General features: G+C 49.3%; 2 protein-coding genes and 1 long non-coding RNA gene across 12 annotated transcripts; 1 reads left to right on the top strand and 2 right to left on the bottom strand.

Annotated features, from left to right (window-relative positions):
• Positions 1 to 27284: 27284 nt before the first annotated feature.
• Positions 27285 to 42063, bottom strand: GOT1 (glutamic-oxaloacetic transaminase 1). Its single transcript, XM_078607480.1, has 9 exons — positions 41836 to 42063; positions 36318 to 36496; positions 34761 to 34872; positions 34165 to 34277; positions 33540 to 33644; positions 33132 to 33282; positions 31806 to 31971; positions 31089 to 31231; positions 27285 to 29589 (listed from the first exon to the last, which is right to left on the bottom strand). The coding sequence occupies exons 1-9, from the start codon at positions 41951 to 41953 to the stop codon at positions 29450 to 29452; spliced, it is 1227 nt and encodes a 408-aa protein (XP_078463606.1). The 5' UTR covers positions 41954 to 42063; the 3' UTR covers positions 27285 to 29449.
• On the top strand, positions 41876 to 46153 carry LOC144728148 (uncharacterized). Its single transcript, XR_013587489.1, has 2 exons — positions 41876 to 42469; positions 44264 to 46153. It is a non-coding gene; the product is annotated as an uncharacterized LOC144728148 (long non-coding RNA).
• Positions 44063 to 70215, bottom strand: LOC144728146 (uncharacterized). Of its 10 annotated transcripts, none has more exons than XM_078607469.1 (14): positions 69986 to 70205; positions 66769 to 66879; positions 66248 to 66591; positions 65589 to 65762; positions 63465 to 63939; positions 61430 to 61695; positions 60011 to 60125; positions 58648 to 58854; positions 57973 to 58137; positions 56886 to 56963; positions 51786 to 51922; positions 50675 to 50900; positions 50222 to 50308; positions 44063 to 49939 (listed from the first exon to the last, which is right to left on the bottom strand). In XM_078607469.1, the coding sequence occupies exons 3-14, from the start codon at positions 66539 to 66541 to the stop codon at positions 48966 to 48968; spliced, it is 3198 nt and encodes a 1065-aa protein (XP_078463595.1). In that variant the 5' UTR covers positions 66542 to 66591; positions 66769 to 66879; positions 69986 to 70205; the 3' UTR covers positions 44063 to 48965. The 10 variants fall into 10 exon arrangements, with proteins under 10 accessions (XP_078463595.1, XP_078463598.1, XP_078463596.1 ...); XM_078607472.1 differs by having other exon boundaries at positions 66832 to 66879; XM_078607470.1 differs by having other exon boundaries at positions 66769 to 66875.
• Between the last annotated feature and the right edge of the window lie 1662 nt (positions 70216 to 71877).

Genomic DNA, 71877 nt, shown 5'->3' with positions numbered 1-71877 from the left:
CTCCCCTCTCATCTCACTCTCCTGCACTCTCCCCTCTCAGCTCACTCTCCTACCTCTCCACTCTCATCTCACTCTCCTACCTCTCCCCTCTCATCGCACTTTACCTCTCCCCTCTCATCTCACTCTCCTACATCTCCCCTCTCAGCTCACTTTCCTACCTCTCCCCTCTCAGCTCACTCTCCTACCTCTCCCCTCTCAGCTCACTCTCCCACCTCTCCCCTCTCATCTCACTCTCATACCTCTCTCCTCTCAGCTCACTTTCCTACCTCTCCCCTCTCACCTCACTCTCCTACCTCTCCCCTCTCACCTCACTCTCCTACCTCTCCCCTCTCATCTCACTCTCCTTCCTCTCCCCTCTCAGCTCACTCTCCTATCTCTCCCCTCTCAACTCACTCTCCTACCTCTCCCCTCTCATCTCACTCTCCTTCCTCTACCCTCTCAGCTCACTCTCCTTCCTCTCCCCTCTCAACTCACTCTCCTACCTCTCGCCTCTCAGCTTACTCTCCTACCTCTCCCCTCTCATCTCATTCACCTACATCTCCCTTCTAATCTCACTCTCCTACCTCTCCCCTCTCAGTTCACTCTCCTACCTCTCCCCTCTCAGCTCACTCTCCTACCTCTCCCCTCTCAGCTCACTCTACCTCTCCCCTCTAATCTCACTCTCCTACCTCTCAGCTCACTCTCCTACCTCTCCCCTCTCAGCTCACTCTCCTACCTCTCCCCTCTCAGCTCACTCTCCTACCTCTCCCCTCTCGCTACCTCTCCCCTCTCATTTCACTCTACCTCTCCCATCTCACTCGCATGCACCCTGTTATATCTCCCCTCTCATCTCACTCTACTCCCCTCCCCTCATCTCACTCTCCTGCACTCACCTACATCTCCCCTCTCATCTCACTCTACCTCTCCCATCTCATCTCACTCTCCTGCACTCACCTACATCTCCCCTCTCATCTCACTCTACCTCTCCCATCTCATCTCACTCGCCTGCACTCACCTACATCTCCCCTCTCATCTCACTCTAAACCCCTCTCCTCTCATATCACTCGCCTGCACTCTCCTACATCTTCCCTCTCATCTCACTCTCCTTCCTCTCCCCTCTCAGCTCACTTTCCTACCTCTCCCCTCTCAGCTCACTCTCCTACCTCTCCCCTCTCATCTCACTCTCCATCCCCTCCCCTCTCAGTTCACTCTCCTTCCTCTCCCCTCTCAACTCACTCTCCTACCTCTCCCCTCTCATCTCACTATCCTTCCTCTCCCCTCTCAGCTCACTCTCCTTCCTCTCCCCTCTCAACTCACTCTCCTACCTCTCCCCTCTCATCTCACTCACCTACATCTCCCCTCTAATCTCACTCTCCTACCTCTCCCCTCTCAGCTCACTCTCCTACCTCTCCCCTCTCAGCTCACTCTCCTACCTCTCCCCTCTCAGCTCACTCTCCTACCTCTCCCCTCTAATCTCACTCTCCTACCTCTCCCCTCTCATCTCCCTCTCCTACCTCTCCCCTCTCATCGCACTCGACCTCTCCCCTTTCATCTCACTCTCCTACCTCTCCCCTCTCAGCTCACCTTCCGACTTCTCCCCTCTCAGCTCACTCTCCTACCTCTCCCCTCTCAACTCACTCTCCTACGTCTCCCCTCTCATCTCACTGTCATACCTCTCTCCTCTCATCTCACTCGCCTGCACTCACCAACATCTCCCCTCTCATCTCACTCTACCTCTCCCATCTCATCTCACTCGCCTGCACTCTCCTACCTCTCCCCTCTCAGCTCACTCTCATACCTCTCCCCTCTCAGCTGACTCTCATACCTCTCCCCTCTCAACTCACTCTCCTACCTCTCCCCTCTCAGCTTACTCTCCTACCTCTCTCCTCTCAGCTCACGTTCCTACCTCTCCCCTCTCATCTCACTCTCCAACCTCTCCCCTCTCATCTCACTCTCCTGCACTCTCCCCTCTCAGCTCACTCTCCTACCTCTTCACTCTCATCTCACTCTCCTACCTCTCCCCTCTCATCGCACTCTACCTCTCCCCTCTCAGCTCAATCTCCTACCTCTCCCCTCTCAGCTCACTCTACCTCTCCCCTCTAATCTCACTCTCCTACCTCTCAGCTCACTCTCCTACCTCTCCCCTCTCAGCTCACTCTCCTACCTCTCCCCTTTCAGCTCACTCTCCTACCTCTCCCCTCTCGCTACCTCTCCCCTCTCATCTCACTCTACCTCTCCCATCTCATCTCACTCGCCTGCACTCACCTACATCTCCCCTCTCATCTCACTCTAAACCCCTCTCCTCTCATATCACTCGCCTGCACTCTCCTACATCTTCCCTCTCATCTCACTCTCCTTCCTCTCCCCTCTCAGCTCACTTTCCTACCTCTCCCCTCTCAGCTCACTCTCCTGCCTCTCCCCTCTCTTCTCACTCTCCTTCCCCTCCCCTCTCAGTTCACTCTCCTTCCTCTCCCCTCTCAACTCACTCTCCTACCTCTCCCCTCTCATCTCACTGTCATACCTCTCTCCTCTCATCTCACTCACCTGCACTCACCAACATCTCCCCTCTCATCTCACTCTACCTCCCCCATCTCACTCGCCTGCACTCTCCTACCTCTCCCCTCTCAGCTCACTCTCATACCTCTCCCCTCTCAGCTGACTCTCATACCTCTCCCTTCTCAGCTCACTCTCCTACCTCTCCCCTCTCAGCTCACTATCCTACCTCTCCCATCTCATCTCACTATCCTTCTTCTCCCCTCTCAGCTCACGCTCCTACCTCTCCCCTCTCATCTCACTCTCCGACCTCTCCCCTCTCATCTCACTCTCCTGCACTCTCCCCTCTCAGCTCACTCTCCTACCTCTCCACTCTCATCTCACTCTCCTACCTCTCCCCTCTCATCGCACTCTACCTCTCCCCTCTCATCTCACTCTCCTACATCTCCCCTCTCAGCTCACTTTCCTACCTCTCCCCTCTCAGCTCACTCTCCTACCTCTCCCCTCTCAGCTCACTCTCCCACCTCTCCCCTCTCATCTCACTCTCATACCTCTCTCCTCTCAGCTCACGTTCCTACCTCTCCCCTCTCATCTCACTCTCCAACCTCTCCCCTCTCATCTCACTCTCCTGCACTCTCCACTCTCAGCTCACTCTCCTACCTCTTCACTCTCATCTCACTCTCCTACCTCTCCCCTCTCATCGCACTCTACCTCTCCCCTCTCAGCTCAATCTCCTACCTCTCCCCTCTCAGCTCACTCTACCTCTCCCCTCTAATCTCACTCTTCTACCTCTCAGCTCACTCTCCTACCTCTCCCCTCTCAGCTCACTCTCCTACCTCTCCCCTCTCAGCTCACTCTCCTACCTCTCCCCTCTCGCTACCTCTCCCCTCTCATCTCACTCTACCTCTCCCATCTCACTCGCATGCACTCTCCTATATCTCCCCTCTCATCTCAATCTACTCCCCTCCCCTCATCTCACTCTCCTGCACTCACCTACATCTCCCCTCTCATCTCACTCTACCTCTCCCATCTCATCTCACTCTCCTGCACTCACCTACATCTCCCCTCTCATCTCACTCTACCTCTCCCATCTCATCTCACTCGCCTGCACTCACCTACATCTCCCCTCTCATCTCACTCTAAACCCCTCTCCTCTCATATCACTCGCCTGCACTCTCCTACATCTTCCCTCTCATCTCACTCTCCTTCCTCTCCCCTCTCAGCTCACTTTCCTACCTCTCCCCTCTCAGCTCACTCTCCTACCTCTCCCCTCTCATCTCACTCTCCTTCCCCTCCCCTCTCAGTTCACTCTCCTTCCTCTCCCCTCTCAACTCACTCTCCTACCTCTCCCCTCTCATCTCACTGTCATACCTCTCTCCTCTCATCTCACTCGCCTGCACTCACCAACATCTCCCCTCTCATCTCACTCTACCTCCCCCATCTCATCTCACTCGCCTGCACTCTCCTACCTCTCCCCTCTCAGCTCACTCTCATACCTCTCCCCTCTCAGCTGACTCTCATACCTCTCCCCTCTCAGCTCACTCTCCTACCTCTCCCCTCTCAGCTCACTATCCTACCTCTCCCCTCTCATCTCACTATCCTTCTTCTCCCCTCTCAGCTCACGCTCTTACCTCTCCCCTCTCATCTCACTCTCCGACCTCTCCCCTCTCATCTCACTCTCCTGCACTCTCCCCTTTCAGCTCACTCTCCTACCTCTCCACTCTCATCTCACTCTCCTACCTCTCCCCTCTCATCGCACTCTACCTCTCCCCTCTCATCTCACTCTCCTACATCTCCCCTCTCAGCTCACTTTCCTACCTCTCCCCTCTCAGCTCACTCTCCTACCTCTCCCCTATCAGCTCACTCTCCCACCTCTCCCCTCTCATCTCACTCTCATACCTCTCTCCTCTCAGCTCACTTTCCTACCTCTCACCTCACTCTCCTACCTCTCCCCTCTCATCTCACTCTCCTTCCTCTCCCCTCTCAGCTCACTCTCCTATCTCTCCCCTCTCAACTCACTCTCCTACCTCTCCCCTCTCATCTCACTCTCCTTCCTCTACCCTCTCAGCTCACTCTCCTTCCTCTCCCCTCTCAACTCACTCTCCTACCTCTCGCCTCTCAGCTTACTCTCCTACCTCTCCCCTCTCATCTCATTCACCTACATCTCCCTTCTAATCTCACTCTCCTACCTCTCCCCTCTCAGTTCACTCTCCTACCTCTCCCCTCTCAGCTCACTCTCCTACCTCTCCCCTCTCAGCTCACTCTACCTCTCCCCTCTAATCTCACTCTCCTACCTCTCAGCTCACTCTCCTACCTCTCCCCTCTCAGCTCACTCTCCTACCTCTCCCCTCTCAGCTCACTCTCCTACCTCTCCCCTCTCGCTACCTCTCCCCTCTCATTTCACTCTACCTCTCCCATCTCACTCACATGCACCCTCCTATATCTCCCCTCTCATCTCACTCTACTCCCCTCCCCTCATCTCACTCTCCTGCACTCACCTACATCTCCCCTCTCATCTCACTCTACCTCTACCATCTCATCTCACTCTCCTGCACTCACCTACAACTCCCCTCACATCTAACTCTACCTCTCCCATCTCATCTCACTTGCCTGCACTCACCTACATCTCCCCTCTCATCTCACTCTAAACCCCTCTCCTCTCATATCACTCGCCTGCACTCTCCTAAATCTTCCCTCTCATCTCACTCTCCTTCCTCTCCCCTCTCAGCTCACTTTCCTACCTCTCCCCTCTCAGCTCACTCTCCTACCTCTCCCCTCTCATCTCACTATCCTTCCTCTCCCCTCTCAGCTCACTCTCCTTCCTCTCACCTCTCAACTCACTCTCCTACCTCTCCCCTCTCATCTCACTCACCTACATCTCCCCTCTAATCTCACTCTCCTACCTCTCCCCTCTCAGCTCACTCTCCTACCTCTCCCCTCTCAGCTCACTCTCCTACCTCTCCCCTCTCAGCTCACTCTCCTACCTCTCCCCTCTGATCTCACTCTCCTACCTCTCCCCTCTCAGCTCACTCTCCTACCTCTCCCCTCTCATCGCACTCTACCTCTCCCCTCTCATCTCACTCTCCTACCTCTCTCCTCTCAGCTCACCTTCCGACTTCTCCCCTCTCAGCTCACTCTCCTACCTCTCCCCTCTCAACTCACTCTCCTACGTCTCCCCTCTCATCTCACTGTCATACCTCTCTCCTCTCATCTCACTCGCCTGCACTCACCAACATCTCCCCTCTTATCTCAATCTACCTCTCCCATCTCATCTCACTCGCCTGCACTCTCCTACCTCTCCCCTCTCAGCTCACTCTCATACCTCTCCCCTCTCAGCTGACTCTCATACCTCTCCCCTCTCAACTCACTCTCCTACCTCTCCCCTCTCAGCTTACTCTCCTACCTCTCTCCTATCAGCTCACGTTCCTACCTCTCCCCTCTCATCTCACTCTCCAACCTCTCCCCTCTCATCTCACTCTCCTGCACTCTCCCCTCTCAGCTCACTCTCCTACGTCTCCCCTCTCATCTCACTCGCCTGCACTCACCAACATCTCCCCTCTTATCTCAATCTACCTCTCCCATCTCATCTCACTCGCCTGCACTCACCTACATCTCCCCTCTCATCTCACTCTAAACCCATCTCCTCTCATATCACTCGCCTGCACTCTCCTACATCTTCCCTCTCATCTCACTCTCCTTCCTCTCCCCTCTCAGCTCACTTTCCTACCTCTCCCCTCTCAGCTCACTCTCCTACCTCTCCCCTCTCATCTCACTCTCCTTCCCCTCCCCTCTCAGTTCACTCTCCTTCCTCTCCCCTCTCAACTCACTCTCCTACCTCTCCCCTCTCATCTCACTGTCATACCTCTCTCCTCTCATCTCACTCGCCTGCACTCACCAACATCTCCCCTCTCATCTCACTCTACCTCCCCCATCTCATCTCACTCGCCTGCACTCTCCTACCTCTCCCCTCTCAGCTCACTCTCATACCTCTCCCCTCTCAGCTGACTCTCATACCTCTCCCCTCTCAGCTCACTCTCCTACCTCTCCCCTCTCAGCTCACTATCCTACCTCTCCCCTCTCATCTCACTATCCTTCTTCTCCCCTCTCAGCTCACGCTCCTACCTCTCCCCTCTCATCTCACTCTCCGACCTCTCCCCTCTCATCTCACTCTCCTGCACTCTCCCCTCTCAGCTCACTCTCCTACCTCTCCACTCTCATCTCACTCTCCTACCTCTCCCCTCTCATCGCACTCTACCTCTCCCCTCTCATCTCACTCTCCTACATCTCCCCTCTCAGCTCACTTTCCTACCTCTCCCCTCTCAGCTCACTCTCCTACCTCTCCCCTATCAGCTCACTCTCCCACCTCTCCCCTCTCATCTCACTCTCATACCTCTCTCCTCTCAGCTCACTTTCCTACCTCTCACCTCACTCTCCTACCTCTCCCCTCTCATCTCACTCTCCTTCCTCTCCCCTCTCAGCTCACTCTCCTATCTCTCCCCTCTCAACTCACTCTCCTACCTCTCCCCTCTCATCTCACTCTCCTTCCTCTACCCTCTCAGCTCACTCTCCTTCCTCTCCCCTCTCAACTCACTCTCCTACCTCTCGCCTCTCAGCTTACTCTCCTACCTCTCCCCTCTCATCTCATTCACCTACATCTCCCTTCTAATCTCACTCTCCTACCTCTCCCCTCTCAGTTCACTCTCCTACCTCTCCCCTCTCAGCTCACTCTCCTACCTCTCCCCTCTCAGCTCACTCTACCTCTCCCCTCTAATCTCACTCTCCTACCTCTCAGCTCACTCTCCTACCTCTCCCCTCTCAGCTCACTCTCCTACCTCTCCCCTCTCAGCTCACTCTCCTACCTCTCCCCTCTCGCTACCTCTCCCCTCTCATTTCACTCTACCTCTCCCATCTCACTCACATGCACCCTCCTATATCTCCCCTCTCATCTCACTCTACTCCCCTCCCCTCATCTCACTCTCCTGCACTCACCTACATCTCCCCTCTCATCTCACTCTACCTCTACCATCTCATCTCACTCTCCTGCACTCACCTACAACTCCCCTCACATCTAACTCTACCTCTCCCATCTCATCTCACTTGCCTGCACTCACCTACATCTCCCCTCTCATCTCACTCTAAACCCCTCTCCTCTCATATCACTCGCCTGCACTCTCCTAAATCTTCCCTCTCATCTCACTCTCCTTCCTCTCCCCTCTCAGCTCACTTTCCTACCTCTCCCCTCTCAGCTCACTCTCCTACCTCTCCCCTCTCATCTCACTATCCTTCCTCTCCCCTCTCAGCTCACTCTCCTTCCTCTCACCTCTCAACTCACTCTCCTACCTCTCCCCTCTCATCTCACTCACCTACATCTCCCCTCTAATCTCACTCTCCTACCTCTCCCCTCTCAGCTCACTCTCCTACCTCTCCCCTCTCAGCTCACTCTCCTACCTCTCCCCTCTCAGCTCACTCTCCTACCTCTCCCCTCTGATCTCACTCTCCTACCTCTCCCCTCTCAGCTCACTCTCCTACCTCTCCCCTCTCATCGCACTCTACCTCTCCCCTCTCATCTCACTCTCCTACCTCTCTCCTCTCAGCTCACCTTCCGACTTCTCCCCTCTCAGCTCACTCTCCTACCTCTCCCCTCTCAACTCACTCTCCTACGTCTCCCCTCTCATCTCACTGTCATACCTCTCTCCTCTCATCTCACTCGCCTGCACTCACCAACATCTCCCCTCTTATCTCAATCTACCTCTCCCATCTCATCTCACTCGCCTGCACTCTCCTACCTCTCCCCTCTCAGCTCACTCTCATACCTCTCCCCTCTCAGCTGACTCTCATACCTCTCCCCTCTCAACTCACTCTCCTACCTCTCCCCTCTCAGCTTACTCTCCTACCTCTCTCCTATCAGCTCACGTTCCTACCTCTCCCCTCTCATCTCACTCTCCAACCTCTCCCCTCTCATCTCACTCTCCTGCACTCTCCCCTCTCAGCTCACTCTCCTACCTCTCCCCTCTCATCGCACTCTACCTCTCCCCTCTCATCTCACTCTCCTACCTCTCCCCTCTCAGCTCACTTTCCTACCTCTCCCCTCTCAGGTCACTCTCCTACTTCTCCCCTCTCAGCTCACTCTCCCACCTCTCCCCTCTCATCTCACTCTCATACCTCTCCCCTCTCATCTCACTCTCCTTCCTCTCCCCTCTCAGCTCACTCTCCTTCCTCTCCCCTCTCAACTCACTCACCTACATCTCCCCTCTCATATCACTCTCCTTCCTCTCCCCTCTCAGCTCACTCTCCTTCCTCTCCCCTCTCAACTCACTCTCCTACCTCTCCCCTCTCAGCTTACTCTCCTACCTCTCCCCTCTCATCTCACTCTCCTACCTCTCCCCTCTCATCTCCCTCTCTTACCTCTCCCCTCTCATCGCACTCTACCTCTCCCCTCTCATCTCACTCTCCTACCTCTCCCCTCTCAGCTCACCTTCCTACTTCTCCCCTCTCAGCTCACTCTCCTACCTCTCCCCTCTCAACTCACTGTCATACCTCTCTCCTCTCATCTCACTCACCTGCACTCACCAACATCTCCCCTCTCATCTCACTCTACCTCTCCCATCTCATCTCATTCGCCTGCACTCTCCTACCTCTCCCCTCTCAGCTCACTCTCATACCTCTCCCCTCTCAGCTGACTCTCATACCTCTCCCCTCTCAACTCACTCTCCTACCTCTCCCCTCTCAGCTTACTCTCCTACCTCTCCTCTCTCAGCTCACGCTCCTACTTCTCCCCTCTCATATCACTCTCCGACCTCTCCCCTCTCATCTCACTCTCCTGCACTCTCCCCTCTCAGCTCACGCTCCTACCTCTCCCCTCTCATCTCACTCTCCTTCCTCTCCCCTCTCAGCTCACTCTCCTTCCTCTCCCCTCTCAACTCACTCACCTACATCTCCCCTCTCATATCACTCTCCTTCCTCTCCCCTCTCAGCTCACTCTCCTTCCTCTCCCCTCTCAACTCACTCTCCTACCTCTCCCCTCTCAGCTTACTCTCCTACCTCTCCCCTCTCATCTCACTCTCCTACCTCTCCCCTCTCATCTCCCTCTCCTACCTCTCCCCTCTCATCGCACTCTACCTCTCCCCTCTCATCTCACTCTCCTACCTCTCCCCTCTCAGCTCACCTTCCTACTTCTCCCCTCTCAGCTCACTCTCCTACCTCTCCCCTCTCAACTCACTCTCCTACGTCTCCCCTCTCATCTCACTGTCATACCTCTCTCCTCTCATCTCACTCACCTGCACTCACCAACATCTCCCCTCTCATCTCACTCTACCTCTCCCATCTCATCTCACTCGCCTGCACTCTCCTACCTCTCCCCTCTCAGCTCACTCTCATACCTCTCCCCTCTCAGCTGACTCTCATACCTCTCCCCTCTCAACTCACTCTCCTACCTCTCCCCTCTCAGCTTACTCTCCTACCTCTCCCCTCTCAGCTCACGCTTCTACCTCTCCCCTCTCATCTCACTCTCCGACCTCTCACCTCTCATCTCACTCTCCTGCACTCTCCCCTCTCAGCTCACTTTCCTACCTCTCCCCTCTCAGGTCACTCTCCTACTTCTCCCCTCTCAGCTCACTCTCCCACCTCTCTCCTCTCATCTCACTCTCATACCTCTCTCCTCTCAGCTCACTTTCAAACCTCTCCCCTCTCACCTCACTCTCATACCTCTCCCCTCTCATCTCACTCTCCTTCCTCTCCCCTCTCAGCTCACTCTCCTTCCTCTCCCCTCTCAACTCACTCTCCTACCTCTCCCCTCTCATATCACTCTCCTTCCTCTCGCCTCCCAGCTCACTCTCCTTCCTCTCCCCTCTCAGCTCACTCTCCTACCTCTCCCATCTCAGCTCACTCTACCTCTCCCCTCTAATCTCACTCTCCTACCTCTCAGCTCACTCTCCTACCTCTCCCCTCTCAGCTCACTCTCCTACCTCTCCCCTCTCGCTACCTCTCCCCTCTCATCTCACTCTACCTCTCCCATCTCACTCGCATGCACTCTCCTACATCTCCCCTCTCATCTCACTCTACTCCCCTCTCATCTCACTCTCCTGCACTCACCTACATCTCCCCTCTCATCTCACTCTACCTCTCCCATCTCATCTCACTCTCCTGCACTCACCTACATCTCCCCTCTCATCTCACTTTACCTCTCCCATCTCATCTCACTCGCCTGCACTCACCTACATCTCACCTCTCATCTCACTCTACTCCCCTCTCCTCTCATATCACTCGCCTGCACTCTCCTACATCTTCCCTCTCATCTCACTCTCCTACCTCTCCCCTCTCAGCTCACTCTCCTACCTCTCCCCTCTCAGCTCACTCTCCTACCTCTCCCCTCTCAGCTCACTCTCCTACCTCTCCCCTCTCAGCTCACTCTCCTACCTCTCCCCTCTCAGCTCACTCTCCTACCACTCCCCTCTCAGCTCACTCTCCTACCTCTCTCATCTCACTCTCCTTCCTCTCCCCTCTCAGCTCACTCTCCTTCATCTCCCCTCTCAACTCACTCTTCTACCTCTCCCCTCTCATCTCACTCTCCTTCCTCTCCCCTCTCATCTCACTCACCTACATCTCCTCTCTAATCTCACTCTCCTACCTCTCCCCTCTCAGTTCACTCTCCTACCTCTCCCCTCTCAGCTCACTCTCCTTCCTCTCCCCTCTCAACTCACTCTCGTACCTCTCCCCTCTCAGCTTACTCACCTACATCTTCCCGCTAATCTCACTCTCTTACCTCTCCCCTCTCAATTCACTCTCCTACCTCTCCCCTCTCAGCTCACTCTCCTACCTCTCAGCTCACTCTCCTACCTCTCCCCTCTCAGCTCACTCTCCTACCTCTCCCCTCTCAGCTCACTCTCCTACCTCTCCTCTCTCGCTACCTCTCCCCTCTCATCTCACTCTACCTCTCCCATCTCATCTCACTCTCTGCACTCACCTACATCTCCCCTCTCATCTCACTCTACCCCTCCCATCTCATCTCACTCTCCTGCACTCACCTACATATCCCCTCTCATCTCACTCTACCTCTCCCATCTCATCTCACTCACCTGTACTCACCTACATCTCACCTCTCATCTCACTCTCCTTCCTCTCCCCTCTCAGCTCACTTTCCTACTTCTCCCCTCTCAGCTCACTCTCCTACCTCTCCCCTCTCCCCTCTCAGCTCACTCTCCTACCTCTCCCCTCTCAGCTCACTCTCCTACCTCTCCCCTCTCAGCTCACTCTCCTACCTCTCCCCTCTCAGCTCACTCTCCTACCTCTCCCCTCTCAGCTCACTCTCCTACCTCTCCCCTCTCATCTCACTCTCCTTCCTCTCCCCTCTCAGCTCACTCTCCTTCCTCTCCCCTCTCAACTCACTCTCCTACCTCTCCCCTCTCATCTCACTCTCCTTCCTCTCCCCTCTCATCTCACTCACCTACATCTCCTCTCTAATCTCACTCTCCTACCTCTCCCCTCTCAGTTCACTCTCCTACCTCTCCCCTCTCAGCTCACTCTCCTTCCTCTCCCCTCTCAACTCACTCTCCTACCTCTCCCCTCTCAGCTTACTCTCCTACCTCTCCCCTCTCATCTCACTCACCTACATCTCCCCTCTAATCTCACTCTCCTACCTCTCCCTTCTCAGCTCATTCTACCTCTCCCCTCTAATCTCACTCTCCTACCTCTCAGCTCACTCTCCTACCTCTCCCCTCTCAGCTCACTCTCCTACCTCTCCCCTCTCAGCTCACTCTCCTACCTCTCTCCTCTCGCTACCTCTCCCCTCTCATCTCACTCTACCTCTCCCATCTCACTCGCATGCACTCTCCTACATCTCCCCTCTCATCTCACTCTACTCCCCTCCCCTCTCATCTCACTCTCCTGCACTCACCTACATCTCCCCTCTCATCTCACTCTACCTCTCCCATCTCATCTCACTCTCCTGCACTCACCTACATCTACCTTCTCATCTCACTCTACCTCTCCCATCTCATCTCACTCGCCTGCACTCACCTACATCTCCCCTCTCATATCACTCTCCTTCCTCTCCCCTCTCAGCTCACTCTCCTTCCTCTCCCCTCTCAACTCACTCTCCTTCCTCTCCCCTCTCAGCTCACTTTCCTACCTCTCCCCTCTCAGCTCACTCTCCTACCTCTCCCCTCTCATCTCACTCTCCTTCCCCTCCCCTCTCAGTTCACTTTCCTTCCTCTCCGCTCTCAACTCACTCTCCTACCTCTCCCCTCTCATCTCACTCTCCTACCTCTCCCCTCTTTGCTCACTCTCCTACCTCTCCCCTCTCAGCTCACTCTCCTACCTCTCCCCTCTCAGCTCACTCTCCTACCTCTCCCCTCTCAGCTCACTCTCCTACCTCTCCCCTCTCAGCTCACTCTCCTACCTCTCCCCTCTCATCTCACTCTCCTTCCTCTCCCCTCTCAGCTCACTCTCCTACCTCTCAGTTCACTCTCCTACCTCTCCCCTCTCGCTACCTCTCCCCTCTCATCTCACTCTACCTCTCCCATCTCATCTCACTCGCCTGCACTCTCCTACATATCCCCTCTCATCTCACTCTACCTCTCCCATCTCATCTCACTCGTCTGCACTCTCCTACCTCTCCCCTCTCAGCTCACTCTCCTACCTCTCCCCTTTCAGCTCACTCTCCTACCTCTCCCCTCTCTCACTATCCTACCTCTCCCCTCTCAGCTCACGCTCCTACCTCTCCCCTCTCATCTCACTCTCCTACCTCTCCCCTCTCATCTCACTCTCCTACCTCTCCCCTCTCATCTCACTCTCCTACCTCTCCCCTCTCAGCTCACTTTTCACCTCTCCCCTCTCAGCTCACTCTCCTACCTCTCCCCTCTCAGCTCATTCTCCTACCTCTCCCCTCTCATCTCACTCTCATACCTCTCCCCTCTCAGCTCACTCTCCTACCTCTCCCCTCTCAGCTCACTCTCCTACCTCTCCCCTCTCAGCTCCCTCTCCTACCTCTCCCCTCTAATCTCACTCTCCTACCTCTCAGTTCACTCTCCTACCTCTCCCCTCTCAGCTCACTCTCCTACCTCTCCCCTCTCAGCTCACTCTCCTGCCTCTCCCCTCTCAGCTCACTCTCCTACCTCCCCCCTCTCGCTACCTCTCCCCTCTCATCTCACTCTACCTCTCCCATCTCATTTCACTCGCCTGCACTCTCCTACATCTCCCCTCTCATTTCACTCTACTCCCCTCCCCTCTCATCTCACTCTCCTGCACTCACCTACATCTCCCCTCTCATCTCACTCTACCTCTCCCATCTCATCTCACTCGCCTGCACTCTCCTACATCTCCCCTCTCATCTCACTCTACTCCCCTCCCCTCTCATCTCACTCTCCTGCACTCACCTACATCTCCCCTCTCATGTCACTCTACCTCTCCCATCTCGTCTCACTCGCCTGCACTCACCTACATCTTCACTCTCATCTCACTCTACTCCCCTCCCCACACTCTCCTACCTCTCCCCTCTAATCTCCATCTACTCCCTTCCACGCACTATGCTCTAAATCTCCCCTCTCATTTCATCAAGGTCAAGTTTGCCAGCATTACGGTGCACATTTGCCAGATAAGCATAAGCTCTCCTCCCCCCAACTCTCGTTCCCCGCCCACTCACTTTTGAAACCCTTAAAGCGGTTGCATTTGGAGGCTTGCCCTCTTTTCTCTCCGCCTGATAAAGACGACTTGTGTTGCGATAGAAACGCCGTGGGTTTTTTGCTTTATTTTTAATTTTATTATTTTTATTTTATTTTCTATCTACGTTGCTTTACCGAAATAACCAATAATATTAATTCCTGCAGTCACGAGAGATTGAAATAAAAATGTATTTAAAAGAGTAAAACCACATAACATCACTCCCCTAATGACAGATCACACTTGACTGTGCAAATAGTGCCTTTATGATCACCTTGCTATGTGAATACAAAATATAGTGAATTATTATTATAAAGTACACAGCTTCCACAGACCTGCCAAGTTGGCGAGAAGTTACCTACCTCGCCTGGTATATAAGAAGTTCGTGGGTACGATCCCAACCCTTGACGCCTGTATATTTGGCGATTGCATGTTCTCCCCGTTGTTGCGTGAATTTATCTCTGGGGTTTCCTGTTTAGAGTATTTGGCTGGTATCAATTTCCATATCAGCCACTGCATTGAGCTATCATGTGTAGCCAGGTCGCTTTAAAAAAAAGAGCTATATAGCTCAGTGGGTCTTACTTGGTAAAATAAAAAAATTGTTTTTATAGTTTTGCATTTTCCCTGGAGGTGAACCAATTTATTCGGTGAACACTGAACCTCCTGACAACCAGACGAAAGACCTCAGGATGCAGCGACCACTCGCCGGGATCCAGTCTCCCAACTCAGCCAATCAGCAGTCTGGTTGTTAACTCTGGCAAGTGCCGAGCTAGCAGCTTTTGTTGCTTGTGAAGAGGAGTCGGAGAATAGTTGAAGCACTTCTTTAATTCACCAACGCACAGCAACACTCGTTCCAAAACCAACCCCGAACACACGTCCCACAGCCCCCTTTAACCTCTCCATCTCCGCCCTCGATCCCAATACACATTCACGTCTGGCGCCTCTGGACCGGGTGACGGCACTGCCCTTTAACCCCTGACCCCCGTCTAGCGTATTCCCGCGCGTGTGATTGGTGCGTGTTATCGTGAGAGCGGAGATGTCGTGTCTGCGTGGTGCGTGTGCGTAAGGGTTGCTCGCAAGGTCCCTTATACTTGTTCTCCGCTCAAGAGGCGAGATGACTCGCGCATTAGCTTGTTGAACTGCGGGTAGCCCTGTTCGTTCACCATGGCCAACGCGGTCATGTTATCGCAGTGTTCCAAGACATTTCCCTATCACTGCTGCTTCAATGATAGCTGTATTGCTCTGAGTTCACGGAGAATAATATTCTCCTCCTCTTTCCTCTGCTGACAATTTGTCATGCAATGTCCAACTGTGGCAAAATGCTCCCCATTCGTACAGACGTGCATCTGTCTCTACTGCTATCTGCTCTTTGAAGAAGCCTAAAGGGATTCCTTCCTGCAGTCCCCTCTCTTTTCGAACACGCTGTTGTCATCCCTCTCCTCAAGAAGCCAGCCTTTAATCTGAACTACCTTACAATTATTACACAATCTGCAATCTATCCTTTCCTTCCAAGATTCTCGAGAGTGTGGTTGACTCTCAATTCCAACACCGTTTACTTTCATAATCGAGGTTTTTGGGTTAGATCACGTAAATATCATTGTGTCGTTAACTCACCGCTATCCAACACAGCCAATTGGTAAGGTTTTCCACATGAACAAAACGTGACAATTAGTTACTATTTAAGCACACTCGTGTGTTGGAGAATGCACCCAAATACTTTGATTATGAATATTTGTCGTGAAAGCCTACGTGTCAAATTAACCGTTTATTTTTTCTATATCTCATTGACCCTTTCCATTCTGCTTTTTTGGTTTTAGCACAACACTGATACTTATATATTAATGCCTTGGTAAAGTTGGCAAATTATTTATTGACTACCCCTGACACTGGCTACTCCAGCATTCCAGTTATAATCGACCGGAGTCCTGATTTTGTTCCTGCTTGAATACAGTAATTGGAAAATGCTATGGGGGTTAATGGCTCTGCACGATGTTGGATTAGATAATTTTTATTTAATCGAAAACAATTTCTTAGCCTGGTTGGCTCTCAGTCTGCAACTAGAACAGTTTGTTTTCGCGTCCCCCAAGGCTCTGTCCTAGGTGCGTACCGCACATTGCTTACACGGCTTACTACGATGGCATGAGATAATGGGGCTTTAAATGGCAAAGTGTGGGCGTATTGCGCTATGTGAGACGGCCTTCACCAATTGGTTCAGCTGTTAATAACAAACCAAAACACCATTGATATTATAGGTTCACTCTGCACATCTGAGTGCAGATGTGCCGTGTTTCTTTCTACAGACCTGCACTTACAGGGTGTAATAACATCTGAACTCCTTCAGGTAGAAGGTAACCCAGTGACGCGTCGTCGAGATGTCGAAGGCAAGCTAGCGATGACACGGGGCGTGGAGGATCCGCTCGGGCACTGCTGTAGAATGCCTCCAACTGCCCTAACTGTCACGACCGTCAGAATGTCTGCAAGAGCTTGAATGAGTTCCTTCAAGAAAAGGTGCTTCAATCAGGCTGTGATTGGGGGAGGGTGGAGTGGGGAGCAAATGCCTTCGAGTTAATGTCCCCAATAACTAACAATAACTATTTTCACTTTAGCAATTATAGCAAGTGTTAAGAGAATAACGTATCGTGGACAGTTGGAACACAATTACAATCTTAATAAAAATTTGGTTTTGGGGAACGTTAAAGCAGCAACAGTGTAGAAAGAATAATCACAAACAAAAGTTAAACTTGTTTGCCATCAGTTACTCAATTGCAACTAAAAAGTTATGGCCACGATTGACTGGCCGGCGGTATGAATAATTCAAGTTTCAAGTTTTCAAGTTCATTTATTAGGTATAGTCCTGTGAGCCATTCGGCTCTTGAATCTGGTGCAACCGCAAAAAAAACAAAAAACAAAAACATGAACAAAAACATCTTAAAGTGAATATGTGACTGAGTGCAAATAGAAAAAACACCGTACACCAACGCTGTGTGCAAAAATCCCAGTGGGATGCAAGACAAACAACCAACAACAACCACAAGACAACTTAGATTTAGGCCATCAGTGTAACTCTGTACTACAACAAACAAACATGGCTAAACCAATACACTTTTCAAAATCACCAAAATAAAGCCATGAAAGCAATGAAACAGTGATCATAGGAACTGTGACGGAATTTTCACAATAAATGGCATAAACAACATGTACTACCACAACCCTGCAGCCATAGCTGGCTGCATGAGTCACTCCACAACAGCAGGAGCATCAATCGGAGTATTCTAATTTTTCAATGCACCTTTAAGATCAGCACACTAAATCAAAAACACAGGTCATACTTTGTAGCGATCATTCGGAGCGAAACATTTTATTTTAGGCCACTGAATAGCACTGGCAGCTAGGGGTGTACAATTCCTCTAGAGCAGTTTTGAGTGAAGATCTCATAGGTAAAGTCACGTAGAAGGGAAGTAACAAAATAATAAAAAATAAAACATAATAAAATTATTCTCACGACGTTTCGGCCACAACGCAAGCAGCCGTCCTCAGGTGAAACCAGGTCTGTCGAGGCGACAGCGTCTGAATGAAACAGCACACGTGCTTGGAGCATATATATAAGCTGGGTTGGAAGGGGGGGGGAAAGGGCGCAGGATTAATGCACGGGCATAAGTAGTACTAATCACATACCTGCATTTCCCATATCCCCTCCCTTGGATGCTGCTAATCCTGCATAATGCACGGACATAAGTAGTACTAATCACATACCTGCATTTCCCATAAATATGCTAAATTCCTCTTGATATGCAAATTCTTTTGTCAAGGCGCCCTTTCCCCCCCCCTTCCAACCCAGCTTATATATGCTCCAAGCACGTGTGCTGTTTCATTCAGACGCTGTCGCCTCGACAGACCTGGTTTCACCTGAGGACGGATGCTTGCGTTGTGGCCGAGACGTCGTGAGAATTATTTTATTATGTTTTATTTTTATTATTTTATTACTTCCCTTCTACGTGACTTTACCGAAAGAACCAAGAAGATGAATCCCTGCAGTCACGAAAGCTTTAAATCGAAATCTCATAGGTAGTGACTCAAGTTTCAATTTATTGGCAACAGGTCAAATTTGTTCTTTGAAACAGAGAGGAGATCCAGCAGGTAATCTGCGGATTTTTTTGTAAGTACATCATGAATAAATAAGATCTGGTGCACAAGCCGTCGAACATTCAGAGATGTTAAGTTTGAACCAATGTAGGGATCACAGTGGTGAGTCCTATATGGGCAGTTCAATGCAAATCTTAAGGCCGAGTGATACATTGAGTCAAGCTTCTTCAGTACAGTACTTGGGGCTGAATTATACACAATGTCACAGTAATCAAGTAGAGGCAGTATGGTAGCTTTTAGCAATTTCAAACGGAACATAGGGGGGAAGCAGTGCTTGTGTCGATATAGAAAACCAATTTTAATTTTTGTCTTTTTCCAAATATAATCAATGTGATCTTCAAATTTCAGTTTTGAATCCAGGATGACCCCAAGATACTTATAGATCTTGACTTGCTCTATTTGATCATTATTTAAGGAATGTAATTGGGGGAAAATAACTTCCCGCTTTAGTCCTGGTGAGAAGCATAGCACCTTGGTTTTGGTAGGATTTAGGACTAGTTTAAGAGCAACTAGCTGATGTTGTAGTTTGTTAAAATCACTCTGGAGCTTAGCAATCACGTCATCCGGAGAGCGGCCAGCAGTAAGCAGTAAAAATTGCCATTGCATTCACTGCACAACAGCTAAGCTGGTTGATATTCAAGAATGCCTTGCACTATATTTTTCCAGAAAGAATGGGCTTCAATTAATTTCATGCACTGCCAGTACAAACATCAGTAGCATCTATTTCTCTGTTTGAGTTTTACATAACCACCTTTTCAAATATTTTAAGGAAATTGAAAAAAGTGCTTGCGTATAAATTGCCTTCCAAACCGACACGTGCCGCCGGCGGAGGAGGACGAGGGAGAGACGGTGGCGGCCCTGCGGCAGTACCCGAGGATCCCGCGGGAAGCGGAGCGCCGACCCCGGCGATGGGCACCTCGCGAGGCAGGAGATCATTCTCGGGTCAACGACAACATCATCTGCCACCGCTGCGGCCGGGAGGGACACATCGCCCGAGGATGCCGCAGCAGGACGAGTGCGATGGGGACGACCAGCCGGGATCATAAGCCTCGGTCCGCGGCCGTTCCGACTTAGGCGAGTGCTGACACCTCGGACACCCGGCCGGAACCATACACGCCATGTTCACCCCACAGGCTAGGATTCCCACTGACAGTCCGGGCCCGTGGCTGGACATGGTTAAAAAGTGGCGTCGGTTGGCCAGAAAGATGGTGGCGGCCACGGGTGGAACGTCCGTGTTGGTAGGCTCGGTGGCAGGGGTTAGCGTCCACCTGTTGGTCGACACGGGTGCGTCGGTCAGCATCATTTCCCTGCGTATCTTTGACTTGTTACCAGAGGGACAGCGTCGTCTTGCGCCGATGCAGGCCAGATACATAGCTGCAAATGGGGGAAGTATGGGGATAGTGGGCCAAGTGGTAGTGCCGTTCCGCATCGGGGAACTGGAGGTACGTGCTCCTGTACTGGTCTCCAGTGTACTCATGGTTCCCTGCTTGCTGGGCACGGACCTGTTGGGTCTCATGCCCCTGTGCATTCTGACAGACGAAGGCTGCATTGAGAACCCGTCGGGGGTCGCTTGTATTTCTTGCGCCCAGATGGGGAACCGAAGCAGCTTCCGCGAGTTCAGGCGCTGGTCAGGACTACGGTCTCGATCCCGCTTGGTGCACAGACCTTGGTCCCGCTCCGATATCGTACCCCGCTCGTCACTTCCCAGTCGGATGCACCGCTCATTGTCTCCGCAGTGTCATCGGTGGTGGGTCGCCATTGTTTAGCAGCAGCTGACACGCTCGTGCGCAGGAATCAGCCTCTGTTCATGCAGGTCCTCAACACGGCCAACACCCCCGTAACAATTCAGGAAGGGACTTTGTTCGCAAATGTCAGTCCCATGCATTCGAACCCTGAGGCACACACCATCAACAATGTGCAATTGGACGGGCCGTCGGCCGGCGCAGAGGACACAGCATGGATAGACGCGCTCTTGGCACAGAACACCGATCTGTCGCCAAAGGAATCAGGGGAGCTCAGAGCCTTGTTGAGTGACTTCGCAGAAGTGTTCAGTCAGGGTCCCTACGATGTTGGTCGCACGACGCTCATGGAGCACATCAAAACGGGCGATGCGCCACCCATTCGACAGAACTCCTATAGGATGGGTCCTAGGGAGAAGGAGCATGTGCACCAGGCAGTGCAGGAGATGATGGATGTAGACATCATATCGCCATCGACGAGTCCGTGGGTGGTGCCGGTTGTATTGGTTAAGAAATCAGACGGATCCTTGCGTTTTTGCGTAGACTTCAGGCGGCTGAACAAAGTTACCTTGGCGGACGCTTACCCGCTCCCGCGCATAAACGACTCATTGGATGCCCTTGCAGGAGCGAACATTTTCTTCACATTAGACCTTTTGGCAGGATTCTGGCAGCTACCACTAGATGCCGAATCGAGCCCGAAAACGGCATTCAGAACGCCTCAAGGTCTCTATCATTTTAACTGTTTGCCGATGGGTTTACAGACGGCTCCCGCCACTTTCCAGCGATTGATGGAGCTGGTGCTCGCTGGATTGCAGTGGGAGTCATGCCTCATCTATCTCGACGATGTGATCGTGTTCGCTCGCACATTCGAGGAGCACTTAACCCGGTTGCGACAGGTGTTTTCGAAAATCCGGGATGCCAAGCTCAAATTAAAACCCTCCAAGTGCTATTTGGTTCGCTCCTCCGTTAAATACCTGGGGCATGTTGTAAATGCGTCGGGAGTCGCGACGGATCCCGACAAAACGGCATGCATCCATCATTGGCCAACAACCCTGTGATGCCGCCGCCGTGAAGCCGCTCTGCGGGCGACTCATCTACGACCTCGCCACCACCAAGCGACGGGGCCGACACTGCTTCCCCCTCACCGCCCCCCACATAAACACACCCTCACACATTTCCCCCTCATAGAGCTCCGAGGGGAGGTCACCTGGCCGACAGGTTTTCACCCAGAAGCCCTCTCATAAGGATAATCTTCACGGTTTCCTGCGGCCAGGGAATTGGGCGATCTCCCCCGATGCTAACTCGCACCGCGGCGCTGTGACTTGGGTTGAGATTACATGGTCACGGTGGGGGCTATCCAGCCACCACGGTTAAAACGCACCCCACACACGGATCGGCAGGCAGGTAGGGGGGTGCAGCCACGGACGGCGGGGAAACCAGGGTGGGCGGCTGATTAGGCCCTCGGATCAGCGACGGCTTCCTTTGATGTGGGTTACCCATAAAAGGGCGACACAGAAAGGTAAAAGGTCTCTTGCTCCTAAAGTCAGCGCTCGGGACGGTCCCCAGTTCGGCCACTCGAACGTCCGTGCGACGCGTCGAGGTGTGCAGAGAGGACGAGCCCGCCGGAGCGCCGTACGCATCGAACTGTGAGTAAGAGGAAAGAGAGTATTGGGATTTAGTCTAAAGAAACCGAAACAGCTTAGAACCCATCAAATTAGATAAATCGGGTACAGACTCTCGGGAAATAGTGTAGGCCTGCCTTGCCGATTCCTACTGACTCGACAGTGGTTCACAGTCGGCCGGTAATAAATCATTAATAACTAATCACAGCCTCGTGTGGTTTTGACGAGCGTGTGAAAGCACGTGGTGCTGTGTGTATGTACGCTCACCGCGTGTGTGGTCAGTGCTCCATGGGTGTGCGCTTCATCTTGCTGCTGCGGACCCCCGCACTGCGTACGGACTAACTCCCCTTGCGAACGTCTGTCTCACAGCCCTTTAAACCCCCCGTAACGAAAGCCCCAATCGGCAACGCGGACGCGAGCAACGTCATTCGCCCTCCGACCTCTGACCCCCCGTTCAGAGCGTGTGATTGCTGTGCGGGGCTGTATGAGGGGAGGCGTCGCGTCTGACTGGCGGAGAGACAACGAAGTCTTTACAGGCGACCGTGAGCCGGCGATGAGCCATGCCCCTTTTGCGAACTCACGGGGGTGCGACCCAAGGAGGAGAGCCGGCGGGCGACAGCCCTTATCCCGCGAGCGATGAGCCCAGCGGCGGCAGCAGCTGCTCACACACGAGTGAGGGATCGGGAGACGGGAGAACCCTTGCGGCCGGTGCCCAGCAGGGAGAGGCCGTGGGGGCCAGCGGCCTCAACAACCCACGTCCGTGCCTGAAGTCCGCAGATTCGTGGGGTTTGTTTCTTATTACCGCCGTTTCGTCGAGAACTTTGCAACCATCGCTAAGCCCTTGCATGCGCTCATGGCGAAGGGACAGTTGTTTCATTGGGGCCAGCCAGAGACTGATGCCTTCTTGACACTGCGCCAGCGGTTGACAGAAGCGCCGCCCCTGCCATATTGACTCAGAAAACTATCGCCCAATTTCAAACCTGAGAATGATTTCAAAGATCATAGAGCGCCTTTTTCTGAAGCAGTTATTTCCCCACGTCGCTGCAACAGGCATATTCAACCCGTTGATGTCGGCATACCAGAAGTTCTACAGGACTGAAACGGCTCTACTAAAGATCACGTTTGACCTCTACAAGATCATAGATGATTGGTGGCCGAAGCGTTGGTTGGTCTCGATCTTTTAACCACCTTCCACATCATTGACCATGAGATACTCATCGGGCGGCTAAGGTCAAGGTTCGGTGTATCAGGTACAGAACTGGGATGGATTGAACCATACCTAAATGGTCGATCACAGTACATCAAGCTGGGTAATGAACAGTCATCGCCTATGACATGCCTAGTTAGCGGACCACAGGGGCCTGTCCTTGTGCCCTTCCTATTTCAATATTTGTCTCTCTGATCGCTGATGTCATGTCAACGCATGACGTCAAGTTCCATCAAAATCTTGATGATACACAATTGTACACCGCAATGAAGTCAAGTTTGATACGGAGAGCCTCGGTAACCTTGAAGATTGCACACGAGGATTTCGTTTCGTGAAAACCACACGAAACAAAATGCTGCTTAATGCAGCAAAATCGGAAGTCTGCTGGTTGGCACTCGGGCTCCGGATTCAGTTTTCTACTCGTTTAAAGAGCATACTCGACCAAAATATGTAATTTGATCGCCACGTGCAAAATAGTCAGGTCCTGCAACTTTAATATCAGGGCTCTACGACACATTTGGTCACTATTAAGTCGTGACATAGCCAACATGGTGGCGTGCAGCATAGTATCGATAAGGTTGTCACTCACTACTCAAAGGGGCGTCTGGAAAAAAACATTTGCAAGCTGCAGCAGGTACAGAATTATTTGGCACATGTTGTGACGGGTACTGCACAATCCTACCATGTCTGTACGGTGCTCGCCGAGCTGCATTGGTTTCCAGTTGCTGAACAAATACATTATGTCGTGCCAAGTTGGCAGACCACAGGGGTACGTCCTTGGGCCCTTGCTATTTTCAACATATATCTCTCCGATCACAGATGTTATCTCATCGCTTGACATCAAGTTCCATCAATATGCTGATGGTACACAATTGTACACCGCAGTGAAGTCAAAGTTATATATGGAGAGCCTCCAAAACCTCCAAGATTGAACGTGAGCAATGCTCGTGTTGTTTACATGACAAGAAATTCTGCTTAATCCAGCAAAATCGGAGAATCTGCTGGTTGTCACTCAGGCTGAGGCAAAAACATTTGTGGTAGGATCACGTGTGGCACCTCCGATTAGCACGGTTGGCGACATATAGTGCGAAATAAGTTCAACATACATACGCACGTGGCAGTTGCAGACTCCAGGATTCAGTTTTCTACTCATCTAAAGAGCCTCGGCACCATACTTGACCAGAATGTCGATTGATCACCACGTGCAATTTTCATATAAAGGCTCTCCAACACATTTGGCCAATTGACATAGCCAGTACGGTGCCATTTAGTAATTGTATTGCCAAAGGTCGATTATTGAAACTCACTACTCTACAGGACGTCTGGCAAAAACATTACCAAACTGCAGCGTGTACAAAATTATTTGGCATGTGTCGTGACGGGTACTGCAAAATCCAAACATGTCCGTCTGGTGCTCGCTGAGCTGCATTGACTTCAAGTTGCTGAACGAATACAATATAAGGTCGCACTCATTATACACAAAGTGCTTGCCACAAATGAACCACAACAACTTGCTGATCTCATCGAGGAGCATCACGTAAACTCTGGTTATCCTCGCAGCAGCATTTGGCTATTCATTGAACAAAGACGGTCCCCGCATCGCGTGCTTTCAAATGCGTTTCTGCGGCCGCCTGGAACATTCTTACTTCCGATATTAGGAAGTCACTGAAGGTATGCACTTTGAAATATAGATTGGAAACTAATTTATTTATAGCTGCTTTTTGTGTTTAGTTTGTTGTTCTTTCCCCACACCTCTGATTAGCACAGTTGGCTACGTACGGTGCAAAATAAGTTCCACATGGCCCCGTTTTTACCATTTTTCAATTAGGTCTCAATTTTCACTGTTATACTGATGACACTCAAAATTAAACGCACTGCAAATCGAATATTTTTAATTCACTCTCTGCTCATCGTTTTCAATTGTCAAGAGATGGAATGTAGTCCAACTTTCTCCAACTGAATGGGGGTGGGGCTAAAACGGAGGTTATTATCGGGTCTCGCTGATGATTGATGGTCATAACATACACCCTGTACAGGAAGTCAGCCTCAAATGAAGGGACTTGTGGCAGACGCTTGATGGCTTTAGCTCCGGCCGCACAGTGTGCGTAGTAGGGACCTCGTACCCAGTGCTGTCATCTCCTGCTGAGCTGCGATGACCCGGTGGCCAGGCGATGCAGGGACATCTGCTTTGCCTGGCCACTCCCTTGCCCAGCGCTGTCTCCGGGTTGCCTCTTTAGGGGAAGCCACTATCTAATGGGCTGCTTGCTGCACTGCCTCATTCTCGCAAAGAGCGACGTGGCCTCCTACTACGCTGTCTTCCCCATCTTTCTACACGATGTTCTTGGTTACCAAACTCCCAAGTCTCCAGAGTCGTCTATCCTCCCTGTCCCATGAGGGCAACGTGCTGCACTGGGCATTCCTCCAGAATGTGACCATGCCCGAGGAAATTGAAGCACTGATAAGACTATGGAACACAATTTTTGTTCCTAGGTAGTAAGTGTTATTACGTAATTGCTTATGCCTAAAAAGTATAGCAAATGGCTATTATTCCTCACAAACTTTGCTTTTGTGACCAGGGCAGTGATATTTAGAAATTTACCTATTTTCAATGAGAAAACGGGCAAATGTGTCGTTTCGTTCACATAACGTCAGAAAAAAACAACATATGAATCGAAATTAACATGTATTTATACTAAAGTAATACAAAAATGACTAAAAAAGATTTATAAGCGAGTAGTTTTTTGAGATTTATGACTATACTGTAAATCACTTTCACGAATCAGCCCCCAAACGTAGTCTCCCATCATATTCTCGTTATACTGTCCTTGGTAGCGGCGTTCAAAATCCAGGATATCCTGGTGGAAGCGCTCGCCTTGCTCCTCCGAGTCCGCTCCCATGTTCTCCTTGAATTTATCAGGATGAGCAACAAGGATATGGACTTTGAGGGACATCCTAAAACCCATTGTGCCGTAGTTCTTCACCAGGTTCTCAACGAGCACCACATAGTTTTCGACCTTGTGATTGCCCAGGAAGCCACAAACCACTGCGACAAAGCTGTTCCAAGCCACTTTCTCCTCACTAGTGTAATGAGCGACTTCCACGACACGTCGTGCAGAGGGCACTTATTTTTATTACTCACACCGAGTACAATACTAAATATTCACGTCGATACTGGCTACACAGCCGATCACTCGGCGTGGTGCCATCACCCTCACTCGGCTACGCCGCTGCCTGGCGGCATGACGATGGTCCGCTCCCCCTTATATCTCCCCAGATGTGGCTAAGTCCTGCCTCCAGCCACACCCTCTCGTGGAACTTTCGAGCAGGTTCCTGGAGTATCTCGGCTCACCCCACCTTTGTCCCAGATACATCTCCTTCTCTGATTATTTGTAACCGTGCCTGTGATTCCCCTTCCAGGCCAGCAGGTGTCACCCTGTCATTACACGAGTGAGCTTCTTGGGGAATTCATTGCACTCCAGGATCTTCTTTATCTGTGGTCCGATGAAGACACCGGCTTTGACCTTTGCCTCAGACAGCTTAGGGAAAAAGTCTTAAATGTACTTGAAGGCTGCCGACTCCTTATCTACAGCTCTGACAAATTGTTTCATAAGGCCCAATTTGATGTGCAGTGGTGGCATCAGCACCTTCCGGGGGTCCACCAGTGGCTCTCACATGACGTTGTTCCTCCCCACAGAGAACTCGGTCTGCTGTGGCCAGTCCCGCCTGTGGTAGTGCACCTTGGTGTCCCTACTGTCCCAAAGGCAAAGATAGCAGGGAAACTTGGTAAAACCACCTTAGAGACCCATCAGGAATGCCACCATTTTCAAGTCTCCGATGACCTCCCAGCCATACTCATCATACTTCAAGCCGTCCAGCAAGGTCTTGATGCTGTTGTAATCATATTTAAGGTGAGCTAGGGGAAGAGACGGGTACTTGTTACCATTTATGGAATGTTCTAGAAAATAGGTAAATTTCAAAATACTATCCTGGTTACAAAAGCAAAGTTTGTGGGGAATAATAGCTATTTTCTGTACTTTTGAGGCATAACCAATTAGGAAATAACACTTACTATGCAGGAGCAAAAAACATAAAAAAAAGTGTTACAGTGCAATGCGCAATCTCAGCAGTTTTCAGCGCACGTGGCCATATTCTATTAAATAAAAACCATCACCTCTGTACAGCGCTTTCATTTAACTTGGATCATTTAACTTGGTTTGTAGCAGAGGGAGCCAAACATTCCAATAGATGAAAATTATTAATTTGGGATTACACACAGCAGCAACATTGCCGAACTGCAAAAACTTGGCTGGATTTTCCTGAATAAGTTTATCGAGATTCAGTGAGGTTTTCCTGGGTAACAAGCACAATAACAAAAATCAGAACTGGCTGGTTCAAGCATTCATGCATCGCACGGACACCAAATAAAGCGCTTTAATCTTTATCAAGTGATTTTCAAAGAACATTTATTGCCTCCTGATCCACCACCAGTAGCACAGGCCAGCAACTTACGATTGCGTCATCAGTGCTTGTGTAGTGATACTAGGAATAGGAGGCACTCTATTAATTATAAGGGGTAACCATACTTCAGTCAGGACAGCTAACAAACTGCCTGACAACGCTGAGGTGAAGACGGTGACGAAGACTCCAGCAGCCCGACGGGATTCCACTCCAAGCAACAGTCCCGAACCATCGCTCGGGGTCCCCTTTTATCCTCCTGGCGTGGCCTCCCTCTGCCCCCAGCCACGCCCCCCTTCTAGAACCTACTAGTTGGTTCCCAGGCTTACCTCACGTGCCCCCTCTATCACCTTTGCCCTACATCCCGCTCTCTGCTTATCGCATGACCTGCTTGACAGGGCTGCTGCAACCGCAGATCCCTTTCTCTGCCAGCAATCAGCACTATGCTCCATAGGGACCCATTCCATGTCACTACACTTGTAACAAAAAAATCCACTCTCCGAAAAAAACCCAAACTTGACAGGCATAAAATCCCTCCAAACTCCACACAAGAGCAGTTTTAGTACGAGACTCTAGACAAATATATTTTGAGAGAACTCCAAAGTGGGTTTGGAATAAAGCCTCAACTAGTGTAGCATTGGGTTGTGTCCCCAGTTAACTGTGGGTGAGGTCGTTTACAGCTTATGGGTTGGGTACCGGTCAGATCACGTTAATTTACCACTTTATTTGCGAGTGACCGACGTAACATTTTCTTATCTTCTAATTTTGCGTCCACAACTATCTACTCCGTCTTCATAGAACTTTCTAGAAACTGGGCATCACTGTTTCGAACAACTTGAAATGTACGTTTTCACTTTAACTTTAGTCCAATAAATATTTAGACTCACTTACATTACAGCGATGATATAATATAATGAGCAAAGTAGACTTGTCACGTGTGGTTAAACATTTTCCAGAGTTCGTATTTCAGGCCTTTTAGATTTAATGGAAGTTAGTGCATTACCACTGCGAGAATCACAGAATCACCCAAACATGCTATTGAATTTGGTTGTCGCGGATCATATCGATTTGCGGGTGAGATGGTGGTGTTGAAGTGGACAGTCATGAGCCGGGTAGTCTTGGGTCAATAGGTTAGACCTGTGGACTCCACCACAGCCTTTCATCCTAATTTTTCAGTGCGTCTCAGTATGGCTCAAGTTTGAATTCCTATACCAGTTAAGAGTCTGACTTCCACACCAGTCTAATTGACCTTCTAAATCAAACAATGATTGACCAAGTATTGAACGTACCCAGATGCAGGATCCTTAATACGTACCTGGAATTGCTCTGAAATCTGCATCACATTCTTGTCCCAGGTCACCAGATTTGTCACTGGTTTGCGTTCATATTGCATCGCTAGGATTTGGCAACACTGGTCCGAGAACAAAATTCAAATCTATTATTTGTTCATCGCAAGTTAAGACGTCGCTATCGACAATAAATACGCACGACCCCATGCCAGCCGGACCTGCAATTCAACTCCTGTATTAAGCGTTTTTGGATCGTGGATATTTTTTACAGCACGGCGCCATGTAAATACAATATATACTGCACTAATGAAGCATGCAAAGTGGTAAGACTTGACAGAGCTATTGTCCCCACCACATCTAAAGTCTCATTTTAGTTGAACCGAGATTGGACGAAATCACCGCACAAAAAGGTAAAATCAAGTGCATATTCATTTGTGTGTCCTGCGTGACCCAAAATCACCCGCATTGCGGGCTTGTTCTGTAACCAGAACATTGTGTGCGTGCGAGAGCCTACGTGCGTCTGTGTGTTTTATTATTTTGGTTTAGAAATTATACACGAGTGATGGGCATATCTATGCTCTGAATATGTGATGTGTGAGTGTGTGCGCGGTGTGATGCGGGTGCATAAGAACATATCGTGGTCAGCTGTACTTAGTTTTATACGCTGTTTGGTATGTTACAAACATGAAACGGTGTGGACTTGGTTCTTTAATGTGGTGTGGTGTGCACAGTGCGGTACGTTGCAAACGCGAAGCATGAAGCGGTGTGATTGGTGGACCTTTCACGGGGGTGAGATCCTGGTGCTTCGGTGACGTGTCGTGTGGTGTCGTGCCGTGTGGTGTCGTGCCATGTGGTGCCGTGCGGCTCTCAGGCCACCGTTGTAACGGTGGCGTGGATGGCCTCGGCCACGTAGTCGAGGTTGTGCGAGTTGAGGCCGCACATGTTGATGCGCCCCGACTTCATGAGGTACACGTGTTTCTGTTTGATGAGGAACTCCACCTGGGCGGCTGTAAGGCGAGGGAAGGGGGCAGAGGAGAGAGTGAGATTAACACGAGGAAGCGATGCACATAATTCAAACTTAATGACAAAAGGTCGAGCTGGGATATTTAGTCTAAAGAGTCCATTAAGATAGTAAAAAATAAATAAGACATTTTTTTAGCTTGTTTTGCGAAATGTCTATGAAGACAGTATTATTCCCTCTCAGGGCAGTTTTATTGACGAATGTGTCAAGGTTTGATAGCCGTTACATAAGTTAGTAGTTGGGTAATTTATTCATAATATTCGGAGCCTAGCCGATGCGAGTCCACCTGCGATGATTTGTGTGTGTAATTGTGCACTACGCAGAGAGTTGCAGTACGCTTGCACGTACTGAATCTCAGTACGTGCAAGCGGTTAGCGTTAATTTTATTTAGAGAGGCGTATCGCGCTGCTGTTTTTAAAGATATTGAACTGTACTCACCGCAGAGAACTGGAGCGACATGACCGCGCTCTATGATACCTGGCAAGAAACTGCTACACGCCCTCCCGCATGGCCTTTTGCTTCCGATTCCGTTCCGATAACATAAACGTATGGAATCGGAAGAAAAACAGTACACGTACGTCATCGGAACGGGAAAGGGTTAAGGGTTTTGTGCTGCATCTTGCTGCTGCATTCTTTATGTTTGGGTGAAAATACCACGTGGCAAGAGGCATCTGATGCGCCATATAGTTGCTATAGGCAAGGTGAGGGTACATGTGATGCAAAAGCAGCTCGGGGATTGGACCCCAAGCCACACGTGCACATTAGGCCACGTCCAGACAGCAGTTGTAAAATCCATGTTTATGGGCCCCTCTTCAGGTGCTAGATTGGCTGAAGTCTGGTGGCAGATTGAACAGTGTGGTGCTTGTGTGGCAATTGGGCTGATGGTGTCTTTTTGTCACCGTTGTAGAGATACAAAGGCTACCCAAAAGAGCACTTTCAAACAAAGTGTTGCCGTTGCATGGCCCACTCGTGGTCCCGCTTGGTGAAGCTGTTCAGTCACCTCAACCAGCCGTGTGATACGCAAGGCGATGGGAACTAAACTTCACATCCATCATCCTCCAATAATGTATTTAGCCACCCTGTCCTCTCGTTACAATCACGGTGGGAGACACAAGACGGGACGGCTACAGGAGTAAATATATGACTGATATGTAACTCTTTGGTTCTTTCTTACCGAAAGGACCAAAGAGTAATTCCTGCAGTCACGAAAGCTCCAAATTAAGTTTGACTGATATGTAAGTTCGATTGGCTGCTGTTGATGATGATTACTGATGATGATGTATATCGCCATGTGGTTTTTTGTGGTTGTACGACGGTGTATTTTTTGGTTTGATCTCGTGCTTTACCGGCACAATGTCCAACGTTTCACTGTGTGTTAGGGAACGCTTCGGAATGTCGGAATATTTTTCCAAACATTTCAGTAAAACCCGGCAGCGTGGCAGGCAGCGGTGATGCGTTATCGGTCTTAAAGGGCGTGGGACTCACGGTTGAGGCCAGTGTAGCTGAACATGCCGATCTGGCGCGTGATGTGGTCCCAGTTTCCGGGTGTTCCCAGGCTCTTGAGTTTCTCCCGCAACTTCTCACGCATCAGCAGCACGCGCTCCGCCATCGTGCGGACGTTGTCCTTCCTGTTCATGCGTGCATGCAGCATGATCAGACACAGCACCAGTCGTCGTCATCATCATCATCATCCATAAATTCAAGATAATCTTTCCCCCCCCAAGTATATCCTCATCAGCATTATCAGGAGACGAAGATCCATTCTGAACGTTGGTAGAGCAGTGCGACCCTTCGTGTTAGGGAACAGCCCATGGAAGCAGACATTACTGAACTACTTCCGAGGCCTTCATCCAACATTGGATATCATGAGTGTCCATATAAGCGTATGTGGAGCATAGAGGGGGAGCGTCAGTGCAGTGCTACGAATCTGGCAACTCAAGCTCAACTCCCGCTCATGATCAATAAGTGGCGAATATTTGAACTGGACCTGGATCTCCGTTAGATTGACTCAGCCATAAACAAGTACCTAATGTGGTGTGTAAACATCAGCAGTGGGCAGACAATGGCAGCCGAGCATGGTAATGAACACCCACTCCCTGGTGTGTTATGCTGACCTTCACTGGTGCACACTAAAAGCACTTGCCACAACAGTCTGTTTTAGACTATACAGGGAATTTTTTTCTGTCTCTGGTTGGAGCTTACCACTCGGCAAATAGCGCGGGGTTGTTGAGCGTCGTGGCCACGATGGTTCCCCCATGGTGAGGAGGGTTGGACCACAAGGGCCGCACCACCATCACCATCTGGGAGATGATGGCCTGGAGGCGCGTAGGGTCACGTGCAACCACCACCAGGTTTCCCACACGCTCGTCTGCACCACACACATACACACACAGATATATGTATATTAATAAACATACATAGATCCCTCCCCCATAGCCTTAACAGACTTTTGGGGCAACTGCTGTTAACGAACACATTTCCCCTCGACATCAAAAGAGGGGGGGGGATGATGCCAAGCCCATTTACAAGTGATGATGAAATCCTTGCTTGCAAACTTCATCAGCGAGCCGAGATCAGGCTATTGTGGGTTTGAATGGGGTCCTAGATGGATGCTTACACCAGTGAAATTCTGGCAGGCGCATCTTACTGATAACACGGCAATAATCAGTGGGGCAGATGAGCTCCATGGTAGATCCTTGTGTCAAGGATATGGGCTCACATTTGTTGTTCATCAATATGTAGTAAAGCAAATGTTCTTTCTTGGACCTGGCATGCATCAATGATGTGTGGATGCGCCTATGCTGGAACAGTGTTGGCAATTACAAGCCCACGGGCTGCGCATAGGTCTAGCAGCCTCCTCACGTTATTAAGTGATCTGACCATGCCTCCACTCTGGCCCAGGTGCCTGTATCATAACCTACTTGGGAACCAGTCACCTAATATTATAACTAAATTCCGAGTACCTGGGACAGGTCACACAGAGAAGGCATCAGACTCATCAGCTTTGTCTGTATCCCTCCACTGATGTAAATTTTCTGTGGGTGCATAAGCCACCACCACCATATACATACGCACACGAATACACACCTATACACACACAAGCATGAACATACATACACTTGCAGGTACACAGATGCACACACGTACACAGACTCACATTAAACTAAACTGAACTTTTCATTTTACCAGGTAAGGCCCACTGAACTATATAGCTCTTTGTCAGAAGCAACCTGGCCACAAATGATAGCTCAAATAAGTGGCTTATCATGTGTAAATGTATTGCAATACTGTAAACGCATGGTTACAAATGTGGAGGGAAAAACCGGAAGACCCAGATAAAAATCCACGCGACCACGGGGAGAGAGACATGCAAACTCCAAATATACAGTAGACATTAGGGGTTGAAATCGAACCCACAACCTCATGTATATTAGTGGAGGTAGTTCATTTCTCCTAGCTACCATGGCACCACAACAAAGACACACCACATCCCTCTACCACAGCACCGCCCCCCCCCCTGGGGCTCACTGTAGAGGCCAAAGTTCTTGCTGAAGGACTGAGCACAGAGGAGCTCCATGCCGCGGCTCACGAAGAGACGCACGGCGGCCGCGTCGCGATCCAGGTCTCCCGAAGCAAAGCCCTGGTACGCTGAGTCGAAAAATGGGAAGAGCTGCTTCTCCTGTGCACAGAAAGACAAAGATTCGCCCGCCACCCCCGTGTGGCCTTAATAGACTGTTGCTGCAAGCGTTGTTAGCGAGCACCTATATAGGCCCGAGGGGGCCCGCATAGCCAGCATCACGCCCGGCCGCCTTTGTCTTCCGAGTGCTGATGTTATGATACCGCACCAGGTACAAATTTTTTTAACAGCCGAGTTGACTTAGTGGAGGCCCTGAGACCGGTTCAGATCTTTAGCCACTATGCTGCTGTGGCCGTTACCTTGACGACGGTAAAGATGCGGTCCCACTCGGCCGGTGTGGGGTCCGTACCGGTTGGGTTGTGCGCACAGGCATGGAGAAGCATCACGGAGTGTGGAGGAGCTAACTACACACACACAGTACACACACACGGATAAACACACAGTTCACAGACACAGGTCAACACACACAGTGCACACACATACGCGTAAACACAAACACACACGGGTAAACACACAAACGGGTAAACACACTTTTGCACGTATGTAGCCAATCGTATACATACACGGGTGGGTACATACATAATAACGATGGTGGAAATGATGGTAGAGATGACTATGGTGGAGATGGTGCAGATGGTGGAGATGGTAGCGTTGATCGTAGAGATAGTGGTAGTGGTGATGGCGATGATGGGGATGGTAAAGATGATGGTACGAATGGTGAAGATGGTGCCGATGAAGACAATGGTGCTGATAGTGAATATGGTGGTGGTGGTGGTGGTGATGGTAACCGTAATGGTGCCGATGGTAAAGATGATGATAATGATCCTGCCAATGCTGATGAGAATGCTGGCGGCAATGATGGTGATGCCGTAGTTGGGCAAACACACACACACTGCACGTGACCGGCCGCCTTTGTCTCCCCACCTCGAAGTCGGCGATGAGCGCGTCAATGGCAAGTCCACGCTTTTCGGCATCCCAGTAGCGGTATGAGCGGATGTCAGTGAAGCCGGCATCCCGGAACACGGCGTTGTGGTTCTCTGAGCGAAGACAAAGATCTCCCGTGAAGCCTTCAACAGACTGTTGGGTAAAGGGCTTTTTTGAGAGCACCTATGAAGGCCAGCAATGCACACTGAACTGCTATTTTAATTTTACCAGGTCTTGCCCCACTGAGCTATACAGCTCTTTTTCAGAAGCAACCTGGCCACAAATGATAGGTCAACCAAGTGACTTATCGTGTGGAAATGTATAGCAGCCAGATACTCTAAACGCATGTTTACAAATGTGGAGGGAAGGGGAAAAAAAAAAAGAGGTCCTGGAGAAAATCCATACGACCACGGGGAGAGAGACATACAATCTCCAAATACACATGACCACACTTAGGATTAGTGTGGTCCCTAACATGTATGGCGAGCCCCTGTATGGTGTGGCAAGCCCCTGTATATTGAGGCCTTGTGCGTTGTGGCAACGCCCTATGTGGTGTGGTGAACCCGTTTAGCGATGGTGTTGTTGTGACCCCGCACCCCACGTGGGTGAGGAGACGTAGACGGGCACATTGGGTGTGTGCCATCGCTTTAGGAACTGAGCTCCCACATGGAGAGCGCCCGTGCCTCCCAGAGCCTGCACCCCACCGGCCTGCACACGCATCCAGAGAAATAGAGAGATGCACAAGACGCAACGACTCCACCCTCGCCACACCCCCCACACACACTCCACAATGTCACCACAAACAGACTACACACACAAACCATGCCATCACCACACACACTCCAAAGACAGAGACAAACATCCCCATATAGTTTAATATGTAGGCTTTCGCGACCAATATCATCTATAATACAGGTTTTTTGGGTTAGTAAGGTTTGTCACGTAAACAGAACATGCCAATTCGTTACTAGTACAGCACACCTGTGTGTTGGAGAGAAAATCCACAACATATAGCCTTAATAGACAGTTGGGGCAAGTGCTGTTAGCAAGCACATTCAGAGCGGTACAGCGCATGAGGGGGTGGGTGAGCAACACCACGGCCGGCAGCCTTTGTCACTCCAGCGCAGATGTTTACACATGGTGCCAGGCACTTGTGTAATGAGCGACTTACAACACACGTCTAGTAGAAGGCTTCTTATTTAGTAAGAACACACAGGGCGATACACTTCGTAACGCGGCTACACCTAGGCTGTCCAAACACGCAGCCCATCTCTGTCCTGCGCTATGCTGGCTGGTTGACGAGTGTAGCGGCGGCGACAGAGCTGGTCTTGCAGAAGAACAGCCACGTGGTCGAAGGTGAAGAGATGACGATGGCAGCGACGCAACCAGGACCCAGACCCCACACTAACAGCCCCGAAGCTCTGGTTCGGTACGCCTTATATCTGCTTGGCGTGGCCAAGCTCCACCTCTGGCCACGCCCCCTTTCTAGAACCTACTAGACCCTTTGGGATGGTTCCCGGAGCTTCTCGACTGACACGGCCCTTCACCTTTACCCCAGATACGCCCCTTCATAATAAGGCATTATGTAATGCAGCTATAACCGTAATTACCCTCACAGGCCGGCAGGTGTCACCCTATCATTACACTTGTATAAGGCCGAGTCGATATAGGCAAGGCCCAAGACCGGTTCAAATATTCTTCACTGCTAATGGTCGCGAGTGGGAATTACACTCGGGTCGTTAGCTTTGTAGTACATTGTGCTAACCACTGTCACTGCAAACAAAAGTAAAAATCTCCCATATAGCCTCAAACTACTGTTGGGGCAAGTGCCGTTGGCGAGCACCTATAAAGGCCGGCACGGCACGAGTTGGTGGGTGACCAACACCACGTCCGGCCGCCTTTATCTCCCTAGTGGCGATATTTACACACCGCACCAGGTACTCATTTGAGGTCAAGTCGACCTAGAAAAGGCCCAGAACCCATTCAGGTAATCGTCACTGGCATTGGCCATGAGCGGGAATCGAAACCAGGTCACCAGATTCGTAGCGCAGTGCGCCCACCGCTACCACACGACCGCTCCCCTACACTGCGTCACTGCACCTCACCATGCACGTCCCTCCATCCTACCAACACACGCGCATGTACCAACGCACCCTGCCCTCAGCGATGGCGATGCTGTCGTGGCCGAGGGTGATGGCAGTGGCGGCGCGCGTGAACGAGGGGCTCCCCACCACAGGCAGGTACTCGTGGTCAAGGACGCCAGCCCCCATCTGCTGCTCCACGCGCGCCACCACGGGCAGCACCCAGGGCAGCCCCTCATCCGTGCGGTACGCTGCACACACGCGGACGCACACACAGGTTTAGACGACGATCCCCCCCCCCTTGTGTAGCCTACCCAGGCTGTTGGTGCGAGCGCTGTTCATGAGCACCTGTGAAGGCAAACATTGCACTTGAGTGGGTGGTGTAGCTTGCACAACGCCTGACCAAGTTTGTCTCCCAAGTGGTGATATTCACATACAGCCCCAGGTACTCATTTAAGGCTGAATCGACCTTAGGAAGGCCCGGGACCAGTTAAAATAATCACCACTGATGTTGGCTGTGAATGGAAATGGAACTTTGGTCGGTGAGTTCGTAGCTAGTACACTGCGCCATCACAAATATAGACAACAGCCACCATTCGCCATGCTAGGTGCACTTTGAGGCCATGTGAAGTATCAAAGGCTTGCTGACAGGTCATGGGACAGACCAAGGTGATATAAGTTGACTGACCGATGCACTCTACTGTATGAACTTGCGTTTTAGCCTCCCAGTGCTCTGCTTGTTGTTGTGCGCATCAATCCTCTGCTCTCCGCTGTTGTTTGAGGCCAACTACTTACAACTGTCCAGTAGCGTCCTTCACACGCCTCCGCTGTTAGTACCAGTCACTGGAAAGTCTAATAAGCTTCACATCCTATTGTGCCACATCAGCCCGGACAGAGAATATGGCACCCACCCAAGTCTGAAACCATATTGGGGCTCCGCAAATCTCTGTTCAGCGTGCTTGACAAGGTGATGTTGAAAAATCCTTACCAGAATGTGAGATGATCTAGCCCATGCCTTACAATCAATCTGGGCCAGGTGCTGCGTCATGACCCACTCGGGAATTAAAATAACACAAAAAGATTACTATACTGAGGGGTTACTTTCGCCCACACCTGGGACAGATCATAGAATGCATTTGACTCATCAGCATCCCTCCACTGATGCTCATATTCTGTGTGTGCCTAAGGCCCCACTCCCACCCTTCCTTGCCTCCTGCTGATGGGGAGGCACGCCCACACGAGCCTGGGACTCGCAGCTTTCCAGATCTCGCCATGCACTCCAATACCCCCTTCATTCTTTTGTTCAGAAAAACAGCCAAGTGGAGAACTCTCCACCCATCATGGTGACTGGAGCCAGAACCAGTCCACCGCACCTCTTGTATTCCACAGAGGTCCGGGTGGTACCGGTCCAGCTCCCGACAGAAGAACTGCATGTTGTCAGCCACAGTGGTTTTTTATATTTCTGCAGGAACCCAGAGGGGGAGGGTGAAGTGGTTCAGTCTCTTGGTTCCAAATGAGGTTTGGAGAGTAGAGGGGTCGGCAACCTGTGGCTTCAGAGCCGCATTCGCCTCTAAGGACTGCTTCATGACATTATTTATTAAGGACCACAGTCTCGTATTCACATTGCATTGCGGCTCCTGAATTCGAGTTTTTTAAATATAATTATTTTTTTAAATGGCTCTTCTTGTTATTTCAATTGACGACCTCTGAGCTAGGAAATGTCATATAGGCACCTGTCTCCCTGCGCCTCTGGTACAAGCAGAGTTTGAACTTTCTGTGTTTTTAGTGATTTAGTTGAAGGTGGAGGGTGTTACCAGCCCCTTGCACAGCTGGACGACAAAAGGTGGAGAGCTGTACGCCTTTTGGCGTGGTTTAGCACCAATTGAAAAGGAGGCTCAAAAGAAAGCTGTCTCTGGTGTGGACCAATCAGTTTCAAGGACAATGCATATTTTATCAAAGTGTGTTTTTTGTGTGCATTTTGACCACAAGTATTGTGGTTAATGCACACATGATTCCTTGTAAGAAGATTTCAGTTTTGTTGCCAGAAAAATGGGGGAAAACCCTATCATTATATTTTGGTACTGGCAAAGGAAGTCTAATTATTGAAAACAATTCTTAGGCTGTACCAGCAGCGTAGCGGGGTAATCCTAACACCATGTGAACAACCCGGAGATCCAAGGTCACCCCTCCGACAGAAACATCACCACCACATCTCCAGTCATCAATGTCTTCATCACCATCACTGGCACCAGTCTCCATTATTATCAAGGTTATCATCCCTGACACCACCCTACCGTCGGTACCAGCATCTCCATCATTATCAGTCATCACCACCACTATTACCCCTGTAGCCATCACGCGAGCTGGGAGCAATAAACCCAATAGCTGCCGACGAGACGACGGGGCTTGGATAGCAGTTCTACTGGGGAGGTCACAGGGAACATTTTGAATAAGACTGACTTCCCTATGGTAAGTCTCAAATAGCAAAATAACGTTATACTAAACTCAATACTAAAGTTTTGTTCATACTGGATCATCTTTACGGGTAATCATAACGGGACAGAGTAAACACATTTACACTTACGACCTTGGATGAAAAGTATTAAAAAGTCAAAACACACAAACACAGATGTAATCTCCCGAGTGCCCAGTAAAAACCTGCGTGACTGATCTGTCACAGCTGCACCAAGGAAACGTTGAACTTTGAAGCGAGTGGTGAAGGGGGTTGAACTGGCAATCTGATCTTCTGAGCTGGCAAATCCGAATCCTTTTAAAGGCAGTGTCACTGACCAAAGTCTTGCGCTGCCAGTATCATCAACTAACGTGACAATCTGATGGGAAAAGGTCCCAGACTAAATAGCCCCAAGTGACATGAACGCATGGACATAGCCCTGCAGACTGAGAACTTGGGTTGCCACCCGTCCTGGTTTTCCCCAGGACGTCCTCTTTTTTTTCCTGGTAGCTCCAGTGGGAGATCTGTAAATCTCAGTGGGATATTAAAAATCCCAGTTTTTGTCAGCAGCGTAATAATAGCAGAACATGCTCCATGGACAGAAGCTTCCGTCCTCACTCTGCTATCCAGACATGGAACTTCCTTCCAGAACACACTGTCGGCGTGATAAACACCCACAGTATCCCAACCCTACCCGTAAGGAGCCATCCATTTAGTACGTACGCAAAAATCTGTCAAAACTTGACCCCTCCCCCCCTCCCTGTACGCACTCGTACTTTTTACACCCCCCCCCCCATGCGTACGTACGCTTGACACCCCGCCCCCCGAATCCTATAGAACAGCCAATATTTAATCCACACAGAAACGATAAAGGATTAAATCTTGACTTAAAGCTTTCGTGACTGCAGGAATTCATATTCTTCGGGTCTTTCGGTAAGGTCACGTAGATAGGTTCAAAATGAAAATAACAAAAAAACTAACTTAACTAGCTGTGATGTTCCCATCCTATCACCTTCCGATGTTAATTGTTATTTTCGGCTCTCTGATTTTTTACATTAACAGATTAAATTTCTCACACGAACATAGCCACCTCGGTGCGTTCGCCATGGAGGATGGTCGGCGATCTTACATTAACGTGCTCATTTTTACTTGGCAGCCCTTTGATTGGTGGAAAACCCACCACCGCCGCAGTCGCTGGCCACCACTTACAATAACACTGGCTGCTGATATTTGGGCTACAACCATTTCAACCCTTTATAAACAGTTGCCTTTAGAAACTAACCCCCCTTTCCTGATGACGACCGCTTGTGTTGCGATCGAAACGTCGTTTTTTGTTATTTTCTTTGAAACTATCTACGTGACCTTACCGAAAGACCCAACAAATAAGATCAAGGATTAATCATATTAACGTGTTTAAGCAGATAGTCCACCGCCGGACGATATTTCTAATTTGAAGGCGAATATAGTAGACATTATTATCGAGGCTTCACCCTCCCCCACCCCGTTTCCTATACGTACTTACATTATCATTAGTCACCCCCATACGCAAGCGCACGCATTTGGGTTACCCCCCCCTCCATGCGTACGAACTAAACGGATGACCCCTAACCCCGACCCACCTCCCATAGCACACTCCCGGCGCAGTGCATCACCCCGAATTCGATAGAGAGCGGCCCGTAGAAGTGGATATTAGATAGCTACCTCCGAGATGCGTTCAAGTGACGTCTCGTCGCCACAGTAAGGGCCCAGCACTTTCCTACACTGCCTTGCCGCGTGAGAGTACCGTAATGCCCGTTTGCGAGACAGTCCCATCGATATTCTCGGAGGAACTTAGCCAAATGAAGTGTCGAATCAAAGACCTGTATGTGATGATGGATTTGTGCGTGCAATCATTGGTGGCCAGGACAAGACTATTAACTCACTGCATTAGTGAATCTCGGAACCACCTAGTTTTGCCAATTACTTTTGAAACACATTCCTGCGGAGGGAGCTGGTAGGAACGTTGGGTTGCTCGGTCAATGGCCAGGGTCAACGGCGGCGTGGTGTATTCCGCAAATATGCCCGACTGAGGGCGGGCACAAGCCGGCGTGAGTAGATTAAACGCTGAGTTTTATAAGGGCACCACGGGGTGACCAGCCCCTCCCCACTCAGCCCCACCCCTCCCACCCCCCACCCAGCCCCACCCCTCCCACCCCCCACCCAGCCCCACCCTCCTCACCCAGTCCCTCCCTCCCCACCCAGCCCCTCCCTGCACGACGGACGGACACAATAATCCCCTGTGGGCTGGTGTAACCAGGAGGTTCCTACCAGTATTAGCGTTTTCCTTACACACCTCAAAACTTGTTCATGTTTTTGTTTGTTGCGGTTGCACCCGATTCAAGAGCCGAATGGCTCACATGGCTATTACCAAATAAATGAAACCGAAAGCACAGTTCACACACCGCACGTCCCAATTACGCCTCGACATCTACACCACACTCGCCCCTCTCCTCTCACCCCGCACACGAATACAACACCCCATCCACCACACCACAACAGCTGACACACTCCCCACCAGACATACGCACAGGCGCAGATCGCTATTCACCCCTAACCGATTAACACGATTTGCTACGTACCGTGCGAAAGAAGTTCAACGTATACACCTCACCACGAAGTGGATAGCAAACCTGTCAACCCCTTATCAGTGCCTACCTTCTTACAGACAAATTTAGACATCGTCACCCCGTGCCCTTAGAAATCTTAACGTTCGTCCTACAAAGTCCCATCACAAGGGAGAAACACAACAGACAACATTATTTTGCCCGTATTGAAACGGCTAGACGCAGTATGAACCTGAACACTCAATTTCCCTGTACAATAATACGGGTAACCCGTATGGGTTGACAGGTATGGGATAGCCCCCATACACCTCACGGACCCCACCACCCCACCACTCCTCCCACTATACACAGCTCTCCCTCACACTCCACACCATACGACCCCGAAAACAATCGGCGTTCATCATTCAGTGGCGTTTGTGCCAGGCTAGGTACACTTTGAGGCTACGTGAAGGGTTCAAAGATCGCTGACAGGTCACTGGACAAACTGCGCTTGAGTCGCACCACACCATGACAACCACAACACGCCACCACGCACCTCCCACGCCGAGGTTGACTTTCTTGGGGTCGGGGTCGGCTTTGAAGTCGGCCGTGAGTTGGAACACGGCCACGGGCGGCGCCAGGGGAACCTCCGAGAACCACGACTGAGATGACATCGCAAGGCACGGGGGGGGACGTGGAGGAGCGAGTTAAGCGGTAGCGGCAGCGGCGGCGGCGAGCGACTAAGTCCAGCGAGGCTGCAGCAACTTCACACCGCCCCCTATTTACCCGCTCCGACTCGATGGGCGTCACCAGTCGGCCATGTTGTGTAGGGAAGCAGAGAGCCCAAATCTAGCCACGCCCCCCATCGTGAACGCGAGGGTTGGGCGGTGCGCAGGGCTGTAGCCGCCACGCTGTCCCCTCACCAAGATGGCCGCCGTGGGGTTGTCGCGCAGTGATGATGCACGGGGCGGTTGTGACCTCCGATGGCGTTGGGAAAAGGACGCGGGGATTAAATGTCGCCGTTTGGTGCTTGTTTTTTTTTATCGAACACACATGTGTTACAGTATTATAACATCGGGGATCGATGAGGTTAATCGATTCGATTTCCGCTCACCGTCACAGACGACACCAGCAGCGTGACGATTATTTGAAACCGATTCTGCCTCCCCAGGTCGACTCGGTCTCGTGCGGTGAGTGAAACATCGCTACTGGGGAGACAAAGGCGGCCGGGCGTGGTGCCGCCCTTCATAGGTGCTGCTCGCTAACAGAATCTGCCCCAACAGGCTGTTAAGTCGATAAGGGGGACCCTCGTCTGTGTTGTGATTTTAATGCAATGTGTTTTAAGATCCCACTTAAGGGGGCACTTTAAACAAATACAAAGCCCCCTGCATCGCGGGATACAAAATTATTAAGCAAAACAATGTGCGAAAAATGTCTTACGAGGCAAATATAGAACAGAGCTTTAACCTTAACGAGTGCCAGAGGTCGTGGAGTGAAGGGCGAATTCCTATTGGTCGTCGCTGAAATCTCGCGAGGGCGAACTGACTAATGATGTGGCTGGACAGGAAGAGCTGACCAATCACCTGGCACGTTCATGGGGGGGCGCGGTGACCTAGGAGTGCTGTGATTGGCTGACGCCACGAACCAATGGGCGGCACCGTTGGCGAGGCTGTGCATTAACATGGCGGTTCAATGTGACCCCGGCGGTGCCGCATTCAGAAACCGTACCCCGGATAGGCGGCCCCGCCTGACGGGAAATCAATATGGTCCCATTGATAAGCATAGAGGGCCAGTATGATATTGAATAACAAAATGAAATAGATAAACACCGCGAATGGCCCTGCGTGTCAACAATAGCAGCGACATAAACGCGATGGTTATATTGCACACGCAGTGCACGTAATCACTCATAGCAGCCCTCGCGTTTTGGCGTTAAGTAAAACTCAACAGATTTGTCCATAACTGCCATAAAGAGGACCATTCCCCGAAATGTCTGATTGTTTTCCTTTTCATGGGAGTGTTCAATATTCTGTATCCTCCCCCCACGCAGATGCTTGATTATTAAAATGTTTTATTAAATTAATTAAACTATTTTGTTGGTTTCACCTTTCATATCAAAGCAGTATCGCCAATTTATGCTGAGTTTCGGCTGTAGTTCTTGCCAGTTTCACCTGCGGCCGTCTGGAACGTTCTCCCTTCCGATACCGTACTAGGAAGCCACTGGGAGCTACGCACCTTTAAATCTAGATTGAAAACGAATTTCTTTAGAACTGCCTTTTGTTTTTAGTTTGTTGTCCTTCCCCCGCACCTCCGATTAGCACGGTTAGCTGCATAAGGTGTGGAAGAAGTTGAATATACATGTACCACGTTCTGCTTAAATTGTTTTGACTGCTCAAATTCCCGACAATTTCTGCCTCCCCCCTTACTCTACAGTGGCAGATGTGAATTCCTATTCACTCATTTCAGGGAACTTATTCCGTCAATTACTTCGAGAATTCAATATTTTACACAATGTTATGATCAACCATAATCACTCATCCACATTAATGAAGTCAACTCATTCCCACGTTCACAATTTTACTCATTTAGATGCGTCCGTCACGAGGCGAGGGTTGTTTGACCATATTTCATCACGCCAGTCAATTGTGTGAAAGGGATCGCAGTTCGTCTCGCCTCTCAATGGGAACCTGGCCGATGTGGCTCCTCACATCGACATGGCTATCAAGCTGCTTTGATACATTCAGGCAGTGCCCCGTTGAAAAAGAAACACAAAACAGGCCAGACATGTTCTCAATAGTTTTGTATTCTAAAAACAAAACTACTGGCTATAACAAAACAATATTCAAGGTAATGTGCGGAATCAACTGTGATCATTATACATTCATACTCGTTTCCGCCATGAAAACGTGGAATGTCCACCATTTTGTCCAGGACCACCATTGGTTATTTCAGGACGTTTTGTCTCCCCCCCCCTCCCCCACCAGGTTGTAACTAGATGTTGTCAGCGGTGCCACGAGACGAAGGATCTATTCTGATTCTCGCACAGCGAGATGCACACAGATCTCCACGCTCGAGAAGGGCCCGCAGAAGAGGAAATCAGTGCCATCTCTGAGCCATCACATTCAACAAGTGACCTCTTCTGGTTCATACTGTAGGCTAAGTGTTCTTCACTCATTTTCAGGGGGGGGAGGGGCACTTTCGCTGATAAGACATCAGTGATGGCCGCCATTGGGTTTGAAAGCATGATGGGATGTTTTCACTGTGTATTGTCTGGGGGTCGCACTAAAGGACACCTGGGGCTGCCAGTGGCCCACGGACCTTGCAATTAAGAACACTGCAACAGGCAATGGTGGATATGGGTAGAAATTAGGCAAAACGCGTCACAACGCCGTGGTGGGAGTGAAGATTTGAACCCTGTTACTGCGTTCCAGAAGGAATCGATGATTCATCTTTATTTTTTTCCTACCCCCTAACCTTCCGCTAACTTGTCAGGTTTCCATACTCGTTGCATGAAATTGATTTCTCTAAGACGATGGTACTTTGCAAGCCGACTGGCTATCAACAAAGATTCCTTCACAAAGCCATCCATATATAGACACAATTTCAACCGAGACGACGGTTTTAAACTCAGAAATCATTGGAAAGATGTCATCAACCACTTTGGGTCATGACTTTATTTGTGTTTTCTGGTCAGCCTCTACTGTCAGCAGTGTGAATGTGTGTAGCGAGGTGCAATGCCCCCCCCCTCACCCCCCATCTATGCTGCCCTCTCTCTGCCCCCTTCCTGCGCCCCATTGTCTGCTCCGACATTAGCGCTGGCTGACTGGCTGCCCCGCCCGTGCTGCTTGCGCAGCTCTCGTCCTCAGCCCACTCACTTTGGAAACCCTTATAAGCAGTTGCATTTGGAGGCTTGCCCCCTCTTTTCTCTCCGCCTGATGAAGACCACTTGTGTTGCGATCGAAACGTCGTGGGTTTTTTGCTTTTATTTTTCAATTTATTTTTAATTTTAATATTTTTATTGTGGGGTTTTTGCTTTTATTATTTTCAATTTATAAATGTAAGATTTTTTTTTAATTTAATTATTTTTATTTTAGTTTTCTATCTACGTGACTTTACCAAAAGAACCAAGAATATGAATTCTAAACATATTTTAACATTTAAATGCCTCAGCCACAGCAATTTGTGGTAAACACTTAAGAATGGTTTGTAACGATTTACCGGTCACCCCATTTTAAATACCACGCAGGCATTGGCGCTCATTATTCACCAACCATTTCATGCGAGCCTTGATCCTGAGCCAGGGGCATAACAGGCATAACTTAAAGCAGATGCAATGTCAACCCCTGTCACTGTGGCTGTTGCACGATTCACGAATTTGTGCATTCTCATGGTTTTTTTTGTGCTGTGGTGAATGGCGTTTAAAAAAAAAAGGTATTATATGTTGCGGTTAATATTGCTATCGTTGACCAAATGCTGTGTAGGTTTTCGCAGTTGTGATGTGCTGCTCTACAATGCGGGTTTGGCTTGCGCTGCGCTTCTCCAAGATCTGAAATCAGGGAGCTCGCAGCAGGTGGAGTGATGTCAGGACAGTGCGCAAAAAACATGCGTTCAACCGAATACATGCATCGGAGAGAGCTATTGACAGTAATTTACATATCGATATTTTTGCCATCATCTTTTTAGCAACCAGGTCCAGCCGAAAAGTATTTGCAACCAGTCGCGGCTCCTGCAAAATCTCTCAGGGGGGGGCAAATGTCTGGATGATTGATAAGGATAAGGTCCACCCATGCAAAGGATAAATTAACAGCTTAAGCATGTAAAGGCAACTTCACTTCTTTAATATTAATGAAAAATAAAGTGACTCTTACAATACATCTTGTTTGTTTCTATACTCATGTTTCTTTTATTAAAGATTCCACTAGGTGGCGACAAATAATGTTGTTGGATGAAACGTGCTTACGTTTGATGACGTAAGCACGTTAGTGCGAGCCCTCCCGGAAGCCATAGAGAATGCATTGCAGCGCCCCCCCCCCCCCGTTCGAAAAAAAACATCTTTGAATGTAAGTCTATGGGACCACTCGGGGCGGTTCTCAGCCGGAGGGAAATCGCCCAAAAAGAGGCGGTACTCCACAGAACGTAGCATGACGCTGATTGGACTATATCCAGAGGCACAGTGACGGCTAGCGTGACTCTGTGGTTGAATGACATTGGTGGTGCGTCGCCCAATCGCCCTAATGAAGAAACCGCCCCTGTTTGCAACGTCTGTGAACAAAGAATGGGGCGTCACGGTGGCTAGAGGTTAACTACCTCGCCTGGTATGCAGGAGTTCGATCCCAACCCTGACGCCTGCTGTATATTTGGAATTTGAATATTCTCCCCGTGGTCGCGTGAATTTTTCTCTGGGTCCTCAGGTTTTTCCCTCCACATTTAGAATCAACATGTATTTGGCTGTGATAAATTTCACATAAGCCACTTCGTTCAGCTATCATTTGTGGCCAGGTCGCTTCTGAAAAAGAGCTACATAGCTCAGTGGACCTCACCTGGTAAAATAAAATAAATGTAGCAGCCCTTGAAAATAAGTCATTGGCAATGTGTTATGTGACTTGTACAAATCACTCATTATTATCTGTGTAGTGATATCGCGGATGTTACTGTGTAATGCCGGCCCGAGAGGCACGGCATGCGATGTATTGACATCGTGGACACCACATGTGGGTGCAGTACCGGCCCTAGAGGGACTCGGGGAGCGCTGACTGGCAGTGCTGAATGGCACCACGCTCTGCGTGCAGTGCCGATCCCGACAGAATAGGGTGTGAGTGCCGGCCATGGGAATGGGGTTACTAAGGGCCATGGCACTCTGGTTGACCACGAAGGACACGTGACCGGTAAAATCTACACAGGGCCTCCAGGTGGGGGCTAGGGGTGGTCACGTCTCAGGTCCGAGATCCTGCCCCAAGATTCTCGAAGGTGGTCGTGGCCAAGGGCAGAGCCAGCCATGCCGCAGAAGATATAAGCTGGGTCCCCGAGAGGAACTGGCTGCTTTTGTTGATCCTGAAAAAAATCTACATTCTACGTCCTACAGACTCTTCAACACGTGGACCTGGACTCGAGCTGTGGTCCGGTCGTAGCTAATTACGGTGTAATTAGTGTAGTTAGCCTGGTGGTCCACCACCAGAGCTTGTTATCTGGTTAAAGGACAGTTACCCCTTTGTGTTGGTATTAATAAATGTGTTGCCTCCAAAGTGAACGTCTGCAACTCAGTTGAACTCACTACACCTGCATGCTTGTAGATCAGGCGTGGGGTGGATAAGGCTGCCAACTTTATTTAATTTGGCCCGTGTAAACACGAGGCCCACTGCTTTGAAATGGCTTGCAAATTATATTTACCCATAACTGCATCTTAGTCGCACTAATGGGGTATTATAGGGGTGTAGTATTTAACCTGACAACTGCTTCCTCAGTCAATTCTGTTACTGCTAGTGGAGTGAACAAAATACGTCATGCTTGTTTTGTCACGTCCCGATTATAACTGTGATTTAATGTAACCTATTAGTTGTTGCCTATTTTAACTTGAACCACTTTCAGTGCATCCCAAAATGTTAAGTTTAAATTTTATTCAGTTTAACCAGTTTAGAATCCAAGAGACCAGGATGAGTCTCATTTGCAAGAGTGACTCGGGGAATTATTTTGCCACAAGGGGGCTATGATTGCTGCTGCTGTGTGTATCATCATAATTGAGTAATTTGTAGTTTTTCAAATTTAGCACATTTGGACCTGGACGCCAGCACACAATGGCATACTCTCGCAAATGATTGTCCGATGATCCCTAAGGTCATAGTAGCGGTATCACGGTTATCACCCCCGCAGTAATAATCAGGGCAGTCGCTGGATTCGAACCATGATCCTCTTGCAACAAGCGGCAACCGTTCTGTCGCGAGGCCACGTTACCGAAAACACAATACATTTCTTCCATGAGATATAACGGCCATGAACCGCTCACGAGTAGGGCAAGTCTTTTGTAGTGTATGTAGAAGATGCGTATACAGTATGCCCTCGTTATTTGGAAGGGATACGTTCCGGAGATGGCTCCGAATGGCAAATTTCTCGAATATTGGCTTATGGCATTTTTGATGGGCTGTCATAATACATAAACAAGCTATAAAATACATGAATATTATAACGCAATTTTTAAAAATAATAAACAAAGTAAATCTAAATAAATATGAAAATATATCATAGTTTATAAATGAACTTACTTTAAATTATGATGATGCTGTGCATCATCACTCTATCTCATCACTTCTCTATCTCCCTCGAGGCAGTGGTGTAGAGTTCCAGATGCGATTTGCGGATAACCAAAATCACGGGTAACAAGTTCGTGAATAACGAGGGAATACTGGTACGTCCTTTCGATTTTCAAAAGAACTTGTGTTCGCATAAACGGCACTTAAATTGGACAAAAAAAGAATTGAACTAGTACATAACTCACCTTGCAGGCCCACATTCTACTGCTTGTAAGAACGCTGCCGGAGTGCTGGATTGTAATCGTCAATGCTTCTGTCAAGTGTGTTGACTTGTGTAGAACATTCTCTGGATGTTTTGACTTCTCAATTTCTCTCACATTTCCTCCCCCACTACTCCCCCTCTCTGGTACATATCATGCTCAATTCTCGAGGGATGAAGTCATCAAAATAAAAATTCTGTCGTGGTCATGTCGTGTGTCGATATATCAGGAGGCGTCCTTTCTTCTGTTGCTTTATCGGGCGAGTGTAAGTCAGCTGCTGTTATATCAGCTGTAATGTCAGCAGAAGTTATGTTGGGTGTTGTTATGCCATCTGTAGTTATGTCATCTGTAGTTATGTCAGCTGCTGTTATATGAACTGTAGCTATGTCATGAGTTATATCAGCTCTAGCTATATGTCCTGTTAAATCAGCTGTAGCTACGACATGAGTTGTTATATCATCTCTAGCTACATCATGTGCTATTATATCAACTGGAGCTACGTCATGAGGTGTTATACCATCTGTAGGTATGCTTTGTGCTGTTATGTCAGCTGTAGCTACATCATGAGCTGTTATGTCAGCTGTAGCTACATCATGAGCTGTTATGTCAGCTCCAGCTATGTTGTGTGCTGTCATATCAGCTCCAGTTATATTATGTGCTGTTTTGTCAACTGTAGCTATGTTGGCTGGTGTTTCATCAGCCTTCGCATTGCCGAGTCCAGTTTTAGCTGGAGTGGTTGTGTCATGCGTGGCCGTGTCGGGCGATGTGGCTACAGCAGCTGCGGCTGTGCCTTCCGCGGCTGCATCATGCACTGGCGCCTCTGCTGCCGTCCAGTCGGCCGTGACGACATCTTCATTATCCCTGTATTCGGTAATTCGCGGAGTGCCCTGAGCAACTCCTGTGTCAACACCACCACCGCCATTGCCGCCACCACCGCCACCATCGCCACCATCCGCTTGTATGATCAGTATCGTCATCCGCTCTCTCGTGGGTGCTGTCACTGCATGCTCGGCAGGACCTGCGCAAGATGCGGCGAGGTGCGGCAGGGACGGCCCGAGTGGAGGTGGAACTGGGTGCTCAGTGGTGCAGTGGTGCTGCCGGGCTGATTGATGCCGGAAGGAGAGGGGGCAGCTGGGGCAGCAGAAGGCCAGGCCTCCTGCGCGCACCAAGAGACACGAGACATTCCACCACTCAATCATGCACACCGGAGGAGCAAGTTCTGTTAGCGGGCGCAGGTTAAGGCTGCCATGACGCAACAGGGGGTGGGTGTGGCCAGAAACCAAAATATAGCAGCACTAGCAGTACTAGCTGCCAGCAACGTCACTGCCATGACGGTGGTGTTGTGACTGGGTCGTGTGGTCGAGTGTTGTGGTGCGCCTTGGCGGTGTATGTGGGCGATGTGGTGTAATGTGGTTGGAGTGATCGGCTGCGTTCCCACCGGGGTGTGTGCTCTTGAGGTGGTTGTGCAACGCACGGCTGTCGGCAAACACGGCCTGGCACAGGCCACACAGCTGTGGCTGGGACTCTGTCATGGCAAGAGGCACGACGGGAGAACATAGTGAGCCACATCAAACAATACCACTCCACTCACAACCATAAAACACACTACACAAAACCATACACCACCACAATACACACTCTACTACTACCACACAACACAACCATACACCACCACACTGCACCACTACCACACAACACAGAACCACATACTACCACACAACATAGAACCATACACCACCACACAACACCATACCACAGAACCCAACACCACCACCACACCGATTGCCCCCGTGCACCACCACACATCACTCACAATGACCACACGCCACCATACAACAACACCACACGCCATCACCATATATCACCATCACACAACCACGGCACCACACACCACAATTACGACCACAGCCCCATGCAGCACACCACGGCTGTCCCGACCGGCCCTGCGCACCGCAGTCGCGGGCCTTGCTGTGCCGGATGTACGCCGCTTTGCCATCAAAGGTGGTGTCGCAAAGGTGGCAGACGAGAGGTCCGGCCCGCGCGGTGCTGCGGCGATTCTGAGCGGCAAACACCGCTGGGTGATGCACGCGGTTGTGGTACCACAGCCCTGACAGGTGCTATACACACATACACAGATACATGCATACACACATACATACAGATACAATACACGATGAACCCCCATATAGCCTTAACAGACTGTGGGGGCAAGTGCTGTTAGCGAGTACCTATGAAGGCCGGCAAGGCACACAAAGAGGTGGGTGGCCAGCTCCATGCCCAGGCGCTTTTGTCTCCCGAGTAGCAATGTTTTTATACACCGCACCAGGTACACATTTGAGGCTGAGTTGCCCTAGGGGAGGCCCAGGACCTGTTCAGATAATCGTTACTGGTGTTGGCCGTGAGCGTGAATCGAACTCAAGTCGCCGGGTGCATAGCGCAGCATGCTAACTGCTGCTCCACTGCTCTCCATAAACACATCTACATACAGATTACATACATACACAGATACATACACAACGACAACTGATGTTTGCCACTAAGTGGAGGTGATGTTACCATGGCACTAATGCCAAGCTAGGTGCATCTTAAGGCCACGTGAAGTGTCGAAGTGCTCGCCGACAGGTCATGGGACAGACCCAGGTCTTATGGGTTCACAGACTGAGATAACTGGCAGATGCACCATCTGTGCCCCCTACTGTGCTAACTTCATGTATTTTAGCCGCCCGCACTTTGCTCTTTGTTGTGAGCATCGCTACTCTGCTCTCCTGTGTTGCTGGAGAGAAACTGCCTCTAACTCACCAGTAGCATCCTTCACGAGCCACAGAGGCTGATCTTGACACCCTTGGTACCAGTCTTGACAAGTTCACTGAACTCCAGATCCTCCCGTACCGCATCAGCCCATCTCTTCTTTAGCGCATGCCTTGCCCATTAATCCCCCTCTATCCAGCCAAACAGAAGCTGCTTTGGAATGAGTGTGCATGTTGTGACCTGTAGCCTCTCACCTGGTAGGCCTTGCAACACACGTCACAGGAGTAGGGTTTGCCTCCCAGGTGAGTCACCAGGTGTCGCTCCAAGGCGGCGGGAGTGGTGAAGGTGCGCTGGCAGTGGTCGCATGGGAAGCACTCGTTTGGGTGTGTCTCTGTGGGTACAGAGACAAGACGTCCCCCATTTTAACAGACCATTGGGGTAAGTGCTGTTAGCGAGAATCCTATGAAAGGCCAATGCGGCACAGGAGGGGGTGTGTGGCCAGCACCTTGTCCGGCCACCTTTGCCTCCCCAGTACTCTTTTAAAGATGAGTCAACCTAGGGCAGTGATTGGCAACCTATGGCTCTGGAGCCGCATGCTACTCTTTGGCTTGTCCCTTGCACCTCTTTGGCTGCCCCTTTGTGGGCAGCTGTTTTAAAGAAAAAACTGTAAATCTTAAAACATAATTTAACATAAAGAAACATTTCCATGAAAGAGGTTTTTGGGTTATATCGCGTAAATATATAAATGTGTCGTTAAAACCCGCCACCACCCGACACAGCCAACTAGTAAGGGTTATCACGTAAACAGAACATGCCAATTCGTCACTAATTCTAGATTTGAAGCTTTCGTGACTGCAAGGAATCATATTCTTAGGTTTTTTCGGTAAAGTCACGTAGGTAAAACATCAAAATTAATGAAAATAAAATAAAATAAAAAGAAAAATCACGACGTTTCGGAGGCAACACAAGTCTCCATCATCAGGTGGGACCGTCACAGCCGAATTAGCTGCATCAAGTGAGGCAATGATTCAAGAAGTAATCCCTTATAAGCAAGTTGAAGGGGGGAGGAGAGGAGGGGCTCATCAGAATGTGGTAGCCAATGAATGGAACGTATCGGGAGGGAGGGGGGCGGGGCTCAAAGACAGCACGGAGTGCTAAGTACAACGCATCGGGAGGGGGAGGGGGGGAGCGGGGCCAAAACAATGGACGACGGCTTGGACGCGTTTGCTGCTGCACACGCCAACACAATGGACAGAGAGGGGGGAGGGGAGGTCTGATACACATGATAGACAAAAGAACGAAAATGCCCATGTTTATACCAATGCTGGCTGAACAATGAAGAGAGCACTGCCAAAAAATAACTGAAGATGTTAACACTCGGTAAAGTAAAGTAAAATAGTGCCTGTCAGATAAGATGGTCCAAAAATGTGTAATTAAGTCTTTTTTGCGTGGTTGATAACATCTTTCCAATGATTACTAAGTTTGTACCCATCATCACGGTTGAAATTATGTCTGTGTTTGTATATTTGTATGGCTTCGTGTACAAACATTTGATGGTAGCCGGGAGGTTTGCAGAGAACCTTGGTCTCGGAAAAGACAATTTCATGAGAGCCCACCGAGTTGTAGCAATGATCGGCAACGGCAGAAGAATCAGTTCTGCCGTGTTTCAGATCTGACTTGTGCTCGCGGACACGATCAGAAACATGACGTTTCGTTTCTCCAATGTAGCAATCACCACAAATGCAACTCAATTTGTAGACTCCAGGATACTGTAAGTCAGGAACGACATCCTTCACAGATGGAATCAGATCACGGATTTTATGCACTGTACTGAATCGGACTTGGATCTTATGTTTGTTTAGAATTTTGGAGATCTTTTTGGTCACGCCTGCTATGTATGGTAACGTGATGGTTTTGGTCGGAGTTTCAAGTGGCTGTTTCTGTGTCGTGGGAGAGACAGCTTGGCGGATAGTACAGTCAGAGTATCCGTTCATCCTAAGGGCCCGATGTACATGTCTTAATTCACCGGTCAGGTGGTGTTTGTCAGAAATGCCATGGGCTCTGTGGTATAGCGTTTTGATGAGAGAATTCTTTTGAGATGGGTGGTGGTGGGAATCCGGTTTCAAGTAGGAATCTGTGTGGGTGGTCTTCCTGTAACAAGGTAATACCCATCGCTTTCACACTCACATCCGCTGCTGTGTCCTCACCGAACTCTAAACAGATCTTATTTAAAGCTAGCCTATCACTAATCTTGGAGAGAATAAGGTTACTCCGATCTGAACTCGATAATTTAGACAAGACTCTCTTACAAACACATTTAATGTCAACACAAAAAATGTCACCTTCTGATTGGAACCACGTTGATAACATGACTTCTGCTTCTGCTGACTCAATGTCAGCCAAATGCAAAGCTAACCTGATTTCTAAATTCAACCTCCTATCTAAGAAGAAACCAGAGCCACACATCGCAAAGCTGGATGTTAACAAGACCGTGATTAATCAGAGTAACATCCCAATTTCTGACACTCTAAAAACGGTACTGGCCAAAGGACTAAATTTCGCCGTCACCCCTAAATATATACCAGTAGAGGATATGATTTCTCAGATTGATGTAGCCCTCAGAGGCATAGGACACATCCATGCGGATGTAGCAAGAGCTGAAATATCTACTATTCTTAAGAATGCTAAGAAACCCACTAGTAACATCAGCAAAAACGAACGCTCTGAACTCGCGGACCTAAAAAAGAGATGATATAGTCATCCTCTCGGCAGACAAGGGCAATGCCACGGTCATCATGGATAAAGATTCATACAACAACAAAATCCTGGACCTTCTTAATGATGGGAGCTACTCCAAAATTAAAAACGATCCCACTAAAAGCCTAACGACGAAAACCAACAGTATCATCACGAGTTCGACTTCCCTAATCGAACCAAGCAAACGTCCCTCTCTAAAACCATCGGCGGCAAGACCTCCCAGACTCTATGGTCTTCCCAAAATCCATAAGGAAGGCACCCCGCTACGACCCATTGTGTCGACAATAAACTCTCCTACGTACAAACTAGCCCGATTTCTATCAGATACTCTGCTCCCTTTCACAGGCAAGACCTCTTCGGCAGTACTCAACTCAACCCAATTAGTCTCTATGGTTAAGGACATGGTACTATCTCCTGATGACATCCTCGTCAGCTTTGATGTAGTATCTTTGTTTACCAAAGTCCCAGTACCGGACACCCTAACAATAATTGAGGACTTAGTCCAACATGGATTGAATTCTGATGCACCTGCGCTGGTTAGGCATTGCCTCACCAACACCTATTTTACCTGGAATGGCACCTTCTACAAACAGAATGAGGGTACCCCTATGGGCTCCCCTTTGTCACCAGTTATAGCCAACATGTTCATGGAAAAGTTTGAATCAGACGCCATCCAGACATCTACCCTGCGTCCTTCCCTGTGGAAGAGGTATGTGGATGACACTTTCGTCATCTGGCCACATGGCCTCCCAGCATTGAACCACTTCTTGGACCACATCAATTCTAGACACCCATCCATCAGATTCACCATGGAAGTGGAGAAAGACGGTAAACTACCATTCTTGGATATTCTGTTTGAGAGGAGGCCTGACGGATCCTTGGGACATTCTGTCTACAGGAAAGCCACCCACACAGATTCCTACTTGAAACCGGATTCCCACCACCACCCATCTCAAAAGAATTATCTCATCAAAACGCTATACCACAGAGCCCATGGCATTTCTGACAAACACCACCTGACCGGTGAATTAAGACATGTACATCGGGCCCTCAGGATGAACGGATACTCTGACCGTACTATCCGCCAAGCTGTCTCTCCCACCACACAGAAACAGCCACTTGAAACTCCGACCAAAACCATCACGTTACCATACATAGCAGGCGTGACCAAAAAGATCTCCAAAATTCTAAACAAACATAAGATCCAAGTCCGATTCAGTACAGTGGATAAAATCCGTGATCTGATTCCATCTGTGAAGGATGTCGTTCCTGACTTACAGTATCCTGGAGTCTACAAATTGAGTTGCATTTGTGGTGATTGCTACATTGGAGAAACGAAACGTCATGTTTCTGATCGTGTCCGCGAGCACAAATCAGATCTGAAACACGGCAGAACTGATTCTTCTGCCGTTGCCGATCATTGCTACAACTCCGTGGGCTCTCATGAAATTGTCTTTTCCGAGACCAAGGTTCTCTGCAAACCTCCCGGCTACCATCAAAGGTTTGTACACGAAGCCATACAAATATACAAACACAAGCATAATTTCAACCGTGATGATGGGTACAAACTTAGTAATCATTGGAAAGATGTTATCAACCACGCAAAAAAGACGTAATTACACATTTTTGGACCATCTTATCTGACAGGCACTATTTTACTTTACTTTACCGAGTGTTAACATCCCCAGTTATTTTTTGGCAGTGCTCTCTTCATTGTTCAGCCAGCATTGGTATAAACATGGGCATTTTCGTTCTTTTGTCTATCATGTGTATCAGACCTCCCCTCCCCCCTCTCTGTCCATTGTGTTGGCGTGTGCAGCAGCAAACGCGTCCAAGCCGTCGTCCATTGTTTTGGCCCCGCTCCCCCCCCTCCCCCTCCCGATGCGTTGTACTTAGCACTCCGTGCTGTCTTTGAGCCCCGCCCCCCTCCCTCCCGATACGTTCCATTCATTGGCTACCACATTCTGATGAGCCCCCCCCTCTCCTCCCCCCTTCAACTTGCTTATAAGGGATTACTTCTTGAATCATTGCCTCACTTGATGCAGCTAATTCGGCTGTGATGGTCCCACCTGATGATGGAGACTTGTGTTGCCTCCGAAACGTCGTGATTTTTGTTTTTATTTTATTTTATTTTCATTCATTTTGATGTTTTACCTACGTGACTTTACCGAAAAAACCTAAGAATATAATTCGTCACTAGTACAGCACACCGGTGTGTTGGAGAGCCAAACCACAACATTTACAATCTGAGTACGACGTTTTCCTTCTACGTGACTTTACCGAACGACCCAAAGAATCAGAATTTGTTATTTGCTGTATACCGGCTGCTGTGTTTGTATACTAGTAGCTCTGCATGTGATGCAAACTATTTTGGTCAAAGACAAAAAACTGGCTTTGGCGATCCCGACCTAAGGGAAACCTATCCGCTGTCACTGTTATTGGTCATGAGAGTAGGAATCTAACTTGGATCGCTGGGTTCGTAACACAGTGCGTGAGCCACTGCACTACCGCTCTCAACACAAACTACACTCGCGCACACACGCAAAGATGTGCACACACACGCGAACACGTGAACGCAGTATATTTATGCGGCTTACCTTTGATGTGATTAAAATACTCCTCGGCTGAAGGGAAACTCAAGTGGCACTTCTGACAGTCATTGGGTTCCTCTATGACTGCATGCACAAACACACGTATGAATATACGCATGTACACACGTGCATACACGCACTCACTACTGAACTGAACATTTTTTTTTACCAAGTAAAGCCCACTGAGCTATATAGCTCTTCTTCAGAAGCAACCCGGCCACAAATAATAGCCAAGGTGGAAATTTATAGCAGCCAAACACTCAAAGCGCATGTTTCTAAATGTCCACATGAGCACAGGGAGAACATGCGAACTCCAAATATACACCAGGCTTCAGGGTCGGGATCTAACCCAAGACCTCCTCTGTACCAGGCGAGGGAGGTAACAACTCGCCACCGCGGCGCCCCTACACACCTTTACATGCACAGGCTAACACACACATCAATGCACACTTTCAGAGACGTACATGTATATAGAGTATGCAGTGATATGTGGTGGTGTGGTGTCATCATGTGGTGAAACCATGGTACGACACTTCGTGCTGTGACACGGTGCGCCACTCATGGTGGTGGGTATGGAGGTGCAGCAAGGGTCCATTGGCCTGGCTGTATGTATGTGTGTAGAACTTTGTTCGCCTAGTACACAGCCAACCGTGCTAATTCGAGGTATGTGGGAAGGACAACAAACTAAACACAAAAAGCAATTCTAAAGAAATTAGTTTTCAATATAGATGATTTAAAATTGCATAGCTTCAGTGGCTTACCAATATCTGACGGAAGAGCGTTCCAGATGGCTGCAGAAGCACATCTTAAACCGCGTGATGCAGTGACCATCTTTGTTCAATGGCAAGCCAAATTCCACTGTAGTAGTTGTGGTTGTAATGTGGTTGTAGCCCCGGTGGTGTGGTATTGTTTCACGGTGTGGTGTGATGCGATCTGACGCGGTGTGGCACGGAGTTCCGCGCACGGCAAGCCACTCACGGTGGTGGGTGCGGAGGTGTGGCCAGAGTCCGTTGGGCTAGCTGAATGAAGCCCTGGTGGTTTGGTACTGTTTCAGAGTGTGGTGTGACATGGAGTGATGTGGAGTTCCGCTCACGGTGGTGGGTGCGGAGGTGCAGCGAGAGTCCGTTGGCCTGGCTGAAGCCCTTGCCGCAAGGGCGACACACGTAGGGCCGGTCCCCCGTGTGCGTGCGCACGTGGCGTGTCAGCTCCACCGCCTGAGGAAACGCGGCCTCGCAGTACTGGCAGCTGTACAGCCGGCCTACACCACAACCGCAACAACCACAATAACCACCACAAGCACTGCATTACCACAATCACAGCCACAGCAACCTCAATACAACAATATTACAACCACAACCACTGCATGACTACAGTCCAAACCACAGAAACTCCAATATAACCACAACTGCTGCATAACCAGTGACAGCACCAGGAACCTCAATGCAACCGCAATACCACCACAACCAGGGCATGGCCACAATCACATCTACAGCATCCTTAATGCAACCACCTAACAACCATAACCACGACTTCGGCATTCCGTGTGTGTCTAAGTCTTCCCTCGTGTCCTTGTGTCTTTGGGTCACCTTGTCTCCCATGTCTCCCCATACATTCCCGTCTGCCTATGTGTCGCCATGAGTTTCCGTGTCCCTATGTGTCCCAGTGTCTCCCCGTGTGTCCCCATGTCTCCCCATGTATGTCCACGTCTTCATGTGTGTGTGTCCGCGTGTTGTCTCCCAGTGTCGTCTTCCCCGCGCGCGTGCAGTACCCATGGCGTGCTTCCGCTTGAGGTGGTATGCGAGTGCCGCGGCCTGCGGGAAGGCGAGGGGGCAGTGTGGGCACGCGTGCGGGCGCTCGCCCGTGTGGAGACGCTCGTGGTTCTTGAGCGTGGAGGCGGCGGCGAAGCGGCTGCCGCACTCGCCACACGCAAACGGCTTCTCCGCAAAGTGTTCCGAGCGCTGGTGGTACAGCATGCCTGAGACAAAGACAAAGATGCCCCGTATAGCCTAAAGAGACTGTTAAGGCAAGTGCTGTTAAAGAGTAGTACCTATGAAGGCCAACATGGCACACAAGGGAGTGGGTGGCCAACACCACGCCCGGCCACCTTTTTCTCCCCACTGGTGATGTTTACACACCACACTACGTACTCATTTGAGGCTGAGCCGACCTAGGGGAGGCCCAATACCGGTTCAGATAATCGTCACTGGAGTTGGCCATAAGCGGGAATCGAACTCGGTCCCTGGGTTTGTAGCGCAGCACGCTAACCACAACAATGACTCAAAACACACACACACTCATTCACACATAAACATAAATACATACAAATACACCACACTGTCACCACAAACAGACGACACACACCACACATACACACCACGCTGTCACCAAACAAACTCCAAAGACAGAGACAAAGATCTCCCCCCCCCCCCGTATAGCTTTAACAGACATTAGGGGCAAGTGCTGTTAAGAGAGCACCTATAAAGGCTGGCACGGCACATGAAGGGGTCCATGGCAAGCACCCCAGAAGTGATATTTTACACACCATACCATGTAAAAACTTAAGGATGAGTTTACCTAGGAGAGGCCCATAAACTGGTTCCGATAATCATCATGGATGTTGGTCGTGGGCGGGAATCGAACTTGGGTTGCCGGGTTCACAATGTAGCACGCTAACCGCTACACTACTACCATTCTCTACAAATACATACATACATTGCTGCACAGGTTACTGCGCAGGTACTGTTAGCGAGTGGCATCTATGCAAGCCAGCGTGGCACACGAGGAGGTGGTGTAAAGGAGCCACGCCTGGCTCCCTTTGTCATTTAATGATGACGATTATCTTAAGGCAGTGTGTTTATTAATACCCCTCCCCTCTCTGTTCCGCTGCTTCTGCTCCTCCGGAGGGATAACCCTGTCACAGCCTGAGTTCGACAGGTCGCGTGTGTGGTGGGATAAAACGTGGGTAACGCTACCTCTTCCAGCACGTCTGGCCGGTATGGAAGAGTAGGCAAAAGCACCACACATAGAGGGGCTCCCCCTCAAGTGAAGGAGGGCCCCCCCGCCTTCTGCCACAGCGGTGGCGTGAGTGAGCATTGTGGGGCTTTGTCGTGGTGCCGCTGGTGCGTGCTCACCGGCCATGTACTGGAACACCTTCCCGCACAGGTTGCACGCAATGGGAGGTCGCTTTCTGCGCTTCTTCCGGGATGTAGGGCCAGACGCCTTCTCTCTACCCCCAATCTCTTCTGCCTGCAGCAGGGATGACATTTTGAGGTGCTGTCAGCATAACAGTGAAAAGTAAAACCTAATTGAAAAAGGGTAATACCTCACAGAGTTATGTATGTATGGATGTTGAACTTCTTTCGCACCATAAGTAGCCAACCGTGCTAAATGGAGGTGTGGGGGGGACAGCAAATTAAACACAAAAATCAGTTCTAAACAAATGATTTTCAATTTAGATGATTTAAAAGTGCATAGCTCCAGTGGCTTCCTAATATGGAAGGAAGAGCGTTGTTTGATAGTGAGCCAAAAGCCGCTGCTGTGAGGATGACCGGAATTTGTGATGGTTTACGCTCCTTGACGAGAGCAGCAAGGTATTGTGTCTGTATGTGTGTATGAAACTTATCTTGCACCATACCTAGCCAACCGGCTAAACAGAGGTGCAGGGGAAAGAACCAACTCAACACAAAAATCTGTTCTAAATAAGAGTTTAATATTTAGATTCAAAAGTGCATTACTCCAGTGGCATCCTAATATAGGAAGAGCATTCCAGACGGCCGCAAAAGCGCACCTGAAAGAACGCAATGAGGTGACCGTCTTTGTTCAATGGTTAGCCAAAAGCCGCTGCTACGAAGATGACCGGAGTTTTCTTTATGGCTTATGCTCCTTGACGAGATTGGCAAGATATTGTAGTTCATTTGTGGCAAGCACTTTGTGTGCAATGCTCTCAGCTCGGACACGGTGAGCTGAAGAGCTGAATAAGTGGATTAATTTAAAATTGTAATCGACTCCTGGTTTTGCGATCAATTGCTTGGAGCCCTTTTAAACATGGTGACTGCCCCTTCTGCAAATCCACTCGTGGCGCGATGTGGCGGATTGAAGTGGCTTATCATGTGGAATGTATTGCACCCAGATACTCTAAAAGGCATGTTTCTAAATGTGGAGAGAAAAACCGGACTTGGAGAAAAATCCACACGACCACGGGGAGAGAGACAATGCAAACTCCAAATATACAGGCGACAGGGTCGGAATCGAATCCACGACCTCCCTGTATTACCAGGCGAGGTATTTAACATCTCACCAAGCACTGCCCATCACCTCCTGTCCAGCGGCATACGTGGGAACAAAGGTGACACTTGCTTACGACTCGAGTATTTTTTGTGTCAGCTGACAAGTCGAGTAACTGGGCTGCCCAGCTCTACTTGTCTGTGCTGTCCCGTGTTGTTGTCGGTTCACATTTTCGCCTTGCCCAGACGCCGGCCAGGCTTTGTCCGCTTCCTTTTGAAGGCAGCTTTTGCAAATAACCAAGTTGGTGAACGCGCGCTTGCACTCACCGTGTCAGCAAGGGGGACCACGGGGGGAGTACTGCGCGGGGACCCGGGACTCGGCGCCGGCTCCTTCATCGCCGCGGCTGGCGCCACCCTCTTCCTGCGCGTGGCTCCACGTTTACACGCTTCCTCACGCTGCTGCCCCTCGTCGAATGTGGTTGCGGTGGTGGTGGCGGCGGTGGTGGTGGCGGTTGTAGTGGCAGTGGGTGCGGTAGTGTGGCCGGACGGCGGCGGTTGCTGTGGTGTGGTTGGTGGTGCAGTCAGTGGAGTGGCTGGGATGATGAGACAGAGGGAGTGGGGGAGGGGATCATGTTCAGGATATGGACAGGTCGGAGAAGCCGAGCCAGTACCACTGGGGATACTGGGTTCGAATCCAGGTCTTATACCCCACCGTTATTATTATCAGTATGTTTGTTGAATCGGCAAAGCCTCACCGAGTCTCAAGTATATTTTTCAGGAGGATACCGCCAAATGTATTGCAGTAGGAGGGGGTGATGTTGCTCTGCAATCCCAATTGAGTAATTTGTGGGTACATTTTCAGCATTGGGATGTTTAGGCCCTCAGCAATTACAATGGGTGTAATTTTTAGCTATGGGAGTAAAGCGTAGAACCCAGTGGAAACACATACAGAACAGGGGAATAACAGACAAACTCCCCGCACACTCAACACTCTACAGAACATGTGGAGAACAAACAGACTCCACACTAGGCCAGGAATCAAATCCAGGCCCTTTTGGCCATGGCGGATTAAATGAGGTTCTTAAGTGTAGTGAGTTGATGGTCCCAGCGTAAGTAACTGGTGATGCAGAGGTCAATAGAACGACTGAGTGAGGATAACGGGGGACCGAGAGGGTAAGCAAAGTGAGTAGGTGAGTGAGCAGGTGACTGAGTGAGTGGGTGAATGAACTAGCGAGCGGGTGAGTGAGCTAATGGGTGGGTGAGTGGGGTAGGCGAGCGAACAGGTGAGTAAGCTAGCTAGCGGCCGAGTGAGCAAGTGAGCGGGTGAGGAGCTAGCGAGTGGGTGAGTGGGTAGGAGAGTTTGCGGGTGAGTGAGATAGGGAGCAGGCGAGTGAGCTAGTGAGCGGGCGAGCGGGCCGGGGGGGGGCGGGGCAAGGTGGTGAAGTGGGGGTGGTAGGGGAGTAGGGGATAAGCGATCGAGCGGGAAGCCGTGCTGACCTCTCGGGGCTGGGGCATTCTCACTCGTGGTTATTTTAATGTTCTCATTTCCCGCACGGCGCTGTGGGATTTGCAGGCGAGAACAGAACGCGGCACCAATTTCCGCCGTGTCTGAAAAAAACCCCACTAAAGCCACCGACACATCCTAATTATTGCAAACTCGTCAACAATTGCTGGAATTGAGCCAAATTGAGTTCTGATTTAATGCGATGGATTTTCGTGACTCAGAGGGGTGATGTTATCTTCCTCGCCTGGTATGTAGGAGGTCGGGGGTTCAATCCCGACCCTGACGATATCCAAGTGATGTGGATTTTTCTCCGGGTCCTCTGGTTATTCCCATTTAGAAACGTGCGTTTATATTATTTAGCTGCCAAGTTCCACATGATAAGCCACTTCGTTGAGCTATCATTTGTGGCTAGGTCACTTCAAAAAAGAAGCTAATAGCTCAGTGGGCTTTACCTGCTAAGAAAAAAAAATGTTATATTTATTTTTAAGTTGATTTGTTTACCTTTTCTTTACTTTGCACTCCGATCGTGTTTTGTATTGTGTGTTGTTGTAACGTTCTGACCTGCTCCTATTGGGCATCTGTGAAAAAGAAGCTTCATAGTTCAACAGATTCCTCCTGCAGTATAAATATTCTGATTCTGAGAGACGCTCAGCCGGCAATGATGAGTATATCTGGGTTGGAATCCGGGTTTCAGCCATCCGGCCGAGATTAAACTAGGGTTCTCAAATGCAGCAAACTGATGGTCTCATCCTTGGCACCAATGAAGAAGTCTCCCATCATCAACATCTAGGGGAGCCAATGGTAACTCTAAGGGGCGTGCAATCCGCGTGGGTGCGTGTCCGGTTCGTCAAAGATTACCTGAGGTGCCGACCAGCCTGGCTTTGAGACGCCGGCGATGGATTAGTGTCGGCGCCACCGCCTCCGGGTTCCGCACTGCACCGATTCCGGCCGGTGATGGCACAATCGACTTCACTTCCTGCACTGCAGGGGGCGGCTCGGAAAGTGAGGTCGTGGCATCGGAAGGTAGCACAGGAAGCGATGTCACGAGGACAGACGTCACAGGGAGCGGTGTGCCTGCAGGAGTCTTTCTGGTCCCGTCGCCCTCATTTACACTAGAGGCATTTTTCTCCACACTTGGCATCACGGGGATTGACGTCACGGGGATTGACGTCACGGGGATTGACGTCACGGGGATTGACGTCACGGGGATTGACGTCACGGGGATTGACGTCACGGGGATTGACGTCACGGGGATTGACGTTATGGGGAGTGACGTCATGGGGAGTGAAGACGTGACGCCGCCATCAGTGAATATGAATTGCCACGCCTCGCCCTGTGGATGAAAAGCGATCGCAATTAACTATTGTTATTTTACCAGGTAAGGCCCACTGAGCTATACAGCTGTTTTTCAGAAGTGACCTGGCTACAAATGATAGCTCAACGAAGTGGCTTATCATGATGTGGAAATTTATAAGACAAATACTCTAAACGCATGTTGTTTCTAAATGTGGAGGGAAAAACTGGAGGACCCGGATAAAAATCAATGTGACCACCGGGAGAACATATAAACTAAAAATATATACAGGCGTCATGGTCGGGATTGACCCACGACCTCCTGTAGACCAGGCGAGGTCGTTAACGTTTCGGCACTGTGGCGCCCCAGACGTGGCCATTAAGTGGAAGTACAATACGTGGGTTTGCGAACGTGTCAGTTTCGCGGAGCTTCGAGCGTCAACGCCGCGAAAGAAAAGCGCAGCTATTCATGAAACCCGAGTGCTCGTGTCAAGATATTGTTTTCAAATTTTCACAAAAATGGTTAATCCCCATCCTGGACAATCTGCCCAAGGATAATGAAAGTTAACTGAAATGATCAAAAATAGGAATAGGCTTTACACTTTCTGGTAATAAAACAGGTATTAAAAACTTCAAACACCAAATAGATCCCTTTTTCAAGGCTTAAAGTCTCCATTAACCACACAGACTTGTGTAGGCCAACCAGTTTCAAAGACAATGCATATATGCAATGTCCTGGTGTCTATAAGCGGAGTTGTGTCTGCGGCAGCAGCTACATTGGTGAAATGAAGCGACATGTCTCAGACCGGGTTCGCGAACACAAAGCGGATTTGAAACACGGTAGAACCAACACCTAGGCGGTGGCAGATCATTGTTTCAACGCTGTGGGCACACATGACATTGTTTTCTCTGAGACCAAGGTGCTCTGCAATCCCTCGGGCTACCATCGGAGATTTGTTCATGAAGCCATCCAGATAAACAAACACAGACAAAACTTGAATCGAGAAGATGGATTCAGGTTGAGAAATCATTGGAAGGACGTGATAAACCATGTCAAGTTTTAACTGCTGTGATTTTCACTCGCCCACCCGTGCGGTTTTTGTTTTCGGTGACTAATTCAAGCTCATTGACATGCTAATTTCTACAGCCCCACTCGTCCCTGCACACCACAATCCCTTCCCCCCCCTACCAGCCCCCACCTGGCTCTGCACGCCACAAACCCTCCCCCCTCTCCCCGTGAACTCCTGCAGCCACGACTCAACAAAACTCCTGCCCCCCATTCCCCCCCCCCGTGCCTATATAAAGCCACAACAGCAGATCATTTTCTCACCTGATAACGGACGCTTGTGTTGTGACCAAAACGTCGTGTTTCTTTTATTATTTTTTTCTATCTACGTAACTTTACCGAAAGAACCAGAGAGAATGCACATATTATTATCAGAGCATGTTTGTTTTCATTATTTTCTACAAGTATGTGCAGTTGATGCAGACTTGATCCCTTGCAAAAGGTATCTATTTGGTGTTTGAACATCGTAACACTTCCTCTTTTATTGCATGAAAGAGTAAAACCTATTCCTACTTTATATAATTTTGGATACTGGCAAAATGTCCCATAAGATAAAAGTTAACCGCATAACAACTGCTCCACAATTTTGGATGATGATGGCAGTGAATTGTGACTTCACTCACCTCTTCCTTAGCGGAGGGGTCTTCATCAGATAAGGGGCACACAGTGATGATTGGTGGCGGTGACGAGTGCGGTTCGGCGTCCGAACGTTGGGGATCAGTGAAACCGCCGGAAACCGCGCCCAGCGCCGCACGGCACGCGTCTGCCACATCGCTCATCTGCAGCCCCTCGGCAACCTGCGCCACAACCACGACACCACAACCACAACACCATAATGACTTTGGCACAACAGCAATGATCACGGGGATAACCAACATTATGTCACACCCATCACAACAACTGCTAAAATCACAAATTAAACAACCACAGCTATTACAATCACCAATACCATCACAAACACCACAATGATCAACGTTATAACGGTTGTATATTTGGAGTTTGTATGTTCTCCCCGTGGTCACGTGGGTTTTGTTCCGGATTTATCCTTCCATATTTAAAATCAACAAACGTTTAGAATATTTGGCTGCTATACAAAGTACATATGATAAGCCACTTTCTTGAGCTATCATTTGTGACCAGGTCGCTTCTGAAAAATATCTATATAGCTCAGTAAGCCTGACCTAGTAAAATACAAAAAATGTTTTAGTTTAACTTTAGTTTAAAATAAATAATAGTTTAGTTTTAGTTTGAAATAAAGAGTTTAGTTTACAGTTTAGCTTACTTGCACGAGTCTGGTGGCATTATGCCGGCCCGGCGGGATGGTACCGGCGTATGCCACCTCCAGGAGCAGCGCGATCTCATCAGCAGTGGCGATGGAGGGGTCGACGGAGAGCGTGGCGGCATCAGCCTCCAGCAGCAGCGCCCCGAGCAGCGCGGGGCTGGCAGCCGCCAGGACGGCCCGGTGTGCGCGGAAAGCCACGCGGCCCGCCATCAGCGTCACGTCGCACAACCGCTGCTGGCGTCGCAACGCAGACAGGCGGCGCAGCAACGTGTGCGCGTAGTTCGGCAGCTCCATCGGTCACGTGCGCGCTCGTCCGGCCGCTCGTCAGCTACTCACCGAACCGCCTGTAGGATTGTACAAATACTTGTTCAACTGCTTACTCGATTGCTCATCCAACTGCCTGTCCAACTTTTTGTCTGCTCGTACAAATGCTTACCCCCCCTCTACCCATTGTCCAACTACTTGTTCAACCGTATAACAATTTCTTGTCCACTTCTCTAACCGCTCATTTAAATGCTCACCCCCAACTGCTTGCCCAAGGCACTTGACCAGCTTCTCACCACACCGCTTGTCCAATCGCCCACCTGGTTGCTGGTGGAGCAGCGAGGTTTGACGGTGAAGGCCGAGTCTGCCTTGGGAAGACACAAAAGAACGAAGCAGGGGCGAGTTACTGTTAGTTGGGGAGGGCTTAGTTCATAATGGCTGTGTTGGACAGGCAGGAAGCTAACAGGACGAAGTTTCTAGGTTTTAAATCTAAGGCCAGGTGTCTCTTCTTCTTTCGTACGGCTGCTGATGTAAGTGCAAAGCAACAACTACAATTTCACATTCAGGTGGTCAAGCCAGATCAGGAGCAGCGGAGTGTATCGCTGTGATGTCTCCTTTGTAATTGTAGATCGGAGATTGGGTCGTTATATGTTGTACTGTCTGTTGTGGATGACTAGTCGCACACTAATTTTCCATTGTCTCTCATCACCATCATCAACAATCATGGTGATCGCCACTGTTCTGTGATGCTGCAAGCACTCACTCCTGTTTCTAACCAGGGTTTATGATTGCCGCCTACAACGCTGACTTGTCTAAATACAGCCGCACCTTAATATGATGCAGTCAATCATAGGAGAGTAAAAAAAATCAGCAAGGTATTCAGCCTGGACGTTAACAGGGGCAGTGATTCGACAGCAGATTGCTGGGGGAATGGGGTTCCAGACTATTGGGACAAGAGGTGCTTGGTTCAAGCCCTAGGGCTGCTCGTCTCTCAGCGGACCCAATTGCCGTGTCAAAACACACCGATCCATCATCGATGAGTTATGTTTGAAATATTTTCGTACTTTTATTATTTAATTGCTGTTTAGTTCATTGCTGTACTTTGATTATTTTGCCGATTGTGAGAAGAGCGGTGCAGATGACAATGCCACCTCTTGTTACTCGTTGCAGAGGAACGGCTTCTCTGCCCGCGCAATAATTGTCCACGCGTCTTCGTAAACCTTTAATCACGGTTGGCTAGGTACGGTGCGAAAGAAGTTCAACATACAGTACAGACATTTATTGAAACTGCCACTGTAAACTCTGCGCTCGGTGGTAGGCCTCGGCAAGGTAAGGTAATTTACCATTTTTATCGGGTAAAAGGGTAAAGGTGTCGACATGCCAAGGGGTAAGGTAAAGGGTAGGGTAAAGGTAGCGCGATGTATTACCCGGTAAATACGGTACCTTGCTCTGTGGCGCAGTCCGTGGCCTCCATTTAATAAGTAATATTTTTTTTTAAAAATTAAACGCGCTTTTATGAAATGTACTAGTAATGGCAGAACTCCACGAATCCAGGAAGTGGCCCCGAAGCTTGCCACAGCATAAGTGACCGTGGCCAATTACAGCCAACGTCAGTTGAGCGTGGACGATTAGATCCGAACCGAAACATAACATATCAAAAATAATGTTTAAAAATGTTTTTTTAAAGATAGAATATAGTATTGTAATCAGTATGAGATAAGTATACCAAGTTTGCAGTCGATACCACATTGGTTAGTGGGTTAAAATTGAGTTTCAAGATTTAAGGATACAACAACGACAACAATAACGACAACAACAGAGTGAGTTCAAGGAAAGCGTGTAAAATTGGAATCGAGAGTATTCTATATGAATAAAGCGCTCTACCTGGCATTTACCGTTATAAACCTTTTTCATGTGTTGTAGTACCCCAGTAATTACCCTGTAATTGGGTAATTTGTATGCGGTAAGGGTAAAAGGTAAGGCTCGTTGCTTTTTACATTTTACCGTACCTGCTAAAGGGTAGAAGGTAGGGTAGAGTGATTGTATTGTGGGAAGGTAAAAGGTAGGGTAAAGGTAGGCTCGTTGCTTTTTACCTTTTACCTTACCGAGGCCTACTCGGTGGCTCGTCCACCGCCCAGGAGCAATGGAAATCAACTCGGAGCTGTGTGTGGATCTCATAGCTGTCAACCCATACGGTTTAACCCGTATTCCTGTACAGGGTAATTGAGTTTTCAGGTCCATATGGCGTACAGCCGTTTCAATACGGGCAACACTTTTTTTGTCTATTTGTTTTTACCCCTTGTGATGGGACTTTGTAGGATGACCAATAAGGTCTGTGATAAGGTCGGCACTGATAAGGGGCCGTCCATAAATGACGTCACGCGATTTTGGACGATTTTGGACCCCCCCCATTGTCACAAATGTCTGACCCCCCCAGGTGCGTGACGTCATCTATGGACGACCCCTAAGGGGTTAACAGGTACGCGTACGGTGCGAAAGAAGTTCAACATCCAATGCAGACATTTTCTTGGTTCTTTCGGTAAAGTCACGTAGGTAAAAATAAGTAATAATAAATGAAATTTTCGTTGTTTTCATTTATTATTATTATTTTACCTACGTGACTTTACTTTAAACACCTAAGAGTATGAATCATTGCAGTCACGAAAGCTTCAAATCTAGAATAAACACAACGAACACCTTTATTATGAACCATGGCTGATGACGACGATGACGATGAATTGATCACCCCGCACCAAATACCGGAGCCGCAATGTGACCAGGCTGGTGAAGTATGGACTTTTATGACGCTCACCACCTGCACGGCGTGGAGGGGCGCACATCCAGCGGTGGATTGACCATGGCCGGTGGACTCCAACCTCAATAGGCACCGAGCATGGAGTCGATAAAGTTGTACTGGAGAGGGCCTTCTCTAGATTTGAAGCTTTCGTGACTGCAAGGATTCATACTCTTAGGTTTTTTCGGTAAAGTCACGTAGGTAAAAATAAATAATAATAACATTTTAATAGAAATAAAATAATAGAAATAAAATAATAATTAAATTTTTTCTAGTATTTTGATTTCTATTATTATAGAAATAAAAATAATTATTTTATTGCTATTACTTTTATTTCTATTATTATTAAAATTTTATTATTTATTTTTACCTACATGACTTTACCGAAAAAACCTAAGAGTAGGAGGGCCTTCTCTGCTATAACTTTACTAAAGCCTCGACGAAATGCGGTCCATTGATAAAGTTATTTCGGGCATTGCTTTATAACTTTATTGCTCCCCCCCCCGCCACATCAATAAAGTTATTATTTGTGTTGCAATGGGGATAAGGCAAGGCGAGAGAGGGCCACGGGGGAACGCCGGAACGAGAGGAGGAGGAGGGGGAACGAGAGACGAGGCCTTCAAACAGCGACATAAACCACGCGGCCATTCTGAACGTTAAGCCGCAGCACGCCTGCTTACCTTGGAAGGATTGTTGTTTTGGCAACGAATGTTTCTTCCCCGATATTATTACGACCACGATGGTTTTACGGTGATTGTAAGTACGAATGATTAATTAGTTTTTCTGTAAATCTAAGCAAAACCATTTTAACGATTAAAAAAATCTACGACGGGTCCACGTTGCGTGATGACGTCGTCGCGCACGGAAGTCGGAAGTGACGTAATCGCGCTGCAAGTGACGCAATGACGCAGGACGTGGCGGCACGACGTTCGGCTCGGCCCCTCCCAATTGGAGTTGTGCGCTCGCGTATGTGACGTCATCGCGCGGTCGGAAGAGCGACGTCACGAGCGCTCTAATTTTAACGTGCATGACGTCACCCGTTCAATGACGTCACGCGTTTGAGACGATTCCGGCAACAACAGTAAAAAAACATAGAGCACGTTCTTGATTTGAAGCTTTCGTGACTGCAGGAATCCATACTCTTTAGTTCTTTCGGTAAAGTCACGTAGGTAGAAAAATAAAACTAAATAAAAATAATATATCACGACGTTTCGATCGCTAAATAAGGGGTCGTCCTCGGTGGAAAAAAATAATCCAGCAGTGGAACCAGCGAGAGAGATGATCCAAATAAATACCGACCTATCTCAATTTTGTCCTCGTTGATGAAAATTTTTGAAAAATTATTGAACTACCAAATTAGCAGTTTCCTGTCCGCCAACAATCTATTACATCTAAAACAATCTGGGTTCCGAAAAAAATACAGCACCACATCTGCTGCATTAGACTGAATCACATTTACAGGTGCCTTGATAATAAGCAGTACTGCGCCTGTCTTTTTCTTGACTTGTCCAAAGCTTTTGATACAGTGGACCACAACACCCTAGTAAAGTAAGTTGCCTCGGTTTTTCCGAAAACACAGTAAAATGGTAAAAAAATTACCTGTTTTCTCGCACTCAAACTGTATTCACATGGTTGGAGGCCAGTGTTAAGATAACAAAAGGGGTTCCACAGGGTTCCATTCTCGGCCCCCTATTGTTCTCTCTTTATGTAAATCACTTGGGCACTGAACTGGATCATTCCAGGGTAAATCTTTTTGCAGATGACACGATACTGATTACTGCTGGCCGCTCTCTGGATGACGTGATTGCTAAGCTCCACAGTGATTTCAACAAACTACAACATCAGCTAGTTGCTCTTAAACTAGTCCTAAATCCTGCCACAACCAAGGTGCTATGCTTCTCACCAGGACTAAAGCGGGAAGTTATTTCCCCCCAATAACATTCCTTAAATAATGATCAAATAGAGCAAGTCAAGATCTATAAGTATCTTGGGGTCATCCTGGACTCAAAACTGAATTTTGAAGATCACATTGATTATATTGGGAAAAAGACAAAAAATAAAATTGGTTTTCTGTATCGACACAAGCACTGCTTCCCCCCTATGTACTGAAGAAGCTTGACTCAATGTATCACTCGGCCTTAAGATTTTCAGCAGATTACCTGCTGGATCTCCTCTGTTTCAAAGAACAAATTTGACCTAAGGTCTACGCTCATTTACCAGCTTCATAATCCCTATTGCCGTACATATACTGGAGGAAGGGCCTTTGCTATTGATGCCCCCAGGGTCTGGAATGCTATTGCCAATAAATTGCAACTTGAGTCACTACCTATGAGATCTTCACTCAAAACTGCTCTAGAGGAGTTGTACACCCCTAGCTGCCAGTGCGATTGAGTGGCCTAAAATAAAATGTTTCGCTCCGGATGATCGCTGCAAAGTATGACCTGTGTTTTGATTTAGTGTGCTGATCTTAAAGGTGCATTGAAAAAGTATGATACTCTGACTGATGCTCCCGCTGTTGTGGAGTGACTCATGCAGCCAGCTATGCAGGGTTTTGGAAGTACATGTTCTTTAT

Source organism: Lampetra planeri, chromosome 27 (genome assembly GCF_965212315.1).
Source record: "Lampetra planeri chromosome 27, kcLamPlan1.2.h2, whole genome shotgun sequence".
In the NCBI taxonomy this organism is placed as follows: domain Eukaryota; kingdom Metazoa; phylum Chordata; class Hyperoartia; order Petromyzontiformes; family Petromyzontidae; genus Lampetra; species Lampetra planeri.
This window is presented reverse-complemented; position numbering and strand designations above follow the sequence as displayed.

Bases quoted from the DNA above. Each gene is read 5' to 3' on its own strand.
- GOT1 (XM_078607480.1), bottom strand. From the start codon at position 41,953: ATGTCATCTCAGTCGTGGTTCTCGGAGGTTCCCCTGGCGCCGCCCGTG. The intron at 34,873-36,317 runs GTGCGTTGGTAC...ATGCGTGTGCAG, and splicing joins TCGCCATCGCTGAGGGCAGG to GCCGGTGGGGTGCAGGCTCT. The intron at 31,232-31,805 runs GTAAGCTCCAAC...ACGCATGAACAG, and splicing joins CCCGCGCTATTTGCCGAGTG to GAAGGACAACGTCCGCACGA.
- LOC144728146 (XM_078607469.1), bottom strand. From the start codon at position 66,541: ATGGAGCTGCCGAACTACGCGCACACGTTGCTGCGCCGCCTGTCTGCG. The intron at 61,696-63,464 runs GTAATCTTTGAC...TCATCATCCCAG, and splicing joins CAGGCTGGTCGGCACCTCAG to CCACTCCACTGACTGCACCA. The intron at 49,940-50,221 runs GTGGGAACGCAG...TGGTGCGCGCAG, and splicing joins CCTCAAGAGCACACACCCCG to GAGGCCTGGCCTTCTGCTGC.